This window comes from Oncorhynchus keta, chromosome 37, assembly GCF_023373465.1.
Source record: "Oncorhynchus keta strain PuntledgeMale-10-30-2019 chromosome 37, Oket_V2, whole genome shotgun sequence".
In the NCBI taxonomy this organism is placed as follows: Eukaryota; Metazoa; Chordata; class Actinopteri; order Salmoniformes; family Salmonidae; genus Oncorhynchus; species Oncorhynchus keta.
The window spans coordinates 3,219,988-3,289,508 of NC_068457.1; the positions used below are offsets into that span (position 1 = coordinate 3,219,988).

The following is a 69,521-nucleotide window of genomic DNA, read 5'->3' on the forward strand; positions in this document are numbered from 1 at the left end:
AGGCAAGAAACAATGCCTTTTTTTGGGACGTTTTCAAATCATAGTCGCACATCTCGCTTAGCCCATAGGCCTTTATGTTTTGATGAGGTTTGTGTCAACCAAAGTGGCCAAATCATTTCTTAAAAATGAAGCACGTTAATTCACTTCACAAAGGGTGTAAGAGCCTAACATGCACCTTAATAAGAAAATCATTACATACATAATCACATTTGGGGTCACTTTTGATAACGTGTTTTCCGCCTAATGGAACATTTGCGCTTATAGCCTACTGCCGTGTGCACATTTATGCGCTTATTATGTGAAGAAAATGTATCAACATTTTAGGCTAAACGTTCTGATCTGTTGCGTCAGCATCATTGTGTAAAAAGTATTTTTGATGCTAGTGGTTGAATTAATTTGGGATCTATCGCATCCCACAACTGTCCCAGACTATGTTTGGAATATTTATTTCTCGCACAGAATAGAATAGGTAATCTTTTCAAATATGTCAAAAGTAGATTGTGCTTTTGCTGTTCGTTAGACCTATTCATCTAGTTGGCTGACGAAAAGTACATTTGGACAGTTCTTCCAATATCTTCAATATGCACCTCGGAATTGGATGAGTTGTGTCCCCGATGTGTCTGTCTTCACTTGTAGCCTGTTAGAAAGACCATATCAAGTGATGGAAGCTAAACTTCGGGCGCCGACAGAGATGGCCGCCTCGCTTCGCGTTCTTAGGAAACTATGCAGTATTTAGTTTTTTTAATGTATTATTTCTTACTCTGTTACCCCAGGAAATCTTAAGTCTCATTACATACAGCCGGGAGGAACTATTGGATATAAGAGCAACGTCAACTTACCAACATTACGACTTTCCCGAAGAGGATCCTCTGTCTGGTCTACCACCAAGGACAATGGATCGGATCCCAGCAGGCGACCCAAAACAACGGTGCCGTAGAAGGGTCAGTTGGAACGGTCTTCTGGTCAGGCTCTGAAGATGGGCACATTACCTACCGCTCCCGAATATACTGCTAGCCAACTTCCAGTCTCTTGACAACAAGGTAGATGAAATCCAAGCAAGGGTTGCCTTCCAGAGAGACATCAGAGATTGTAACATTCTCTGTTTCACGGAAACATAGCTCACTCGAGATACGTTATCAGAGTCGGTACAGCCACCTGGTTTCTTCACGTATCGTGCCGTCATAAATAAACATCTCTCTGGTAAGAAGAAGGGTGGGGGTGTATGCTTTATTATTAACTAATTGTGGTGTGATCATAACAACATACCGGAACTCAAGTCCTTTTGTACACCTGACCTAGAATTCCTTACAATCAAATACCGACCGCATTATCTACCAAGAGAATTCTCTTCATTTATAATCACAGTCATGTACACCCCCCCCCCCGCTCCAAGCAGACACCTCGACGGCCCTGAAATAACATCATTGGACTCTATGTAAACTGGAAACCACATATCCTGAGGCTGCTGGGGATTTTAACAAGGCTAATCTGAAAACAAGGCTCCCTAAATTTTAATTTCCGCAAAGCATACAAAGCCATCCCTGACCCTCCTTTCGGCAAATCTGGCCACGACTCCATTTTGTTGCTCCTAGTCTATAGACAGAAACTAAAACAGGAAACGCCCATGCTCAAGTCTGTTCAACGCTGGTCTGACCAATCTGATTCCACGCTTCAAGATTGCTTCGATCACGTGGACTGGGATATGTTCCAGATATCAATGTTAGTGATGATTGTTAAACAGCCATCACTAACATTGATTGGCTGCTGCCAACATACTGACTCAAATCTCTAATTAAAAATTGGATGTAATAAATGTATCACTAGTCACTTTAAACAGTGCCACTTTATATTACATTTACATTTACATTTAAGTCATTTAGCAGACGCTCTTATCCAGAGCGACTTACAAATTGGTGCATTCACCTTATGACATCCAGTGGAACAGCCACTTTACAATAGTGCATCTAAATCTTTTAAGGGGGGGGGGGTGAGAAGGATTACTTTATCCTATCCTAGGTATTCCTTAAAGAGGTGGGGTTTCAGGTGTCTCCGGAAGGTGGTGATTGACTCTGCTGTCCTGGCGTCGTGAGGGAGTGTGTTCCACCATTGGGGAGCCAGAGCAGCGAACAGTTTTGACTGGGCTGAGCGGGAACTGTACTTCCTCAGTGGTAGGGAGGCGAGCAGGCCAGAGGTGGATGAACGCAGTGCCCTTGTTTGGGTGTAGGGCCTGATCAGAGCCTGGAGGTACTGAGGTGCCGTTCCCTCACAGCTCCGTAGGCAAGCACCATGGTCTTGTAGCGGATGCGAGCTTCAACTGGAAGCCAGTGGAGAGAGCGGAGGAGCGGGGTGACGTGAGAGAACTTGGGAAGGTTGAACACCAGACGGGCTGCGGCGTTCTGGATGAGTTGTAGGGTTTAATGGCACAGGCAGGGAGCCCAGCCAACAGCGAGTTGCAGTAATCCAGACGGGGAGATGACAAGTGCCTGGATTAGGACCTGCGCCGCTTCCTGTGTGAGGCAGGGTCGTACTCTGCGGATGTTGTAGAGCATGAACCTACAGGAACGGGCCACCGCCTTGATGTTAGTTGAGAACGACAGGGTGTTGTCCAGGATCACGCCAAGGTTCTTAGCGCTCTGGGAGGAGGACACAATGGAGTTGTCAACCGTGATGGCGAGATCATGGAACGGGCAGTCCTTCCCCGGGAGGAAGAGCAGCTCCGTCTTGCCGAGGTTCAGCTTGAGGTGGTGATCCGTCATCCACACTGATATGTCTGCCAGACATGCAGAGATGCACTTCGCAACCTGGTCATCAGAAGGGGGAAAGGAGAAGATTAATTGTGTGTCGTCTGCATAGCAATGATAGGAGAGACCATGTGAGGTTATGACAGAGCCAAGTGACTTGGTGTATAGCGAGAATAGGAGAGGGCCTAGAACAGAGCCCTGGGGGACACCAGTGGTGAGAGTGCGTGGTGAGGAGACAGATTCTCGCCACGCCACCTGGTAGGAGAGACCTGTCAGGTAGGACGCAATCCAAGCGTGGGCCGCGCCGGAGATGCCCAACTCGGAGAGGGTGGAGAGGAGGATCTGATGGTTCACAGTATCGAAGGCAGCCGATAGGTCTAGAAGGATGAGAGCAGAGGAGAGAGAGTTAGCTTTAGCAGTGCGGAGCGCCTCCGTGATACAGAGAAGAGCAGTCTCAGTTGAATGACTAGTCTTGAAACCTGACTGATTTGGATCAAGAAGGTCATTCTGAGAGAGATAGCGGGAGAGCTGGCCAAGGACGGCACGTTCAAGAGTTTTGGAGAGAAAAGAAAGAAGGGATACTGGTCTGTAGTTGTTGACATCGGAGGGATCGAGTGTAGGTTTTTTCAGAAGGGGTGCAACTCTCGCTCTCTTGAAGACGGAAGGGACGTAGCCAACGGTCAGGGATGAGTTGATGAGCGAGGTGAGGTAAGGGAGAAGGTCTCCGGAAATGGTCTGGAGAAGAGAGGAGGGGATAGGGTCGAGCGGGCAGGTTGTTGGGCGGCCGGCCGTCACAAGACGCGAGATTTCATCTGAGAGAGAGGGGAGAAAGAGGTCAGAGCACAGGGTAGGGCAGTGTGAGCAGAACCAGCGGTGTCGTTTGACTTAGCAAACGAGGATCGGATGTCGTCGACCTTCTTTTCAAAATGGTTGACGAAGTCATCTGCAGAGAGGGAGGAGGGGGAGGGGGAGGAGGATTCAGGAGGGAGGAGAAGGTGGCAAAGAGCTTCCTAGGGTTAGAGGCAGATGCTTGGAATTTAGAGTGGTAGAAAGTGGCTTTAGCAGCAGAGACAGAGGAGGAAAATGTAGAGAGGAGGGAGCGAAAGGATGCCAGGTCCGCAGGGAGGCGAGTTTTCCTCCATTTCCGCTCGGGCTGCCCGGAGCCCTGTTCTGTGAGCTCGCAATGAGTCGTCGAGCCACGGAGCGGGGGGGAGGACCGAGCCGGCCTGGAAGATAGGGGACATAGAGAGTCAAAGGATGCAGAAAGGGAGGAGAGGAGGGTTGAGGAGGCAGAATCAGGAGATAGGTTGGAGAAGGTTTGAGCAGAGGGAAGAGATGATAGGATGGAAGAGGAGAGAGTAGCGGGGGAGAGAGAGCGAAGGTTGGGACGGCGCGATACCATCCGAGTAGGGGCAGTGTGGGAAGTGTTGGATGAGAGCGAGAGGGAAAAGGATACAAGGTAGTGGTCGGAGACTTGGAGGGGAGTTGCAATGAGGTTAGTGGAAGAACAGCATCTAGTAAAGATGAGGTCGAGCGTATTGCCTGCCATTATATGATGTTTACATACCCTACATTATTCATTACAAAATTACTTGTTAGATATTACTGCATGGTCGGAACTAGAAGCACAAGCATTTCGCTACACTCGCATTAACATCTGCTAACCATGTGTATGTGACCAATAAAATGTGATTTGATTTGGAGAGCCATGTGAGTGAGAGGTGCTTCGGAACACACAGCAATCAGAGATAAGGGCACAATGCGCAAAAGGCATGGATTTTATTAGTGGGCATTAGGGCCACACAAAGGAGATGCCGCTCCGAGTATTCTTTTCTGTTCTTCTGAAATATACTACATTTTCTTCATATCATGTTTCTTTGGACTTATCTAAAATAATGAATGGATTTATTGTGAAGGTGTAGGCTATATTACATTGATTTATTAGACTTGTTAAAATGTAGATTCTCTGAAGGTCTGCATCAGTGGCTTATAAACTGTGGAAGCCAGGAGATGCTAAATGCGTTTATGTTAATTAATGGTCAATTACCTTGAGACCAGCAGTTATTTGCTTGACAATCACCAGCTGACGAAATTTTGTGACCACCACAGCCCTATACCAGACCTTTATTATTTTGTTTACAACGTATTTTTATTAGCCTATGTAATTGTAAAATACGGAGTTTGTAGCAGTCCTAAGGGCATGAAATCCGCAGAAGGCAAGTTAGGTTGACTTGCTTAGAGTGTAGATTTATTTACAGGTCTTGGTGACGCAATGGTGAATGCGCCATACCATACATTTACATTTACATTTAAGCCATTTAGCAGATGCTCTTATCCAGAGCGACTTACAAATTGGTGCATTCACCTTATGACATCCAGTGGAACAGCCACTTTACAATAGTGCATCTAAATCTTTTAAGGGGGGGGATTACTTTATCCTATCCTAGGTATTCCTTAAAGAGGTGGGGTTTCAGGTGTCTCCGGAAGGTGGTGATTGACTCCGCTGTCCTGGCGTCGTGAGGGAGTGTGTTCCACCATTGGGGAGCCAGAGCAGCGAACAGTTTTGACTGGGCTGAGCGGGAACTGTACTTCCTCAGTGGTAGGGAGGCGAGCAGGCCAGAGGTGGATGAACGCAGTGCCCTTGTTTGGGTGTAGGGACTGATCAGAGCCTGGAGGTACTGAGGTGCGTTCCCCTCACAGCTCCGTAGGCAAGCACCATGGTCTTGTAGCGGATGCGAGCTTCAACTGGAAGCCAGTGGAGAGAGCGGAGGAGCGGGGTGACGTGAGAGAACTTGGGAAGGTTGAACACCAGACGGGCTGCGGCGTTCTGGATGAGTTGTAGGGGTTTAATGGCACAGGCAGGGAGCCCAGCCAACAGCGAGTTGCAGTAATCCAGACGGGAGATGACAAGTGCCTGGATTAGGACCTGCGCCGCTTCCTGTGTGAGGCAGGGTCGTACTCTGCGGATGTTGTAGAGCATGAACCTACAGGAACGGGCTACCGCCTTACAAAATGTTAAAGTAGATTGACCAAATATACACGGGCAATAGCTCAAAATAAATAGCCTCCATTTCAGGCTTAACCTGACCTATTTGAACAGGCCCAGGTAGAGGGAAAGACTGTGCAGCCTCCCATTGAGAAACCAAATCGAATCTGTCTCACAGGAGTTCAAGCAGGTAGGCCTAATTAATATAACCACTTGGCCCCAAGGACCATACAATTACCCAATTGTTAATTACAAACAATAAACTGGTTCTACAATGTAAAAGGCAATGTCCACATCCATTGTTACATTGGTCTGAATCAGACTTAATGATTATTAATTATATTTCAACACCATGCACACATGGGACAATCATTTTCTCTTAATCAACATTCTGACTCAAAATCGTTGAGCACAGGCCATGTAGCAAAGAGCTGTGTTCGAATACTCATACTAACCTCACTATTTGTGATATAAATTGAGTATATAGTATGCATGTTTGGTCTTAGTATGGATATAGATAGTATGCCAAAAGCACCAGACTCGATCAATAAAAAAGTGGTCAGATGAAGCAGATTCTAAGCTACAGGTCTGTTTTGCTAGCGCAGACTGGAATATGTTCCGGAATTCCTCCGATGGCATTGAGGAGTACACCACATCAGTCATTGGCTTCATCAATAAGTGCATCGATGACATCATCCCCACAGTCTTAACACAGTGCGCATCCAACCCGGAAGCCAGCCACACCAGTGTGTCGGAGGAAACACCATGCACCTGGCGACCTTGGTTAGTGTGCACTGCGCCCGGCCCGTCACAGGAGTCGCTGGTGCGCGATGAGACAAGGATATCCCTACCGCCCAAACCCTCCCTAACCCGGATGACGCTAGGCCAATTGTGCGTCGCCCCATGGACCTCCCGGTCGAGGCCGGCTGCAACAGAGCCTGGGCGTGAACCCAGAGTCTCTGGTGGCTCAGCTAGCGCTGCGATGCAGTGCCCTCAACAGAATATTTTAAGCAGACCACCACAGTCCCTGTGCCCAAGAACACTGAGGTAACCTTCCAAAATGACTACCGACCCGTGGCACTCACGTCTGTAGCCATGAAGTGCTTTGAAAAGCTGGTCATGGCTCACATCAACACCATTATCCCAGAAACACCTCCCTCTGCAACTGGATCCTGGACTTCCTGACGGGCTGCCCCCAGGTGGTAATGGTAGGTAGCAACACATCCGCCACGCTGATCCTTAAAACAGGTGCCCCTCAGGGGTGCGTGCTCAGTCCCCTCCTCTACCCCCTGTTCACTCATGACTTCCCGGCCAGGCACGACTCCCAACACCATCATTAAGTTTGCGGATGACACAACAAGGGTAGGCCTGATCACCGACAACGACGAGACAGCCTATAAGGGGGAGGTCAGACACCTGGCCGTGTGGTGCCAGGACAACAACCTCTCCCTCAACGTGATCAAGACATTGTGGACTACAGGAAAGAGGACCAAGCACACCCCCATTCTCGTTGACGGGGCTGTAGTGAAGCAGCTTGAAGTTCCTTGGTGTCCACATCACAAACAAACTAACATGGTCCAAGCACACCAAGACAGTTGTGAAGAGGGCACGACAGATCCTCAAAAGGTTCTACAGCTGCACCATCGAGAGCATCCTGAATGGTTGCATCACTGCCTGGTATGGCAACTGCTCGGCCTCCGACCACAAGGCACATCAGAGTGTAGTGTGTAAGGCCCAATACATCACTGGGGCAAAGCTTCCTATCATCCAGGACCTCTGTACCAGGCGGTGTCAGAGGAAGGCCCTTAAACACTCCAGCCACCCAAGTCATAGACTGTTCCCTCTGCTACCGCATGGCAAGCAGTACGGGAGTGCAAGCGGTATGAAAGCATGGCAAGCGGTATGAAAGCGCGGGAGGACTGAAGAACAAAGGGAGAAACTATGCTATCATAAATACAGAATCTTATGCATTCTAAATAACCCCCCATTTGGAATAGGAAAATGCAATAAATATTTACTCTGAGCTGTGCCTCATTAGGTTGGTTGTAGATGGAAGGCCGTGTTGCCCAAAAGAGATCTTCCTGTCCTCGGAAGAATGTCTCTGGTGGTAAACTAGATACTTGGCAGTGTTGTTTGTTAGAAGAGATGCTTTGTCCCTCAGTGGCCGCTGCTAACTCAGAGGCTAGGAGGTATCACTTCTGTAGTGAATAAGTGTTCAAAGTTCATACCATTCGCAACCAAAGCTCACACTGAGGTTGGCTTAGGTCTGTAGTTATTATCTGAATCCTTCTGACATCAGACCGTCACCCTAATGTACCCGGAACAGCAAGTTATTCGCCCTTTTAACACAGAGGCTGCAGGCCTCGTGTACTCAGAACAGTTACATTTTCGTCAAGGGCTTTATATAGTGGTAGGAGAGAGGGCAGGTTTCATAGTTTACAACCAATGTCTCTTCGCAAGGGTGGGCCACTGATTGAGCAGAGCTTTACCCTTATGAAAACCAAATTCTCTCATTTGGAAGGTAAAATTACATTTTATATTTTCACAAATTGTTTAATATTTAAACATTTAAATTGCACAACATTTCCATGTGAATCTGATAACTAGAATGGGTAGACATTACAGGATACAGTTTATGTGAATCTGATAACTAGAATGGGTAGACATTCCAGGATACAGTTTGTCATCCTATCATTAATAAGAATGTCTCAGATGACAACCGAACTGACATCATATTCTTTCATTACCAATGCATATGTTCAACTGGTTGGATTACTGAAATATGGTTCCTTTCCCCCCACCTTTTGATGTTCCCCGACTCTCTATGTTTAACAAAGGCTTTTCAAGAGTCCTTCAGTAGACTCAAGAGAGGAAAGGGAGAAAGGTATTTATGGGGGGTCATTAACCTTACCCGCAGGCCAATGTCATGACAAGAGCCTGAACTAATAAAGGACATTGGGAATTAGTCTTACTTATTGATTATTGATGAAAGTACTGATGTCGCAACCAAGAAGCAACTGTGTGGTGATAAGATACCAAAGCAAGGAACTCTCTAATCACACCAACTTGTATGGGGATCACCAGAATGTACCTCCTTTTGCCCCTCAACGGCTGGAACCCTGTTGCTGAGTGTACCCTAAAGTCCAAGAAATGGCTTCAACCTGGTTGTGGGGCTCCTGGTTGGCCTAACCCAACACTTTGGGGGTGTGCAGAACACACACACACTTCCTTCAGTCATCTGTCTGTAAAGTCTCATTCCCCCTGTTTATCTAACTAATCCCTCATTATAGCGCTGCCTGTTCCTCTACTATCTGTAGAGCAACATATGGGAAATGGCAGCAGCAGCACCAACTTGTATGGGGATCACCTCATCCTCTAGATGGAGTTAATACCAAACCAGCACTCCTGTTTTGGTGAGTACTTATCTCTATACATTAATTTACATTATTATTAAATAAAATAATCCAAAAAGCAATACACTTATTGCATAAATGTGTAAACTCCTCTCTTGCTGCTTGAAACATTTGCCTAGTTTTCAGGCCTTGTGGGTGGGTTTTGAGCGGTCATTGGGCTAGAAATTTTAACTTGACCTGACAACAACGCGCACAATGACAGAGAAATGGGACACCACACGGAACTCCGACATAACCCGGGAAATATGAACAAAGGAAACCATACATTAAATTGAATAAACACAACTTCTACCTGAATCTTGCAAATGTTCATGTGCATTATAAACATTGTGCCCACTCAGAGCAGGGTAAGAAATGGTTGGCTAAATGAAAATGTATTGTAGGCCTATCAAACATGAAACAGAAATGTCTACGTACAGAAGCATCCTTCAAACAAAAACAATTAGACAGCGAGCCAGCCAGCCAAGCCAAAAATAGTTGTTCTGCCAGTCCATCAGAAAATCTGTGTGTCAAAACCACCAGAAATATCCAGCAAAACTTAATGTCATCAAAAACAAAACAGCCGATTTAAAAAATGATGAAACACAAAAATAATTGTATATGAACATATTTACAGGAGCGCTCTGCTTAGGCTGCTACTAGTGCACCATGGAAACTACAGAACTAATGACGTGGATGATTTATTGAAGTGCCTTATGTCACTTATCACAACATGACACTCATGAAGATGTATGTATGCAACTTTCAAAGGAAGTGCGACGCAAAATGATACCTTGAGGTACATTACAGTAATGGAGCTTATAAAGCGGACACCGCCTCAGAGCTTTTTTCACAAGCAACACAGTGGTATGCAAACAAAGATATTGACAGGACTGTGCACAAGCTCATTAGAAGACTGAACTAATTCTTTATATTTGGGAAAATAAGGTTAAGGTAATAAAACATCAGTACTACTGTAGTTCCATGCAATTCCAAAACAAATTGTATGAATCTTTTCCATTTTGTAATTTATTTTATACATGCTACATAATCTCAGACTTTGTCAGCAGATGACTGTGGCCTAAGAATAACCCTTGCACAACCATAACCTTTGACCTAACACTTACTATTACATGAACCTTGGCCCTCTCAATAGTATAGATCTCATCACAAGCTCTTGCTATAACTCTGAACAACAGTACTTGATAAAGTAATGCACAGATATTCTTAGTAAAAAAAAATAACAAAAAAAGCACATTTGTCAAAAGGTTTAATTTAGGCATACCATTAGAACAAGGGCAAGTTGTGATAGGCAGGGTAGGAAGACAGACCAAAAAAAAATAGGAACCAGACTGCAAAAAAACAGCCCCTTATACAAACACACAGACTATGTCAGACATAACAAATGCGGTCATACCACATTAGTTAAATTTAGACAGAAAAAAATAATTTTTAATTTGAAAACATCTGAAGCACCACGGTGAACTATAAAATAGTGGGGTAAGTTCACAAACTCAGAAAGCCATGATGTTAAATAGACCCGACTGCCTAGAGTTTAAATACAATCAATTATCTCTTCCTATACACAAGAGCATATTTTTAAACAAAACAAATACATAACTCTGAAAAGCAAAAACCCTAATAAACAACTTTTTAAAACCTCCTCTAGTGTTAATGTCTCTTAAAGATGAAAATTAACAAACAACCTCATAGAGGTGTGCATACTGTCACTCACTTCAGTTACACAAACCAGAACAGATATAGCACAAACATATTTCAAGAGAATTGTCATTGTGTTTGCAAAATGTAACTAGTTGTAGGTTCGGTTAGATTCATTCACTTCAAAAGATACAGAAAAGTGTGAAGAACCATCACGCAGAGAAGAATTTCAAGGACACCATGTGGAGTTTTCCTCATAGTTATCTGCCTGTGTGAAAGCCAGAGTATCTGGAAGGATACTCATGATACAGTTCAATAAATCCAGCCAAAAGCTCATTTAAACCCAACAGCCCTGCAAATGGGAATCAAATTCTCCAAGCTGGAAATTGATATTAATAAATATCATGTGCAATCGGTGTATTTTAAGTGCATATTTTTACAAACAGATTCAAGAACAGCTGATTGCCATTTGAACACATTACTGATATTGTGCATAAACAACAAAAAGGAATACAGGATATTGTAATATCTTGTTGCACTACACATTAACGGTATTAGAAATTCTACATAGAGGTTTTGAGGAGTCATTTTTATACTTTCTCTTCAAAATATATTTTGTGGGCTACGAGAAGGAAGAAATGCAACAATGCTTTACAGATGAGAACAAGGTGAGGGACGCACAGAAAAACACATTTTTAAATGACCCTTTTCTGTTTGGTTGCTCCAGAGATTTGGGGCTTTTGGTGGTGAAAGGTACAACATGCCATTGCCCCTCTATTATAGGAGATTGAGCTTGACAGTAAGCGAAAGGTTGTCAAGCTGATGTTTAGTCTTTTTTTTTTTTAAGTCTCTGTTTATTCTATTCATTCCCCAAATACTAAAACACATCACACTAAACCATAGTCTTTCTTTTCCACCTATAGCAGCTATGGAGTAACAGCAGTGGCTAGTTGGCGGCCCATGCCTCCAAATCCTTCATGTCATCCTCGTCTTCCTCTTGCTTCTTCTGTACTGTAAGAATGAACCACATTCATTTAATAGAGTAAGTAAGATTTTTCAATCTGCCTATAAATAAAGACTGAGGTAGCATATGCTACAATGTCCGACAATTACATTGACTTTTCAGTGTTTCATGTTGGGTATCGCACCAAATTATTATTGTGTACATTTTCTCTCTCCCTCCCCATCTCCACAGACAGTATTTTATAAACAAAGGCATTGCAATGGTAAATTAAATTCCTGCCAGTGATCTTAAGAGGTATTAGCTAGCTTTAAAGGAGGCTAAGCTTTAGTGGCTAAGCCAATATATCCATTACCTGCTGGTCTTGCAGGTAAGGATGTAGAGGGTACATTTGGCAGCGGTACATTCTCTGTGCTTGCGATTTCGAGCAGGTTTTTGTCTAGTTCCTCTTGTTCCAGTTCTTCCAATTCCGCCAAGAGATCATCCTAAACAAACAAATAAAACGTCATTAGGGGCTAGACATGTCTACATATCCAAAGAAGATAAGGATACAGTTAATAACAACAACGATAGTAGATGACTGCAGTCTGATTCGGTATGAGTCCTTGCTATCCGTGATCTTTGGGATGTCCCTACCCCATTGAAGTTGACATTTAAAATGGTTAAGTTTTGAAGTTAGGGTTCAGGGGAGGGACGTACCAATGATACAGAATTGCACTAACCCTTCGGTATGGAAAAATTGAGACATGCGCACTCAGCTTCTTAGCTTTATCTTACTTCATCAAATTCCTCTCCGAACCCTACGGGTTTAGAAATAGCGTCAGAGATTTCTTGTGCCAGCTCCTGCTGCTCTGTAATGTCCTGCATTAAGTCATCCACTTTGTCTATGTCCCTGTGGAGAAAAAAAAAAACATTTAATTTGCAATGGACATCATTCATAGCAAATTCAAATAAGAATAACAGTGGCATTCTGAAAGATTTTCTAGCACAAGCCATTTCTGACATTACTACACCATGAGCTGCAATGATGAAATTCCCAAACATTTACATTGAAAAGAATTAGGAGATATGGAAAATGAAAATCAAGCTTACAGCAGAAATTGGTGTTTGCATTCTAAATAATGTCCCCTCCTGTGCTCCCTCTTCACCCACAACTGCGTGGCCAAACACGACTCCAACACCATTAAGTTTGCTGATGACACAACAGTGGTAGGCCTGATCACCGACAACGATTAGACAGCCTATAGGTCAGAGACCGGCCAGTGTGGTGCCAGGACAACAACCTCTCCCTCAACGTGATCAAGACAAAGGAGATGATCGTGCACTACAGGAAAAGGCGGGCCGAACAGGCCCCTATTAACATCGATGGGGCTGTAGTGGGTCGAGAGCTTCAAGTTCCTTGGTGTCCACATCACAAACAAACTATCATGATCCAAAAACACCAAGACAGTTGTTAAGAGGGCACGACAACACCTTTGTCCCCTCAGGAGACTGAAAAGATTTGGCATGGGTCCCCAGATCCTCAAAGTTCTTCAGCTGCACCATCGAGAGCATCCTGACCAGTTGCTTCACCGCCTAGTATGGCAACTGCTCGGCATCTAACTGTAAGGCACTACAGAGGGTAGTGTGTACGGCCCAGTACATCACTGGGGCCAAGCTTCCTGCCACCCAGGACCTATATAATAGGCAGTGTCAGAGGAAGGCCCAAAATATTGTCAAAGACTCCAGTCACCCAAGTCATAGACTGTACTCTTTGCTACCGCGTGGCCAGTGGTACCGGAGCGCCGAGTCTAGGACCAAAAGGCTCCTTAAAAAAATTCTACCCCCAAGCCATAAGATGGCTGAACAATTCATCAAATGGCCACCGGACTATTTACATTGACCCCCCCATTTGTTTTGTACACTGTTGCTTCTCGCTGTTACTTATCTATGCAGTCACTTCATCCCTACCTACATGTACAAATTACCTTGACTAAGCTGTACCCCCGCACATTGACTCGGTATCGGTACCCCCTGTATAGTCTCGCTATTGTTATTTGATTGTGTTACTTTTTATTTATTTATTTTTACTTTAGTTTATTTGGTAAATATTTTCTTAACTCTTTCTTGAACTGCACTGTTGATTAGGGGCTTGTAAGTAACCATTTCACGGTAAGGTCTACACTTGTATTAGGCGCATGTGACAAATAAAGTTTTATTTGATATTTCCGTTTTTTATTTTTTTATTCTAAAAAACGGTTATTGACTTGTCATTATGAGGTATTGTGTGTAGATTGATGAGTGTGTAGATTTAATCCATTTTATAAATGCCTGTAACGTAATAAAATGTGGAAAAGGTCAAGGGGTCTGAGTACTTTCCGAATGCACTGTATATAGTGTGTGACATTCTTTTCATACAGTTTACTCTCTGTTAGCCAACACCTCTATAAACATTTGTGGGTGCATCACCTTGTGCTTTTTACTAGACAAATATGAAGTAGAACAATGTGGGCACTCGGTTACATTCTTGGAGGTGTGGGTGTGTGTGTCTTTCATGGAGTATTTGTGAAACAGAAGTGGAGGTGGCTCTTACATGTTTTCATGGGCTGCCTTCATGGCCTTGGCAGCAAAGCCCATGTTTTTCAGCACTTCGGTGTTGGTGTTGGCGTTCTCTAGCGCCTCCCTCTGGAACTCGATGGTGGACAGCGTGCCATCGATCTGGCCCAGCTGCTTCTCGTACCGCTTCTTCCGTTTTAATGCCTGCAGAGCAGCTGGGTGCAAGAGGAGAGGAAGGAGAGACAACTGTGAGAGGATATGTGGGGTGGGAATACTAATGGAGCAGCATAAGCCTATAGCACTGCAAGAGGAAATACAAAATATATTCATTTGAGTCGTTTAACTCTGTATTCACTGGGAGACGTTGTATAGGCTTACAATAGGTATTTAATTGAGTCGAGACATTATCTGAAGTATCTTAGATGTGATAAGATGCTTTCACTGCGTAGCTTGTAGATTTCTAGATCACATCTTACATGGAACCTCCCTAGAACTAATTTCAGACATGGTTCAAATACCTGACTAAACTCAACAATATATACAGTTGATAGAATAATTTGTATGTTTAAGATGAAATGTGTTAGAGTCATAATCCAATAAGGTGTGTGGCCATTGTGTTACTATTTCGCAATATGAGCTGGGTATAGTTGAGACATTCAAGGACAACTGAACTGTCGACTTGTGATAACGGTGAAACTAATAACTGGAAAGAGAAAAACTGTTAGAAATGTCTAGGCTTGCAGAAGATGATGAAACATGTTGCAGAAAGTTGATAAACAATGTATGTGAACTTTGGAAAAAAAACAGCCCACCTAAAGAGAGGTGGAGTTTCAACTGATGCGAGTTCATTTCTGTTTGTGTGCACTATAGAAAGACTATGTTCTCATTTTGAAGACAGAGCGCTCTCTGAATAAAGGATTAATCTATTGCAGAATCTGAGACTTTGTCTAATTCTTTATTAACCGGAGATTTACAACCTCTGGGAAATAGGCAAAGCTTGAGTGATAATTGAGTTCAACCATTGAGATAGCAAAATCCCTGTGACAACAGTACTAGTCAAAAGTTTGGACATACCTACTCATTCAAGAGTTTCTTTATGTTTTAATATTTTTTACATTGTACAAAAATACTGAAGACATCAAAACTAGGAAATAACACATATGTAATCATGTAGTAAACAAATAGTGTTAAAAAAAATCTAAATATTTAATATTTGAGATTCTTCAAAGTGCCACCCTTTTCCTTGACAGCTTTGCACACTCTTGGCATTCTCTCAACCGGCTTCACGAGGTAGTCACCTGGAATGCTTTTCCAACAGTCTTGAAGGACTTCCCCACATATGCTGAGCACTTGTTGGCTGCTTTTTCTTCACTCTGCGGTCTAATTAATCCCTCTTGGCATTCTCTCAACCAGCTTCACCTGGAATGCTTTTCCAGCAGTCTTGAAGGAGTTCCCACATGTGCTGAGCACTTGTTGGCTGCTTTTCCTTCACTCTGCCGTCCAACTCATCCCAAACCATCTCAAATGGGTTGAGGTTGGGTGATTGTGGAGGCCAGGTCATCTGATACAACACTCAATCACTCTCCTTCTTGGTCAAATAGCCCTTACACAGCCTGTTTTGGGTCATTGTCCTGTTGAAAAACAAATGAGTCCCACTAAACCCAAACCAGATGGGATGGTGTATCGCTGCAGAATGCTGTGGTAGCCATGCTGGTTAAGTGTGCCTTGAATTCTAAATAAATCACATTGCCACCAGTAAAGCACCCCTACGCCTCCTCAATACACGGTGGGAACCACCAAAGGACAGATTTCCACCGGTCTAATGTCCATTGGTCGTGTTGCTTGGCCCAAGCATGTTTCTTCATCTTATTGGTGTCCTTTAGTGGTTTCTTTACAGCAATTCGACCATTCGCGCAGAGTCTCGTCTAAACAGTTGATGTTGAGATGTGTCTGTCATGTGTTATTTCATAGTTTTGATGTCTTCGCTATTATTCAACAACGTAGAAAAAAGTACAAATAAAGAAAAAGCCTTGAATGAATAGGTTTGTCCAAACTTTTGACTGGTACTGTAGATTGTTTCTCTCTCTAATGTCGGAAGTCCGGTAGCCTTCACATGTAGATTGTTGTTTTTGCCAGCCAATCAGAGTGGCACTATTGTCAAAATGAGTTCCATGTGTAGAAAGTGAAGTGAGAATTCAATGCAAAATGGGATTAAAGTTAAGGAACAAAAAATTTGCTCGCGAGCTCAGCTAGCTTCTTTAGGTGACTCGGATTTGATGTAGTCAGGCCAGGCATTGTCAAATGGGATGATATATAACATTAAATTGGCATGGCTTTGTTGGCTACTGTGTCTCTCCCTCTCCTGTCCACTCTGCACCCCCCACACACACACAGCTCCATCCCAGTAAATTACTTATGTAGAAATAATTGAAAGTACTAAAGTAGTTTTTTGGGGTAATCTGTACTTCACTATTTATATTTTGGACAACTTTTACATCACTACATTCCTAATGACAATTATGTACTTTTTAATCCATACATTTTTCCTGACACCCAGAAGTAGTCATTTCCTTTTTAAAAACGCTTAGCAGGACAGGAAAATGGTGCAATTCACACACATCAAGAGAACATCCCTGGTCATCTCTACTGCCTCTGATCTGGCACACTCACTAAACACAAATGCTTCGCGTGTAAATTATGTCTTATGTAAAATAGCCAGGGCACACTCCAAAACTATCCATAAATTTAAAAAACAAGAAAATGGTGCAGTCTGATTTGCTTAATATAAGGAATTTGAAAATATTTATACACTTTTACTTTTGATACTTAAGTATATGCAAAACCAAATACTTTTACTCAAGTAGTATTTCACTTTCACTTGAGTCATTTTCTATTAAGGCATGTTACTTTTACTCAAGTATGACAATTGGGTACTTTTTCTGCCACTGTTCCCTCCCCCGCTGCAACACCCTCCCACACTGCAGCATGAGTGGCATGCCTCTCCCTCACTTTCCTTCATGTACACTCTACACAGACACACCTGTTCCATACTGAAGCTGTTTCCACCAGAGAGGAATATTAGGAAAGATTTGCCTCAACATAGCCTCTGCACAGGCTTTCAACAACATTATCTTTCGTCATGATTATGCATCCAATTGTAGCATAATCATGATAGGATAAAGGTTGACATCGCCCAACCCTAGTACATGATACCTTTAGGCAGAGGTGAGACCAAGTCACTATTATTCAAGTCACAAGCAAGTCTCAAGTCACAAGGTCCGAGTCTCAAGTCGAGTCTCAAGTAGGACAGGTCGAGCCTTGAGTCAAGTAAATCATGCATTCTTAAGAGGAAGTCAAGTCAAGTCAAAAACAAAAAATCTATACATGCAATGACTTGTTCAACAAAAAAATATTTTTTGAGGCTACCAGACAGCCCTTTTCGTTATTTTGTCTTCAACACATTTTGATTCTGTCATTGTAAAATAGGGACCTGTATTCTGCATGAAATCAGCAGAAGGCAATGCAGGTTGACGTGCTCATTGTGTAGATTTACTGACTTGTCTTGGTAATCCAACGATGAAAGTTGATTTACCAAATATACACGTGCAATATCTCAAAATAAATAGCCTCTGTATTAGACTTATCGTGTACTATTTGAACAGACACAGGTAGAGGGCAAGACTGCACAGTGTCCCCTTGAGAAACCAAATTGAATCTGTCAAACAGGTACATAAGCACTTAGCCCCTGCCAGGACCATACAATTACCCAATTACAACCAATACACTGATTCTACAATGTCAAAGGACATTTCCACATGCCTCAAATAACATTTTCAATTTGGTTTAAATAATGCAAAAACAAAGTGTTGGAGAAGAAAGTAAAAGTGCAATATGTGCCATGTAAAAAAAGCTAACATTTAAGTTCCTTGCTTAGAACATGAGAACATATGAAAGCTGGTGGTTCCTTTAAACAGGAGTCTTCAATATTCCAAGGTAAGAAGTTTTAGGTTGTAGTTATTATAGGACTATTTCTCTCTATACCATTTGTATTTCATATACCTTTTGACTATTGGATGTTCTTATAGGCACACTTTAGTATTGCCAGTGTGACAGTACAGCTTCCGTCCTTCTCCTCGCCCCTACCTGGGCTCGAACCAGGAACACATTGACAACAGCCACCCTCGAAGCAGCGTTACCCATCGCTCCACAAAAGCCCACTGCAAGGGGAACAACCACTCCAAGTCTCAGAGCAAGTGACGTTTGAAACGCTATTAGCGCGCACCCCGCTAACTAGCAAGCCATTTCACATTGGTTACACCAGCATAATCTCGGGAGTTGATAGGCTTGAAGTCATAAACAGCTCAATGCTAGAAGCACAGCGACGAGCTGCTGGCAAAAAAAGCTCAAAAGTGCTGTTTGAATGAATGCTTACGAGTCTGCTGGTGCCTACCACCACTCAGTCAGACTGCTCTATCAAATCAGACTTAATTATAACATACAGAAATACGAGCCTTAGGTCATTAATATGGTCGAATCCGGAAACTATCATCTCGAAAACAAGACGTTTATTCTTTCAGTGAAATACGGAAACCGTTCCGTATTTTATCCAATAAGTCTAAATATTCCTGTTACATTGCACAACCTTCATTGTTATACGGTTGGTTGTAATTCTTACACGGTTCATACAGTAATTTTCACAAAACCCTTACATTAAAGATGAAAGTCGACACTTTAAGCACATCTTGATAGTTTCCTTTCAATTCCATTGTGGTGGTGTACAGAGCCAAAATGAGGCAAATTGTGTCACTATCCAAATACTAATGGATCTGACTGAGTGTCGTCTGCATACATTACCGATTACCACTTTGCATTTGGAACGGTTAGTTTAATTATACCTAATAACCAAATCATTGATGATCACTAGATAAAATAAAATGTCTCTCCTCTTCCCCTGCACACACGTCATCACACTGCCTCATCTGATTGGTCGTTTAACGTGAACCGCAAGCCGAAATAGACGTTATCATACTCCTTGTACAGATTGGTTGAGTGGGCAGGCCTTCTGACTTTGTGGCTGTGGTATCTAGTGACGACCATTTCTATTGGAGAAGCAGTTTCTGCATATCTTGATACTGTATTGCGGTATTGGGGTTGGCAACCCAATTGCTGGAGTGTCGCAGGTACTGCAGGATTTGGCCCGACTAAAATTGATCAGTTCAGTGATCGATTAACAATCAACATACCTGGTCTCAAGTGGCACAGCGGTCGGTCTAAGGCACTGCATCTCAGTGCTAGAGGCATCACTACAGACCCTGATTCGATCCGGGGCTGTATCACAACTTGCCGTGATCTGGAGTCCAGTAGGGCGGCGCACAATTGGCCCAGCGTCGTCCGGGGTAGGCCGTCATTGTAAAATAAGTATTTGTTCTTAACTGACTACCCTAGTTAAATAAAGGTTAAATAAAAACGTTCCAGCTTGGTTAAATCAAAACCATTAAGTGCCTGTGGAACTCTTGGACTAGGGTTACCTACCCCCACTATACCGTCTTTGCCTGAAGTTAGCTAAATCCATTACATTTGTACGATATAGCCTATTGACTTTGTGGCTGTGGTACTTCGTTCTTCCTGTGAATTTGTTGGATAAAAATCTAGCCGGTTAGCTAATCATACCGCGTTCACGTGCTAGTCGGAACTAGGACATTTCCGTCTTGGAAACTCGTTTAGAAACACGAGCTCCGAGTTTCCCGGTTGAAGGTACCAGAATCAACTATTGCTATAGTATAAGAAGCTCTGTGCAAATAACTAGTGGGGAGGTTCCGAGTTTAAGATAGTAGTTGAACATGGCATGATAAAACCGTATTTCTCATAGGTCTCACCTCTTTTATTTTTTGTGCCATTCTTCTTCGCAGTGATGAGTTCCTGGTCAATCTTTTTCTCCAAAAAGTCCTGTTTCTTCGTCAACATTTCCTCAGTGTCTCGAAGTCGCTGGATCGCCTCCTGAGGGCTAGCAGATTTCCCACCTTTACCTCCAGCGCCAAATAACTTCCCCAACAAAGACATATTTGCGCTGAATAATAACAGCAACTGATATTACAAATTCTATAGCAATTAACAGGATTCAACTTGTCTCGTATTTTCTCTCTCGCTGTCACGCGCCCAGCAGAGCTGCTGTTGTTGTTATTTCTTCTTCCTCTTTCCAACCAGGCCTCGTGATGTCAGCACGTCACCAGGGCGTGGGTCAATGACGTAATGAGAGGGAAAAAGTAAAATGTTTCACATGTTCCTATGTTAATGATCCCTTCACAGTATTCCTCCAACAGAAAGAAGATCACTGATCTGCCAGTATGGGTACACATCTGCATTACAAATGGATTACTAATTTGTTACTTTTATTTTTACATTTTTGGACTCACCTTGTTGTGCTGTGCTCACTTTAATAGGAAGGTGGATCGGTGGTCCTTCGTGGGTAAATTCTGTCATCAAAGTCTGGCATTCATATGGTGCTTTCAAAAACACTGTGAACTCAGAAAAAAAATCTAATCATGATGACGTCATTGATCTTCAGGTCATAGCTCTAGAAAGAGGCCGGATGACCGTTCAAAACTTGTTTTCCCAGGAGCTCGTTTATTCCCGACTTCCCAGTTGTCTTGAACTCACTGAAGTTTTTGCAGTTCCGAGTTAAAAGTTGTTTGGAGCACAGCACAAATCATGCTTCATTGACAGCATGGCCAACGTTGAATGTTTATGATTTTAAACTTGGAAAAGAGCCCCTTAATCCCAGATTTGGGCCCACACAGCCACTGTCATGGATTTAGCCTTGAAGTATGATGGTACTCCCATGCACCTAAATATTACCATGGTATTGCCTCCTTTATACCATGGTAGAGTTGTGGATCATGGAAATACCATGATTTTAACCTGCATTAGACATTCTACCTGTAACGGTTTTCTAATGGTGAAGGAGAGTCGGACCAAACTGCAGCGTGTATATTGCGATCCATGTTTAATAAAAACAACGTAACACGAATCAAACACAAACTCAACAAAACGTAATGAATACCAAAATAGCCTAAACTGGTGCAAACTAACATAACATAAGGACATCAAGACACTGCTTCCGGTTCCGGTTGGAGCGAGCGGTCGCATTCGCACTTCGCTCTGCAGGTTGTATAACTTTTTATAACTTTTTCATTACATTTCATTATAGTACAACGGTTGATTTGTCTAATCTTAGCAATTCTTCTTAGCTAGCTACATAGCCGTCCTTGTATCAGAGATAATTGCATAATTATCGTATTTCGTCGCCCTAACGTAGCCTTCACTGCTATTCGCCCAGGAGCTAGCTAACGCACACAGATTAGCATCACTGTAGTGCTATTCACTCAACTGTACGACTTGATTAGTTCAGTGTTAACTAGCTACATAGCTGTCTTTGTTTCCAAGATAATTGTGTAGTTTAGTGTGTGTAGCCTTGGAGTGATTATCTTAATTCACTGAGGTTCGCTAGCCAGCTATTTGTCGTCCTTAACGTAGGAGACTCTGCTAGCTAGCCAACAGCTAACTGCTAACAGCTAGCCAACGTCTGCTGTTTTGAATTCAACAACCCGGTCAGGTGGTTTCACATTTTCGTTTCATTGCAGTGCAGCGGTTTGATTTGTTTGATCGTGGCTAGCTGCATAGCCGTCTTTGTTTCAAAGATAATTGTGTAGTCTAGACCGATTCCCTAGGTTAGCTAGCCAGCTATTGTCGTTCTTTTAACTCAACGTAACGTAAACAACACTGCTAGCTAGCCAGCTAGCCCCGAATAGCAGCACTGTAGAATTATTACACTCAACGGAACGACTTGATTAGTGTAGTGTCAACAACGCAGCTACTGCCAGCTAGCCTACTTTAGCAGTACTGTATCATTTTAATCATTTTAGTCAATAAGATTCTTGCTACGTAAGCTTAACTTTCTGAACATTCGAGACGTGTAGTCCGCTTGTCATTCCAATTTCCTTGCATTAGCGTAGCCTTTTCTGTAGCCTGTCAACTATGTGTCTGTCTATCCCTGTTCTCTCCTCTCTGCACAGACCATACAAACGCTCCACACCGCTCCGCACCGCGTGGCCACACCGCGTGGCCGCGACCACCCTAACCTGGTGGTCCCAGCGCGTACGACCCACGTGGAGTTCCAGGTCTCTGGTAGCCTCTGGAACTGCCAATCTGCGGCCAACAAGGCAGAGTTCATCTCAGCCTATGCCTCCCTCCAGTCCCTTGACTTCTTGGCACTGACGGAAACATGGATCACCACAGATAACACTGCTACTCCTACTGCTCTCTCCTCGTCCGCCCACGTGTTCTCGCACACCCCGAGAGCTTCTGGTCAGCGGGGTGGTGGCACCGGGATCCTCATCTCTCCCAAGTGGTCTTTCTCTCTTCTCCCCTTACCCATCTGTCTATTGCCTCCTTTGAATTCCATGCTGTCACAGTTACCAGCCCTTTCAAGCTTAACATCCTTATCATTTATCGCCCTCCAGGTTCCTCGGAGAGTTCATCAATGAGCTTGATGCCTTGATAAGCTCCTTTCCTGAGGACGGCTCACCTCTCACAGTTCTGGGCGACTTTAACCTCCCCACGTCTACCTTTGACTCATTCCCTCTGCCTCCTTCTTTCCACTCCTCTCCTCTTTTGACCTCACCCTCTCACCCTCCCCCTACTCACAAGGCAGGCAATACGCTTGACCTCATCTTTACTAGATGCTGTTCTTCCACTAACCTCATTGCAACTCCCCTCCAAGTCTCCGACCACTACCTTGTATCCTTTTCCCTCTCGCTCTCATCCAACACTTCCCACACTGCCCCTACTCGGATGGTATCGCGCCGTCCCAATCTTCGCTCTCTCTCCCCCGCTACTCTCTCCTCTTCCATCCTATCTTCTCTTCCCTCTGCTCAAACTTTCTCCAACCTATCTCCTGATTCTGCCTCCTCAACCCTCCTCTCCTCCCTTACTGCATCCTTTGACTCCCTATGTCCCCTATCCTCCAGGCCGGCTCGGTCCTCCCTCCCGCTCCGTGGCTCGACGACTCATTGCGAGCTCACAGAACAGGGCTCCGGGCAGCCGAGCGGAAATGGAGGAAAACTCGCCTCCCTGCGGACCTGGCATCCTTTCACTCCCTCCTCTCTACATTTTCCTCCTCTGTCTCTGCTGCTAAAGCCACTTTCTACCATTCTAAATTCCAAGCATCTGCCTCTAACCCTAGGAAGCTCTTTGCCACCTTCTCCTCCCTCCTGAATCCTCCCCCCCTCCCTCCTCCCTCTCTGCAGATGACTTCGTCAACCATTTTGAAAAGAAGGTCGATGACATCCGATCCTCGTTTGCTAAGTCAAACGACACCGCTGGTTCTGCTCACACTGCCCTACCCTATGCTCTGACCTCTTTCTCCCTCTCTCTCCAGATGAAATCTCGCGTCTTGTGACGGCCGGCCGCCCAACAACCTGCCCGCTTGACCCTATCCCCTCCTCTCTTCTCCAGACCATTTCCGGAGACCTTCCCTTACCTTACCTCGCTCATCAACTCATCCCTGACCGCTGGCTACGTCCCTCCCGTCTTCAAGAGAGCGAGAGTTGCACCCCTTCTGAAAAAACCTACACTCGATCCCTCCGATGTCAACAACTACAGACCAGTATCCCTTCTCTCTTTTCTCTCCAAAACTCTTGAGCGTGCCGTCCTTGGCCAGCTCTACCGCTATCTCTCTCAGAATGACCTTCTTGATCCAAATCAGTCAGGTTTCAAGACTAGTCATTCAACTGAGACTGCTCTTCTCTGTATCACGGAGGCGCTCCGCACTGCTAAAGCTAACTCTCTCTCCTCTGCTCTCATCCTTCTAGACCTATCGGCTGCCTTCGATACTGTGAACCATCAGATCCTCCTCTCCACCCTCTCCGAGTTGGGCATCTCCCGGCGCGGCCCACGCTTGGATTGCGTCCTACCTGACAGGTCGCTCCTACCAGGTGGCGTGGCGAGAATCTGTCTCCTCACCACGCGCTCTCACCACTGGTGTCCCCCAGGGCTCTGTTCTAGGCCCTCTCTTATTCTCGCTATACACCAAGTCACTTGGCTCTGTCATAACCTCACATGGTCTCTCCTATCATTGCTATGCAGACGACACACAATTAATCTTCTCCTTTCCCCCTTCTGATGACCAGGTGGCGAATCGCATCTCTGCATGTCTGGCAGACATATCAGTGTGGATGACGGATCACCACCTCAAGCTGAACCTCAGCAAGACGGAGCTCCTCTTCCTCCCGGGAAGGACTGCCCGTTCCATGATCTCGCCATCACGGTTGACAACTCCATTGTGTCCTCCTCCCAGAGCGCTAAGAACCTTGGCGTGATCCTGGACAACACCCTGACGTTCTCAACTAACATCAAGGCGGTGTCCCGTTCCTGTAGGTTCATGCTCTACAACATCCGCAGAGTACGACCCTGCCTCACACAGGAAGCGGCGCAGGTCCTAATCCAGGCACTTGTCATCTCCCGTCTTGATTACTGCAACTCGCTGTTGGCTGGGCTCCCTGCCTGTGCCATTAAACCCCTACAACTCATCCAGAACGCCGCAGCCCGTCTGGTGTTCAACCTTCCCAAGTTCTCTCACGTCACCCCGCTCCTCCGCTCTCTCCACTGGCTTCCAGTTGAAGCTCGCATCCGCTACAAGACCATGGTGCTCGCCACGGAGCTGTGAGGGGAACGGCACCTCAGTACCTCCAGGCTCTGATCAGGCCCTACACCCAAACAAGGGCACTGCGTTCATCCACCTCTGGCCTGCTCGCCTCCCTACCACTGAGGAAGTACAGTTCCCGCTCAGCCCAGTCAAAACTGTTCGCTGCTCTGGCCCCCAATGGTGGAACAAACTCCTCACGACGCCAGGACAGCGGAGTCAATCACCACCTTCCGGAGACACCTGAAACCCCACCTCTTCAAGGAATACCTAGGATAGGGTAAGTAAGGGTAAGTAATCCTTCTCACCCCCTTCTCCCCCAACAAGATTTAGATGCAAGTGGCTGTTCCACTGGTTGTCATAAGGTGTATGCACCAATTTGTAAGTCGCTCTGGATAAGAGCGTCTGCTAAATGACTTAAATGTAAATGTAAATGTACTAAGGACAATCACCCACAACACAACCAAAGAATATGGCTGCCTAAATATGGTTCCCAATCAGAGACAACGATAAACACCTGCCTCTGATTGAGAACCACTTCAGACAGCCATAGACTTGCCTAGAACACCCCACTAAGCTACAATCCCACTACATACACACCACATACAAAAACCCATGTCACACCCTGGCCTGACCAAATAAATGAAGATAAACACAAAATACTTCGACCAGGGCGTGACACTACCATGGTAACGCACAATTATGATAAATATTACCAAAAATTATCATTATGGTACCATCTTTATTAATTGTGCGTTGCCAATAGTACAATGCTAGTATAATGCATTAAATAAGGTCAAAAGAGGTCAGTTGGTTTTATATTGATTAATTTATATAACAGTATGGACTTGCTTCTGATAAAGTCAGAGGCAGGCTACTATTGTTGGTCCTAGTTTGTCTGTAACATCAAAGAAAAGGGGAAATTGTTTCTGTTTTAATACAGAAATAGTAATACTTTCTGTATTAATAGTACCGTTTTTGCTCATGTTCCGGGTTGCTTGTTTCCGCCCACAGAGGGAGCTGCTCGCTCTAGTAGTTGCTACAGTTGCACCATCGAGAGCATCCTGACCGGTTGCATCAGCGCCTGGTATGGCAACTGCTCGGCATCTGACCGTAAGGCGCTACAGAGGGTAGTGCTTACGGCCCAGTACATCACTGGGGCCAAGCTTCCTGCCATCCAGGACCTATATAATAGGCAGTGTCATAGGAAAGCCCATAAACTTGTCAGAGAATCCAGTCATCCAAGTCAAAGACTGTTTTCTCTGCTACCGCACAGCAAGCGGTACCGGAGCGCCAAGTCTAGGACCAAAAGGCTCCTTAACAGTTTCTACCCCCAAGCCATAAGACTGCTGAACAATTAATCAAATGGCCACCAGACTATTTACATTGACCCCCCCATTTGTTTTGTACACTGCTGCTACTCGCTGTTACTTATCTATGCATAGTCCTAATTTCTTTTAGACTAATATTAAGTTTTCAACAGCGGAGATTTGTATAAACCTTGCTGTCTGTCTCTCCGACAATTGCAACATTGTTTCAATATTCAAATTTGATCTCTTGCTGTCCCATAGTAATGAACATGTCGGGACGAGAGAGAGGCAGGCAGTGCTTCTCAGCCAGTCAAAATCATCAAGCAGCTGGCATAATTTTTATGTATATATTTCAAAAAATGTAAATAAAAAAATGTCAGCTAATTTGCAGTCTTTCCAGATTCAGTTTGAAGTGATTGTGTTACTGTTGTTGTGTTGTTGGTTAGCTCCTCTGAACAACAGTGTCCTGACAAGTCAGCACATTTTCTATGCCAGGCGACGACATCAACTACAATATGACTTGGGTTACCATGGAGAAGATGGTGGGGAAGGGCATGACCAAGGCTATCGGCCTGTCCAGCTTCAACAGCAGACGTGCTCTCCGTAGCCAACATTTACATTTACATTTACATTTAAGTCATTTAGCAGACGCTCTTATCCAGAGCGACTTACACCTACTATACTTCAGGTGGAAAGCCATCCGTACCTGGCTCAGGTGGAGTGGCTGCGACACTGCAGGGACAGGGACCTGTGTGTAAAATCGGAAGGCCTGTTGTCTGGACCTCTGGCAGTCTCTATGGTGGTGCCACAGGGTTCAATCCTTGGGCCGACTCTTTTCTCTATATACATCAATGATGTCGCTCTTGCTGCTAGTGATTCTCTGATCCACCTCTACGCATTCGACACCATTCTGTATACTTCAGGCCCTTCTTTGGACACTGTGTTAACTAACCTCCAAACCAGCTTCAATGCCCTACAACTCTCATTCCGTGGCGCAGCATCACTACCCTGGACGGTTCTGACTTAAAATGTGTGGACAACTACAAATACCTAGGTGTCTGGTTAGACTGTAAACTCTACTTCCAGACTCACATTAAGCATCTCGAATCCAAAATTAAATCTTGAGTCAGCTTCCTATTTCAACGCAAAGCATCCTTCACTCATGCTGCCAAACACCCTCGTAAAACTGACAATCCTGCCGATCATTGACTTAGTCTCCAACATTCTACTCAGCGAATTGGATGCAGTGCCATCCATTTTGTCACCAAAGCCCCATATACTACCCACCACTGCGACCTGTATGCTCTCGTTGGCTGGCCCTCGCTTCATATTCTTCGCCAAACCCACTGGCTCCATGTCATCTATAAAAGTATTTGCAAGGTAAAGCCCCGCCTTATCTCAGCTCACTGGTCACCATTGCAGCACCCACCCATAGCACGTGCTCCAGCAGGTATATTTAACTGGTCACCCCCAAAGCCAATTCCTCCTTCAGCCGCCTTTTCTTCCAGTTCTCTGCTGCCAATGACTGGAACGAACTGCAAAAATCACTGACGCTGGAGACTCATATCTCCCTCACTAGCTTTAAGCACCAGCTGTCAGAGCAGCTCACAGATCAGTGCACCTGTACATAGCCCAACCAACTACCTCAGGATGACCTCAGGATGAGGTAGGTAGATTGGGTGGGCTATTTAGAGATGGGCTATGTATAACGGCATTGAACAAAGGCTGGTGCTACATTGTACCAACCATCACAGTTGATGGGAAGCCCGTCCCCAGGGATGCAGGACATCCACACTACACCTTCAGTGACCCCTACTGAGTAATGCCCCACACTGCTGCCCACTTTTGTGCCTTGGGAACACCCTCCCCTTCCTCCCCTTCCTCAACTCCCTCCAATGTTGTGTCCCGATTCGATTAAATGGCTTCCTTTGGTCATCATCCTCCTGAGTGACAACTGATTTGAAAGGACTTTCTGTAGGGGAATGAAGGTTGGTAACAGGGAAATACTGCTTTTTGAGAGCATTGGGACATAGTATCTGTGTTCTTCGTAATAAAAATGTTTTGCTACTGGCCAAAAATATATATATTTTATGCAACCGGGCCCAGGGCCTATCTACAACTCTCCCAATGTATCAATAGTGTAACTATGTCTATCAGTCAGTAACACTGTGAACATCAAACCTGTCTCTATTGTTTTAACATGGACCATCTTTATTTTTCTCCTCTATCCATGACCCACTCCCTACCTCTGTCATGCACACATATACGTACAAAGACACACACACATGTACAAAGACACACACACATGTACAAAGACACACACACAAACACCGGCTTTGATGCCAATTGATTTATGTTTTTTTTAAATATAATGCAGAAAGGAATGAAGAAATTCTAATAAAATCAATCAATCAATTGTATTTTATAAAGCCATTTTTACATCAGCAGTTGTCAAAGTGCAATTGGCCTACAGAGTTTGCAATGCAGATGTAGAAGCACAGTGGCTAGGAAAAACTCATAGAAAGACAGAAACCTAGGAAGAAACCAAGAGTCGTGGCCAGTCCTCATCTGGCTGCACCGGATGGAGATGATAAGAGTATATGGACATTAAGGTCAGATCATCAGACTTTCATAGATGACTAGCAGGGTCAAATAACAATCACAGTGGTTGTAGAGGGTGCAACAGGTCAGCACCTCAGGAGTAAATGTCAGTTGGCTTTTCATAGCTGAGCATTCAGAGGTTGAGACAGCAGGGGTGGCGGAGAGAGAGAGAAAAATAATGAGAGAGAGAGAGAGAGAGATCTGGAGAAATGAAGGCCATTAATGCAGTGGTCACTTCCAGGGTCCAGATTTAAAAGAATCATCTGAAAACGACTTGTATTGCTGTTATTGTGATAAATTAAATTCTCTGTTTCAAAAAACAAAGTTTACATGTGGTATTATGTCTGAATTCATTCTCCAGACTCACTACCCATTTGGGATCTTTCAGAACCTGACTGTCTGTCTTCTCTGCTGAGGTTGCACTCTGTTACTTATCCTACTCGTAGGCAAAACTGGAAAGATGGGAAGAAAGATGGCAGCTATCAGTATAGTTTAAAAAAAAATAAAGAATGCTCCTATTCATATAATTTAGATTGATGATAGAGGTATCAAAGTGTTAGGTATACAATACCTTCATAAAGTTTTTTTTTCTTCTCACCCATCTACACACAATACCCCATAACGACAAAGTGAAAACATGTTTTAGGAAATGTTTGCAAATGTATTGATCTCATTTACATACAGTACCAGTCAAAAGTTTGGACACACCTACTTATTCAAGGGTTTTTCTTTATTTTGACATTTTTTACATTGTAGAATAATAGTGAAGACATAAAACTATGAAATAACACATATGTAATCATGTAGTGTGCAAAGCTGTCATCAAGGCAAAGGGTGGCTTGTAACGGCGTTCGTCTGTTGAAAGAGAGTCGGACCAAAATGCAGCGTGGTGGTTACTTATGTTCTTTAATAAAATAGAACGATACATGAAATAACTAATTAACAAAACAACAAACGGAACGCGAAAACCTATACAGCCTATCTAGTGAAAACAAACACAGAGACAGGAACAATCACCCACGAAACACACAGTGAAACCTAGGCTACCTAAATATGGTTCCCAATCAGAGACAACGAGAATCACCTGACTCTGATTGAGAACCGCCTCAGGCAGCCAAGCCTATGCTAGACACCCCAATACGAAACACCGCCGACCATGGCCTAGTAGTCCTCACCCAGAACCCCACTGGACTGAGGGGCAGCTCGTGACTCGGGAAGCTCGGGACTGAGGGGAAGCTCGGGACTGAGGGGAAGCTCGGGACTGAGGGGCAGCTCGGGCCTGAGGGGCAGCTCAGCACTGAGGGGAAGCCCAGCACTGAGGGAAAGCCCAGCACTGAGGGAAAGCCCAGCACTGAGGGAAAGCCCAGCACTGAGAGGAAGCTCAGCACTGAGAGGAAGCTCAGCACTGAGAGGAAGCTCAGGGAGGTAGTTGGCTCTGGCAGATCCTGGCTGGCTGGCGGATCTGGAAGAGTCTGGTTGACTGGCAGATCTGGAAGAGTCTGGTTGACTGGCAGATCTGGAAGAGTCTGGTTGACTGGCAGATCTGGAAGAGTCTGGTTGACTGGCAGATCTGGAAGAGTCTGGCTGACTGGCAGATCTGGAAGAGTCTGGCTGACTGGCAGATCTGGAAGAGTCTGGCTGACTGGCGGATCTAGCTGCTCTGGCTGCTCCATGCAGACTGGCAGCTCTGGCTGCTCCATGCAGACTGACAGCTCTGGATGCTCCGTGCAGACTGACAGCTCTGGCTGCTCCATGCAGACTGACAGCTCTGGCTGCTCTATGCAGACTGGCAGCTCCATGCAGACTGGCAGCTCTGGCTGCTCCATGCAGACTGGCAGTTCTGGCTGCTCCATGCAGACTGGCAGCTCTGGCTGCTCCATGCAGACTGGCAGCTCTGGCTGCTCCATGCAGTCTGACAGCTCAGGCTGCTCCATGCAGACTGGCAGCTCAGGCTGTGCTGAACAGGCAGGAGACTCCAGCAGCGCAGGAGAGGAGGAAAGCTCTGGCTGCGCTAAACAAGCGAGGCGCACTGAAGGCCTGGTGCGTGGTGCTGGAACTGGTTGTACTGGACCGAGGACACACACAGGAAGCCTAGTGCGGGGAGCTGCCACCGGAGGACTGGTGTGTGGAGGTGGCACTGGATATACCGGACCGTGCAGGCGCACTGGAGCTCTTGAGCACCGAGCCTGCCCAACCTTGCCTGGCTCGATGCCCACTCTAACCCGGCCAATACGAAGAGCTGTGGAGACACAGTGCGCTCCATAGCATAACACGGTGCCTGTCCGGTCTCTTTAGCCGCCCGGTAAGCACAGGAAGTCTGCGCAGGTCTCCTACCTGGCGTAGCCATACTCCCTGTGAGCCCCCCCCCCCAATACATTTTTGGGGCTGACTCTCAGGCTTCCATCCGCGTCGCAGTGCTGCCTCTTCATACCAGCGCCTCTCCGCTTTCTTCGCCTCCAGTTCTTCTTTGAGGCGTCGATATTCACCAGGCTGTGCCCAGGGTCCTTTTCCGTCCAATATCTCCTCCCAAGTCCAGAAGTCCTGTGATCGCTGCTCCTCACGATAAACAGGGGGAGTTGGCTCAGGTCTGAACCCTGACTCTGCCACACTCTCCCTGAGCCCCCCCCCCCCAATACATTTTTGGGGCTGACTTTCGGGTTTCCTTGCCAACCGTGTTCCCTCGTAACGTCGGCTCCTCTCTCCGGCTGCCTCTGCTCTCCTAAGTGCCTCCACCTGTTCCCATGGGAGGCGATCTCTTCCAGCCAGTATCTCCTCCCAAGTGTAACAACCCTTGCCATCCAAAACGTCTTCCCATGTCCATTCCTCCTTTCGCTGCTTCTGCTGTCGCCGCCTGTCACCACGCTGCTCGGTCCGGGTGTGGTGGGTGATTCTGTAACGGCGTTCGTCTGTTGAAAGAGAGTCGGACCAAAATGCAGCGTGGTGGTTACTCATGTTCTTTAATAAAATAGAACGATACATGAAATAACTAATTAACAAAACAACAAACGGAACGCGAAAACCTATACAGCCTATCTTGTGAAAACAAACAGGAACAATCACCCACGAAACACACAGTGAAACCTAGGCTACCTAAATATGGTTCCCAATCAGAGACAACGAGAATCACCTGACTCTGATTGAGAACCGCCTCAGGCAGCCAAGCCTATGCTAGACACCCCAATACGAAACACAACAACATAAACCCATGTCACACCCTGGCCTGACCAAATAAATAACGAAAACACAAAATACTAAGACCAAGGCGTGACAGGCTACTTTGTTTAACACTTTTTTTGTTACTACATGATTCCAGTCTTGATGTCTTCACTATTATTATACAATGTATAAAATAGTAAAAATAAAGAAAAACAATGTTTTTAGTCTCTAAAAGCTTTGCACTGAACCAGGTTATCCTCTAAGATTTTGCCTGTGCTTAACTCTATTCCGTTTCTTTTTTATCCTGAAAAGCTCCCCAATCCTTAATGATTACAAGCATACCCATGACATGATGCAGCCACCAATATGCTTGAAAATATGCAGAGTGGTACAGAGTGCAATTAATAACTATTGTGTAGGCCAGTGACACAACATCTTAATTTAAACCATTTTAAATTCAGGCTGTACCACAACAAAATGTGGAAAAAGTCAAGGGGTGTGAATACTTTCTGAAGACACTATATGTAACCACCTACTTATGTGTCAAGCGTCTAGAAGAGTTTAGAATATTAAAAACAAAGCGGAACAGAATAAACACATTGTAAACACATTTTATTTAAAGGGGGTGCCCCTGGAAGAATATACTGTACCATCATGACTTCTGCTTCTGTACATCCACTTGATGGAGACATGTGCCACATTTTTTGAGTCATTAACTATTGAGTCGATAAGTATTCAACCCTTTTGTTATGGCAAGCCTAGATAAGAAACAACAAATATAATACAAATAATCTGAATATGAGGTGACCTGCATTCAATTACTCTATATGGGGCATAGTCTCAAGGTACAGGGCTGAGTAACAAACACATACATACACAAAATAATATGACTGGAATTACAAAACCTTTTGACATCAAAAAAAATAGTTGTCTTCCAAATTCAAGTTATTCCTTTGAAAATGTATGGACCTGTGGCTACCCCCTTAGTGCCTGTCTGTGTTGTTACGTGAGAGACTAGGGTCTGTGGCTTTTTAACTCAGGGTAAGGGTCGCAGGGAGAGATGGTGCATGGCATGCGTGTTGTATAGATAGGTCAGTGCAGGGACAGGCCCACTAGTGTGTCTGTCTGACACATCAGTCTAGCAGACTGGGGGGAACGTGTGAGAGGAAGAGTCACCGTGTGGTCAGGCTAAGAGCAGGGCACTGTCTGTGTGCCAAATTGCGAATACATCATAGCACATGTACCAATAACCATATCATACTATCTTGACCAATGCTTTTGGCATTGTATGCATATGTACCCAATGTTACTCAATGGTGAAATAATAGTCAGAATACAAACATGTTTTCAGTTGTCCTCAATTTATACAACATTCACAGTAAAGTCACACTTTTCTAATATAATATAAGTAGTCTCCTTAGCTTTTTCTAGATTCATTGAGTCAGACTAGCTATATTCAGTAATAATAGCAGACATTTATCCAACATAATTGTCATTATTACATCCCCCTCTACTGTTAGACAGCTGTGTGACTTGTATTCCAGACAGCTTCATAATAGTAGATGGCCACATGTGGAATGTGTGTAATGCGTTGTGCCCTTAGGTAGAATGAATAAATTGCATAAAGAGAAAAGGCATGTCTGTTTAAATGTCAGTGCAGCTGTAGCTTTGCATTAAAAGCTCAGTCTGACATCGCCATATGTGTTGCCCTGATGGGTAAGACATTTGCCAGAATGAATCTGCTCAACAAATCTTTTGATTGCACTTTATTTTTCTCTGCTGTTTTCATTGGTATTTAGGCCTACCTGGTATTTTGTAGGACATTATGAGTACTTTCTGGTACTTGGTAATCATTTAACACAGCTGATAAATGGTGTCAAGTGATGCTTGATTTAATGAATCCACCAAAAAAGTAAATCTTAGATTATTACTATGTAATAATATTTTACATGACATAGCAAAGTGTTGCTACCCAGGTTATTAATGTCAATTCTTTCAAATACACTGTGCAAATAAAGAAATAAATATATTATGAAAGTGACACAAACAATTGCAAGATAAGGCACATTGATATTACTTGGTCAACTACTGCCATTGAAAAATTATACCAAGGTTAGCAAATAGAACAAACATTGTTTAAAATTAAAATGTTTATACCCTCCTAAAAATGCATCTAAATAAATATGCACTAATTCATATACACTTTGTAGCAACATCTTTTCAATAAAAATGTTGGCCCTTAAATGGGCAATCTGCGATTGCTACATCCATTTTGGACTTCAAATTCATGATATATGGCCAATGATTCTTGACAAACATGACTTATTATGCATCACAAGCTTAGTTCGTCTGTCGTACCCCACCAGAACCCAAAATATAAGCTTGTTTGAACTGCAGATTGCCCTTTAACTAATACATGACACTTGTGGGAATACAGCACCATTGAATATAGAATGAAAGAACATAATATCCTATTAATACTAAAGTGATTTTCATTGGCGCAACAAAATCAAGTACCCATTGCGCTAATTTTGTTGGATATAGTATGCAATATTTGTGTTAAAAGGAAGTGTGAGAGAGACAGAAGTAAATAAAATCAGATTAAGATTGTGTATTGATTGAGTATTAATCAATATTGAGTTAAATCAAATCCCAATTTGTTTTAGCTGACTGTGCTAATATCAGAGGACTTTAGAGTATTTGAGACAAAAAAGGAGGGAGCAAGAACCTCGACAGAGGGACACAAAGACAAACAAGAGCAGAGTATAAGGGAAAGTCATATATTGAGCAGCAAGGGTGTAGGGGGAGTTCCTCATATGCAGGCGTCGAATGCCCAGCCAAGCTCCTTCAAAAAGCTCTTCTTCCCACACTTGACCTTTCCGTAGTGCTCCAGCTGCAGCTCGGGCACTGCTGAGCGCCAGCCAATCAGAGCCTGGGTGGTCTGCGGAACAGGGGGAGAGGGTCCCACCTGCAACAAATCTCAGTGTCACGCATAGCCAAGCATTTCCGTCTGCATCCCAAATGGCACCATATTCTCTACGTTTTGCAATACTATATTTGAACAGTGAGGATAAAATAAAAAATCCAGCAGTTTCGATTTGAGATCAAATGTTCCATATGCAGGCGATAGTACAGAATGTCACCTTTATTTGATGATTGTATGAAACTAACAGTCAGGTAAAAAAATAATTGGCACCGTTGATAATGGTGAGCAAAAACTATATTAAAAATACTGAGCTACTGTATATTGCATGCTCCAAAAAATGTGAAAATTATTTTATACTAACAATGCCTTAGAGAAAGAGATTTTGCTTAACAAGATATTTTTTTTCTCTGAAAAAGAGAGGTCAAAATTATTGGCACCCCCGTTTTCAATACCTTTCAATGCCTCACCTACAGAAGCAACCAGGTTTTTGGCTAAAATGTCCTGGTACTGGGTAAAGTTTATGATGCCTTTGAACTTAAAGCAGCAATGCGCAGGTTGTGGGCGCCCCTACAAAAAAAATACAAAATATGCATGACATTGTCTAGTGGTAACCTAGTGGTTAGAGCGTTGGACTAGTAACCGAAAGGTTGCAAGTTCATATTCCCGAGCTGACAAGGTACAAATCTGTCGTTCTGCCCCTGAACAGGCAGTTAACCCACTGTTCCTAGGCCATCATTGAAAATAAGAATTTGTTCTTAACTGACTTGCCTAGTTAAATAAAGGTAAAATAAAAAAGTGCTGGTTGGATTCCCAAGTAGACAGGTCATCATCCCAGCTACCTGTTTCCTCTGCTAGAGGGCCCTGACTCATGGGGCTTGAAGGAACGCAAAATAGTTTTTTGCTGCTCTCTCAGAGGATATGGAATCGACCTTATTTATTTAAAACAAACTTCACCAGGTTGGCGCCATCAGTTTTGTGCCTATCCCTCTTTTGGTTGCCCTGGGTGGGTCCTGGCAAACAATGCCAGACGCTGGTATGTTATCTGTGAAACCAGCAACGTTTCCCTCACCTTCACAGGCAGGATGGCGCAGTCAACGCAGGGGTCAGAAAGGGCCTCACGCAGGTGGCCAATGCCTATGCAGGCAGGGCACAGGTTATGACCATCTTCTACTTGTAGTTCAGCTCCAAAGGTGGAGCAGCCATGTATGCCCACTATAATGGTGATGCGGTGTTCTCTCAGTTCAGAATGTGTAGAAAATAAATGATAAAATATATCTTATGCAATACACTGATTCATCAAATTAACTAATATAATAGTAACCTAAGACTGTATACAACAGCTACCATAATAAAAGTAAGGGTAGAGAGCAACAATAACCTGGTGGGAGCTGTACTGCATCCAAAAAAAAGATTTTGGATGAGCCTAGCTATGACCACCGGGCTGGAGTAGGAGGTAACCTAGGTAAACCTAGGCTTATTTATGTGAAAACACGCACAAATGGCTGCCGTTTGGTAAGCCAAGCTGACAACACACAGTGGCAGCTATATGGAGTTGGTAAACTAGCTGATGACACACAGTGGCAGCTAGGTTGAGTTAGTAACCTGGATAGCTAGCTTGTAGCATGCTAGTAATACCAGAGGAGAGGGATGCCTAGGGGAGGCAATCCAAATCTCACGTCATAAAACATTAGCTGACTAGGCTAACAATCTTCCTAGATCTGATTCTAGGGAAGTGACTCGTTCGAGTTTTAAATAGTTGAAGGATGACTAGTGCCCTGCGGCCTCGATAACGAGCACAGCAGTGGAAAATATCTTGACAAGGTTAGCCCCGGAGTATGGTGGCCAACACACACACTAGCTGGTGGGCTAAATCAGCATAAGACAATGAAGCCCCAATATCTTCCGATAAAAGGGAAAGGTAGGTAAGGGAGAGCTGTCACACAGCCTTGGATGGCGAATTTCACGCTCTGACTGTTGGTGACAGACTGACAGTACACACTGTCAGTCTGACAGTACACACAACTACTGAGTTTAGCTTACCCTACCAGGACCTGGGAAGATGCAATCCGAATAACGGGAACCAGCGGAGCAGTCACCTTGTGCAATATGGCTAAGCTAACTTTGCGAGAACAAATAAGAGACTCACGCACTGTTTTATATTAACTGCGGGCATTTCCTCCCACACCGTCACGTCACCGACATGACTTTGTTGTTATTATTACTCGACCTGAGCAGAGAGCGAGGGATATAATCCATACTTTCAACCATACTGACGGTCTGAAAGTTATGAAGTAGAACTTGGCAACTTACATTGAACGACTGGAACAGTACTTCATTGCAAAAGTCATTTTATTTTACCTTCACTAGGCAAGTCAGTTAATTAAGAACAAATTCTTATTTTCAATGACAGCTTTGGAATGGTGGGTTAACTGCCTTGTTCAGGGGCAGAATGACACATTTTGTACCTTGCCAGCTCAGGGATTCGATCTTGCAACATTTCAGTTACTACTCCAATGCTCTAACCACTAGCCTACGCTACTGCCCATTGCTGATAACAAGAGAGTACCAGTGTTGTTGAGTTTGAAATGTTTGCTCACAGAATCAGATCTAACTTTTGCAAAGGCTGTACAAATTGCTGTAGCTATGGAAATCGCGACCAAAGATGCAATTGAGTTGCAAAGTAAAATAAAAACAGACCTATCACAAACTTCCCTGCATAAGTTACAGCGCGCACCTGTGTGGCCGAAAAATGCAACAGGTGTGACAGAGGAGAGGACTGCCATTTTGAAAATGTAATTTGTCATGAAAGCAAAATACAGTCACAACAGGAAACTGAAAAAATGAAAGGATCTGTGAATGCATTAGCCGAGATTCAGATGAACAATTAATTGGTACAATGGAGTTAAACACAGTAGCTGTGTTTGAATACCCATACTAATCTACTGTATACTACATACTTAATGACTACAGTACCAGTCAAAAGTTTGGACACACCTACTCATGCCAGGGATTTTTATTTTTTACTATTTTCTACATTGTAGAATAATAGTGAAGACATCAAAACTATGAAATAACACATAATGTAGTAGCCCCAAAAAAGTGTTAAAACAAATCAAAATATATTTGACATTTTTAGCCACCCTTTGCCTTGATGACAGGTTTGCACACTCTTGGCATTCTCTCAACCAGCGTCATGAGGTTGTCACCTGGAAGGCATTTCCAGGTGACTGGAGGCACACCTTCATAAAAGTGAATTTCTTAACGCGTTTGAGCCAATCAGCTATGTTGTGACAAGGTAGTGGTGGTATGCAGAGGATAGCCCTATTTGGTAAAAGAACAGCTAAAATAAGCAAAGAGAAACGACAGTCTATCATTACTTAAAGACATGGTCAGTCAATCTGAAAAAAAGTGCAGTCGCAAAAACCATCAAGAGCTATGATGAAACTGGCTCTCACGAGGATTGCCACAGGAAAGTAAGACCCAGAGTTACCTCTGCTGCAGAGCATATGTCCATTAGTTAACTGCACCTCAGATTGCAGCCCAAATAAATGCTTCACAGAGTTCAAGTAACAGACACATCTCAACATCAACTGTTCAGAGGAGACTGCGTGAATCCGGCCTTCATAGTTGAATTGGTGCAAAGAAACCACTACTGAAGGACAAAAATAAGAAGAGACTTGCTTGGGCCAAGAAAAATTAGGAATGGACATTAGACCGGTGAAAATCTGGTCTTTGGTCTGATGAGTCAACTTTGAGATTTTTGGTTCCATCCGCTGTGTCTTTGTGAGATGCAGAGTAGGTGAACGGATGATCTCTGCATGCGTGGTTCCCACCGTGAAGCATGGAGGAGGTGGTGTGATGGTGCTTTGCTGGCGACACTGTCTGATTTATTTAGAATTCAAGGCACACCTAACCAGCATGGCTACCACAACATTCTGCAGCGATACGCCATCCCATCTGGTTTGCGCTTAGTGGGACTATTATTTGTTTTACAACAGGACAATGACCCCAAAACACACTTCCAGGCTGTGTAAGGGCTAATTGACCAAGAAGGAGAGTGATGGAGTGCTGCTTCAGAACACCTGGCCTCTACTATCACCGACCCCAACCCAATTGAGATGGTTTGGGTTGAGTTGGACCGCAGAGTGAAGGAAAAGCAGGCAACAAGTGCTCAGCATATGTGGCAACTCTTTGAAGACTGTTAGAAAAGCATTCCAGGTGAAGATGGTTGAGAGAATGCCAAGAGTGTGCAAAGCTGTCATCAAGGCAAAGGGTGGCTACTTTGAAGAATCTAAAATATTAAATAAAGATTTGTTTAAAACTTCTTTCGTTACTACATGATTCCATGTGTTATTTCATCGTTTTGATGTCTTCACTATTATTGTACAATGTAGAAAATCGTTTTTTTTAAATAAAGAAAAACCCTTGAATGAGTAGGTGTGTCCAACATTTTTGACTGGTATACAAAGATTTTTAAAAGTGATTAAATTAAACAATTAATACTAAAACGTACTTGCGTGTCCGATGTCATCAATCTAAGAAGCATCCTAAAATACTACATACAGTATTTGGTGACGAGGATGACAATGGATGACTGCGTTGGATTTGTTTGCCACAAATTCAACGGAGTGTTTGGCGTGAGTGTTTGGCGTGCAACGCTGGATGTGAGACTCAAGTAAGCTGTGGAAGGTTCTGAAGGATTGATTCCCTGGATACGGGTAGGGGAAATGATTGACTGTGTGAGGGGAGAGAGAATCAGAAAATGGCTTTGGCAACAATAGACCCGTGGAGCCGGAGGTAAAGAGAATGGCTTGCATCGGGAAAATAGGGATCTGACGGGGCCGAATTGAAACAAGTCATGGTCAGAAGAGGCTGAAAATTACCATTATATCAATCTAATGTGCCTTTCCCTGTGTTACAAACCAAGAACGAACACCATCTCTGCATATGAGTCATTACACATGACAGTGCCCTTTGTAAAATATTTATAAACTCCGGTACCAGCCTGGAACTGCCCCCACATTATTTGGCAGGGAATGGCTTTCAAAAATAATGCTGAACTGGTGTGATTTGAAAATGCTCCACACGTTCCAGTCCAAAGAGAAAGGCACAGAACAAACACTGGAACACTTTCTGAAGAAATACAACACAGTTTTCAGTGATCAGATGGGAACAGTAAAAGGCTTCACAGCAAAACTTGTACTGAGAGATGACGCAACCCCAAAATTTTGCAAAGCCAGATCTGTTCCATACTCCCTGAGACCAAAGGTGGAAGAGAAAATCAATCATTTGCAGGATACAGGGATCCTGATGAAAGTGGACAGAAGCGAATGGGCCACACCCATAGTTCCTATTGTAAAGAAAGACGGGTCTGTTAGAAGGTGTGGGGACTTCAATCAATCAATCAATCAATCAAATTTTATTTATATAGCCCTTCGTACATCAGCTGATATCTCAAAGTGCTGTACAGCAACCCAGCCTAAAACCCCAAACAGCAAGCAATACAGGTGTAGAAGCACGGGTGGCTAGGAAAAACTCCCTAGAAAGGCCAAAACCTAGGAAGAAACCTAGAGAGGAACCAGGCTATGTGGGGTGGCCAGTCCTCTTCTGGCTGTGCCGGGTGGAGATTATAACAGAACATGGCCAAGATGTTCAAATGTTCATAAATGACCAGCATGGTCGAATAATAACAAGGCAGAACAGTTGAAACTGGAGCAGCAGCACAGTCAGGTGGACTGGGGACAGCAAGGAGTCATCATGTCAGGTAGTCCTGGGGCATGGTCCTAGGGCTCAGGTCAGTTGAAACTGGAGCAGCAGCATGGCCAGGTGGACTGGGGACAGCAAGGAGCCATCATGTCAGGTAGTCCTGGGGCATGGTCCTAGGGCTCAGGTCCTCCGAGAGAGAGAAAGAAAGAAGGAGAGAATTAGAGAACGCACACTTAGATTCACACAGGACACCGAATAGGACAGGATAATTACTCCAGATATAATAAACTGACCCTAGCCCCCCGACACAAACTACTGCAGCATAAATACTGGAGGCTGAGACAGGAGGGGTCAGGAGACACTGTGGCCCCATCCGAGGACACCCCCAGACAAGGCCAAACAGGAAGGATATAACCCCACCCACTTTGCCAAAGCACAGCCCCCACACCACTTCAAGGTAAATGTGAATTAAATGTTGCATGTGGACCAATACCCCCTACCACGTCTGGATGACATCTTTGCTGCACCAGCTGGTGGGAAACACTTCAGTATAATCGATCTGAAACAGGCATACCTGCAGCTACCGGTTGAAGAGAGCTCCAAACAGTACCTGACAATAAACACACACAAAGGTCAATACAGGTATAACCGCCTGGTTTTTGGTATAGCATCAGCCCCAGCCATTTGGCAACAAACTATTGACCAGATTTTGCAAGGAATCCCAGGAACCCAGTGTATCCTGGATGACATGATCATAACAGGACGCACCGACAAAGAGCACCTGGCTTACCTGGAAGAGGTCCTGAAAAGACTGAAAGAGCATGGTCTACAGGCAAACTTACAGATTGTGTGAGTTCTTCAAAGACAAGACTGTCTTCTGTGGACATGAAATGGATTGCACAAAACACAGGACAAAATCGATGCAGTGGTGCAGCACCACAACCACAAAATATCACAGAAGTGAGATATTTTACGGGACTGATCAATTACTACAAATGATTCCTCCCAAACCTTTCAGCAGTAATCCAGACTCTAAATCAGCTCCTGGAAAAGAATAGGACATGGCGGGGGACAGAACAGTGTGAATATGCGTTTCTTGAGGCAAGATGGTTCATCACATCTGAACAGGTCCTGATGCACTAAGACTCTAAACTGCCAGTGAAGTTGGCTTGTGATGCGTCCCCTTATGGCATAGGGGCCGTCCTTTCACACACACTGAAAGATAGGTCAGAGGCCAGTTGCATTTGCATCACAAACATTGAATAATGCAGAGAAAAACTACTCACAAATTGACAAAGAAGCACTGGCACTAGTGTGGAGAATCAAGAAATTCCACGCATACCTATATGGCAAGCGTTTCACCCTGGTTACAGATCACCAGCCGTTGCTTTCCATTTTCAGTCCAAAGAAAGGCATTCCGGCAATGACAGCGGACAGGTTACAGCGATACGCTTTGTTCCTTGCCAGTCATATGTATGACATTGAGTTTAAGCCCTCGTCCCTCCACACATGCAGATGGATTATCCAGACTGTCGTGTACAAGAGAAAGACAAAGGAGTATGGATGCAGTGGACATTTTCCATGTCACTCAGCTCGAGGCACTACCGGTCACAAGCACAGTTATCAAACAGGAAACAAGTAAAGATGTGACCTTGTCAAAAGTGTACACCTACACCACGTCAGGATGGACAGCTACTGGCAGAAAGGAGCTGACTCCGTATTTCCAGCGGAGAAACGAAATTACAATGTACCAAGGATGTTTGATGTGGGGTATGAGATTCATGATACCCCAGAAATGCCAACTACCTGAAGGTCATGTTGGAATTGTCAAAATGAAGCTGCTCGCAAGGAGCCACTTCTGGTGGCCCGGTCTGGATCAACAGATAGAATGGTGAAGAACTGTAGCGGATGTTTGGAAACCCTTCACATGCCTGCTCCTGTCCCAGTCCACCCATGGGAATGGCCCACAGAGCCATGGCAGAGAATTCATGTGGACTACGCTGGTCCCTTTGAAAAGCATATGTTTCTGGTTATAGTTGATGCCAATTCCAAATGGCCAGAGGTGTTTTCCACTGACTCCTCCACCTCAGCTCAGACGATAGTGTCTCAGAACAACGTTTGCACGCTTCGGATTGCCGCTGCAGCTGGTAAGTGACAATGCACAAGCTTTTGTAAGTGACGAGTTTACAAGATTCATGTCAGTAAATGGAATCAAACATTCAACCTCAGCTCCGCACCACCCTGCCACCAATGGGCTGGCAGAACACTTTGTGCAAACCTTAAATCAAGGACTCCGTGCAGCATAACGAGATGAAGGGACTTTGCAAACAAAACTGGCCAAGTTCATGGCCTCCTACCGAAACACCCCACATGCCACTACAAATGAAAGCCCAGCCGCTACTGATGTTCGGGAGGCCTCTCCGCACACAGCTGGACATCATGAAGCCAAACAGGCGTAATGACGTGCTGAACAAACAAGCCAAGATGCTCTCCGGTGGCCAGGAGCGCCATCTCCAAACAGAACAGGAAGTGATGTTGCGAGACTACAGAAGGGGAGGGAAATGGACAAGAGGGACCGTACATACACAAACCGGGCCCAGACATAATGTGGCAGCGTCACATTAACCAAATGCATTCCACGGAAAACAGCACAACAATCGAGAGAGAACAGGCACAGAGAGCTCCTGAGAGTGACACACAGGGAACTGTAGAGGTCAGTGGGGCAGTAAAGAGACCCTAGGCTGAAAAAGCGGAACGTGTTGCTGCTATAGCAGAAGCTATAATGGAACAAGCACACACTGAGGATGTTCAGGAGCCTCCAGACAATCCAAGGCGCTACCCAGAACGAAGGCACCGTCCACCAGACAGACTGGACTTATAAACAAACAAACACTAACTGTTCAAGTTCAAATTAAAAGATGCAAAGTAACTACAACAAGTTCTGGGAAATGTTTCAGTTGTGGTTTGGTAAAAGTAACTCTGATTGTATAAGAGAAGGAATGTTTTGTTCTGTTAATTACTGATGTCCCCTTTAAGAATGGAGCACCCTTGGTCATGCGCAGTGTTGTTCTATGTTATTCTGGTACTAACTCGTTTTAGTAAATGTGAAACTCCGGTTCAGTTTATTGTATTCAGTCTTTCTTATTATATAAACAAGTAATAAGAGCTAAGACACTACACACAGGATGTAGCGTCACACTGAACAGTTCCCAATTCAATGAGAAATTGAAAAAGGTAAAGTGCCTAAACTGAGGGACACCCCCATTAACTCAAAACGTACACAGGGATGAAAATCACTGATTGGAGTTGCTGACGTTCAAGTGGAATATCAAGGACAAAAGAAAAGTCTGCCTCGCTTATTAATGAAAGGTACAGTTCCCAGCTTACTAGGGAGAGGGTGGTTGGAGGACATAAAATAATATTTTATTTGTTACATACACATGTTTAGCAGATGTTATTGCGGGTGTAGCGAAATGCTTGAATGACATACAAAAAAACAAATACTGCAAAGTTGCTTCGAAGCTAGACGTAGAGCTGCCCTATCTGTCGATACCATCTTGAACTGGGATGAAATCAAACATATCACCACAGAGACATTGACACTGCAGCAGGTGCTTTCAAATCATGAGCATGTTTTCAAAGAAGAGATAGGGACATTGAATTGGGTCCAGGCTACCATTCATATTTCTGCAGATGCTACTCCTAGATTCTATAGGCCAAGATCAGTTGATATGCTATGATGCCTAAAGTGGATGTCGAAATTGACAGAGCATATCATTATTCCTGTCAAATTCTCTGAGTGGGCAGCACCAGTTGTTCCCAAACTCAAACCAGATGGTTCCATCAGATTATGTGGTGACTACAAGCTGACTGTAAATAGAGTTTCATCACTGGAGCAGTACCCCATACCCAAAGTGGAGTATTTGCTTTCAACGTTAACCGGAGGGCAACAGTTTACAAAACTGGACATGAGTCACGTATATCATCAAGTGCAAATAGATGAAGCTTCACAGAAGTACATGACCATAAACACCCACATAGGGATGATTACCTATGAACGCTTACCTTTCAGGGTGTCTTCCGCACCAGCTATCTTCCAAAGAAGCATGGATGGAGTTCTGCAGGGGATAGCAAAGGTAGCGGTTTACCTCAAGTACATTCTGGTCACGGGAGTCACGAAGGAGGAGCATCTCAGAAACTCGGGTGAAATTTTGAGGAGGATGGAAGAGGCCGGTCTCCGGCCGAAGAGGTGCAAGTGTACACCGTTAGCTGATGAAGTGCAGTACCTGGGTCACAAGGTGGATGGGGTTACACGCTGTCAAAGCTAAAGTGAGGGCTGTTGTGGAAGCTCCATTTCTGACAAGCGTTACAGAGCTGAACGCCTATCTAGGCTTACTGAACTATTACAATTGCTTCCTCCCTAACCTCTATGCCCTCTTAGCTCCAATGCATCAGCTGTTAATAAGGAAGGATGTGGCCTGGAGACCTCATCTCATTGTGTGACACCTCATCGTATGGTGTGGGGGCGGGTATCACACCGGAAGGAGAATGGTGCAGAGGAACCTATCGGGTTCATGTACAGAACATTGTCGTCAGTGGACAAAAAGTTCTCCCAGCTGGACAAGGAAGGACTGGCTGTCATATTCGGAAGACAAAGATTCCACAAGTACTTATACGGGAAAACATTCACTATTGTGACCGACGATAAGCCTCTGGTCTATCTGTTCCATGAACAAAAGCCAAGAGTTCAACGGGCTGTGTGTCTCGGGCCTACAAGTACAGAATAATCTACAAGCCAGGTAGATACCATGGGATACCATGGGAATGCTGATGCTCTGAATAGGCTGCCCGTTCTACAAATCATCGCTCTAGAAGAAGAAAATGACCAGGTTTTGATGATCAATGTGTTGGATGATGCACCAGTGAACACAGCACAAATCAGGCAATGGACTTCAAAGGATGTGACGCTATCACAAGTGCATGACTTTATCCTTAGAGGATGGCCTACATTGACAGAGCCTCAGATCATGCCTTACTACGCTCGCCGCTTGGCCTTGAGTGTTCAAGATGAGTGTGTTCTGTGGGGTTCAAGAGTAGTTATCCCACCACAAAGGCAACTACTGCAGTTGTCGCATCCAGGTATGTTGAGAATGAAAGGCCTAGCGAGGTCATACGTCTGGTGGCCAAAGACGGACCAGGATGTGGAAAATGAGGTTAGCCGGTGTGCAGATTGTCAGAGTAACAGGAAGTCACCGCACCATTACATCCATGGGATGGCTGGAAAAAACATGGACACAACTACATGTGGACTACGCTGGACCCTTCCTGGGGAAAATGTTCCTTGTGCTGATTGATTCTCATTCAAAATGGATGGATGTTTACCCCATGAACACAACAACATAGAACGCTACAATTGAGAAGTTGAGACAAAGTTTCAGTGCCATGGGATTGCCTAAAATGTTGGTTGGCGGCAATGCTACTTGTTTTACAAGAAGGTAATTCACAAGTTTCATGAAACAAAATGAAATTCAGCATGTAACGTTTGCCCCTTTTCACCCATCTTCAAATGGATTAGCAGAATGTGCAGTTCTGACCTTGGATGAGGAAGATGCAACGGTGTCAAGATTCTTGTTTAGCTACAGGATCACTCGTCAAGCTACAATTTGATTGTCACCTGAAGAAATGCTGATGTCAAGGAGGTTAAGGTCAAACTTGGATCTCATCGGGCCAGACTTGAAAGTGAAAATACAACAAAAGCAATGGAATCAAAAACGTAATTACATTTACATTTAAGTCATTTAGCAGACGCTCTTATCCAGAGCGACTTACAAATTGGTGCATTCACCTTATGACATCCAGTGGAACAGCCACTTTACAATAGTGCATCTAAATCTTTTAAGGGGGGTGAGAAGGATTACTTTATCCTATCCTAGGTATTCCTTAAAGAGGTGGGGTTTCAGGTGTCTCCGGAAGGTGGTGATTGACTCCGCTGTCCTGGCGTCGTGAGGGAGTGTGTTCCACCATTGGGGAGCCAGAGCAGCGAACAGTTTTGACTGGGCTGAGAGGGAACTGTACTTCCTCAGTGGTAGGGAGGCGAGCAGGCCAGAGGTGGATGAACGCAGTGCCCTTGTTTGGGTGTAAGGCCTGATCAGAGCCTGGAGGTACTGAGGTGCCGTTCCCCTCACAGCTCCGTAGGCAAGCACCATGGTCTTGTAGCGGATGTGAGCTTCAACTGGAAGCCAGTGGAGAGAGCGGAGGAGCGGGGTGACGTGAGAGAACTTGGGAAGGTTGAACACCAGACGGGCTGCGGCGTTCTGGATGAGTTGTAGGGGTTTAATGGCACAGGCAGGGAGCCCAGCCAACAGCGAGTTGCAGTAATCCAGACGGGAGATGACAAGTGCCTGGATTAGGACCTGCGCCGCTTCCTGTGTGAGGCAGGGTCGTACTCTGCGGATGTTGTAGAGCATGAACCTACAGGAACGGGCCACCGCCTTGATGTTAGTTGAGAACGACAGGGTGTTGTCCAGGATCACGCCAAGGTTCTTAGCGCTCTGGGAGGAGGACACAATGGAGTTGTCAACCGTGATGGCGAGATCATGGAACGGGCAGTCCTTCCCCGGGAGGAAGAGCAGCTCCGTCTTGCGAGAGGTTCAGCTTGAGGTGGTGATCCGTCATCCACACTGATATGTCTGCCAGACATGCAGAGATGCGATTCGCCACCTGGTCATCAGAAGGGGGAAAGGAGAAGATTAATTGTGTGTCGTCTGCATAGCAATGATAGGAGAGACCATGTGAGGTTATGACAGAGCCAAGTGACTTGGTGTATAGCGAGAATAGGAGAGGGCCTAGAACAGAGCCCTGGGGACACCAGTGGTGAGAGCGCGTGGTGAGGAGACAGATTTTCGCCACGCCACCTGGTAGGAGCGACCTGTCAGGTAGGACGCAATCCAAGCGCGGGCCGCGCCGGAGATGCCCAACTCGGAGAGGGTGGAGTAATCATGACAACAGAGCCAAACTAAGAAGTTTCTCACCTGGAGACGATGTCTGCACAAGAAACTATGGGTTTGGTCAGAAATGGATGCCAGCTAGAGGATTGCTCAGGACCAGTATCAAATACTGTGATCATCGGAAGTGGACAAAGACTAAGGAGACATGGATCATATCCGAAATCGAATTCCAGTTCCATCCGTGGACATGGATCAATGTTTAAACGAGCAGGACAGGACATTGGAACGTTCCCCAGAGTGGCAGTTGGACCAACAACCTGAGACCAACAAGGCTCAATTTCCTGAGACCACCAGTACGGGACGACCTCCTGTGAAGTTGCCACAAAATGACACAAAAATGACACCACCTTCAAGTGGTGAAGTGCTGGTGGCACCGCCTACACCACCTCTGAGACGCTCTATTAGAGAGACACGTCCTTCAGACTATTTCAGATCCTAAGGGAGATCATGTTCCCAGAGGTCGTAAAAATAAATAAAAAGATGTGATTGTTATGAGAAAATCATAAATGTTTAGTTGGCAGCCTAGCTCAGAAAGGAATTAAGTTTGGTTATTAGCCGTAAAGGGGGATATAGTCATCTGGTATATTTATGCCGTAATAAAGAGATGCTCTGCTTTTTTGACACTACACTCCAAAAAAGCAAGTTCTGCAGGTTCTAATTTAGTCTAGTCTTGATTATTGTCAAATCAAATCAAATTTATTTATATAGCCCTTCGTACATCAGCTGATATCTCAAAGTGCTGTACAGAAACCCAGCCTAAAACCCCAAACAGCAAACAATGCAGGTGTAAAAGCACGGTGGCTAGGAAAAACTCCCTAGAAAGGCCAAAACTTAGGAAGAAACCTAGAGAGGAACCGGGCTATGTGGGGTGGCCAGTCCTCTTCTGGCTGTGCCGGGTAGAGATTATAACAGAACATGACCAAGATGTTCAAATGTTCATAAATGACCAGCATGGTCGAATAATAATAAGGCAGAACAGTTGAAACTGGAGCAGCAGCACAGTCAGGTGGACTGGGGACAGCAAGGAGCCATCATGTCAGGTAGTCCTGGGGCATGGTCCTAGGGCTCAGGTCCTCCGAGAGAGAGAAAGAAAGAGAGAAGGAGAGAATTAGAGAACGCACACTTAGATTCACACAGGACACCGAATAGGACAGGAGAAGTACTCCAGATATAACAAACTGACCCTAGCCCCCCGACACATAAACTACTGCAGCATAAATACTGGAGGCTGAGACAGGAGGGGTCAGGAGACACTGTGGCCCCATCCGAGGACACCCCCGGACAGGGCCAAACAGGAAGGATATAACCCCACCCACTTTGCCAAAGCATAGCCCCCACACCACTAGAGGGATATCTTCAACCACCAACTATTGTCCAGTCATGTGGTCCAGTGCTGCAAGAAAGACCTAGTTAAGCTGCAGCTGGCCCAGAACAGAGCGGCACATTTTGCTCTTAATTGTAATCATAGGGCTAATATTAATAGTACGCATGCCAGTCTCTTGGCTATGAGTTGAGGAGAGACTGACTGCATCACTTCTTTTTATAAGAGACATTACACACAGTCAACTGACACACACAGTTATCCCACCAGACATGCCACAAGGGGTCTTTTCATAGTCCCAAATCCAGAACAAATTCAAGAAAACGTACAGTATATAGCCCTTATTGCATGGAACTTCCTTCCATCTCATATTGTTCAAATAAACAGCAAACCTGGTTTCAAAAAACAGATAAAGCAACACATACCCGGCACAACGCCTCTCCCTTATTTGACCTAGATAGTTTGTGTGTATGCATTGATATGTAGGCTGTGTGTGTAGTATGTAGTTCTGTCCTTGAGCTCTCCTAGTCTAATGATGTTCTGTATTATGTAATTCTGTATTATTATTGTGTTTGGACCCCAGGAAGAGTAGCTGCTGCTTTTGCAACAGCTAATGTGGATCCTAATAAAATACTAAATACCAAAATATGGACTACCAATACCTAGGTGTCTGGCTAGAAAGTAAACTCTCCTTCCAGGCTCATATTAAACATCTCCGATCCAAAATTAAATCTAGAATCGGCTTCCTATTTTGCAACAAAGCCTCCTTCACTCACGCCGCCAAACATACCCTCGTAAAACTGACTATCCTACCGATCCTCGACATCGGCGATGTCATTTACAAAATATCTTCCATGACTCTTCTCAGTAAACTGGATGCAGTCTATCACAATGCCATCCGTTTTGTCACCAAAGCCACTTATACCACCGACCTGTATGCTCTAGTCGTCTGGTCCTCGCTACATATTCGTCGGCAGACCCACTGGCTCCAGGTCATCTATAAGTCACTATAACAACACTCACCCGTAGCACACGCTCCAGCAGGTAGATCTCACTGGTCATCGCCAAAGCCAACACCTCCTTTGACCACCTTTCCTTCCAGTTCTCTGCTGCCAATGACTGGAACGTATTGCAAAAATCGCTGAAGCTGGAGACTTATATTTCCCTCACTAACTTTAAACATCAGCTATCTGAGCAGCTAACCAATCGCTGCAGCTGATCATAGCCCATCTGTAAATAGCCCACCCACCCAATCTACCCCATCATGTTTTATTCACTTTTCTGCTCTTTTACACACCAGTATCTCTACTTGCACATCCCCAACTGCTCATCTATCACTCCAGTGTTAATTTGCTAAATTGTAATTACTTCGCTACTCTGGCCTATTTATTGCCTTACCTCCTCACGCCATTTGCACACACTGTATATAGATTTTCTTTTTTTTCTATTGTGTTATTGACTGTATGCTTGTTTATTCCATATGTAACTCTGTTGTTGTTTGTCACACTGCTTTGCTTTATCTTGGCCAGGTCACATTTGTAAATGAAAACTTGTTCTCAACTAGCTTACCTGGTTAAATAAAGGTGAAATAAATAAAACATTAAATATGTTAAGTATTATGCTTACCAATAGATGGAAGTATTGATTAATACGGGGTTTGCTTTCCCCAATCCGTAGCCGTTTAAATATTTACCATATATATCGTGCTCGAGAGCCTCCGGTAGTTTAATGCCAGGTACATTTCGGTAATGTTATTCAAAGTTACAACTAAATGCTAAAACGTACTCGCGTGTCCGGTGTCATCAATCTAAGAAGCATCCTAAGATACTACAATGACAGACTGACCAGGTGAATCCAGGTGAAAGCTATGTTCCCTTAATCTATGATCACTTATTAAATCCACTTTAATCCGTGTAGATGAAGGAGAGGAGACGGGTTAAAGAAGGATTTTTAAGCCTTGAGACAATTGAAACATGGATTTGACATGTGTGCCATTCAGAGGGTCAATTGACAAGACGAAATATGTAAGTGCCTTTGAAGAAGTTATGGTAGTAGGTGCCAGGATTCCCAGGAGCTCCAGTTTTTTTTTCAAGAACTGCAATGCTGCTGGGTTTTTCATGCTCAACCGTTTCCCGTGTGTATCAAGAATGGTCTACCACCGAAAGGATGTCAAGGCAGTGAGGCAGGCTGCTATTGCTGAGTGAGTGAGTGGTGGCGGGGAAGAAGCTTCATACAGTGGAGCTCCCGAGTGGCGCAGCGGTCTAAGGCACTGCATCTCAGTGCTAGAGGCATCACTACAGACACCCTAGTTTGAATTCAGGCTGTATCACAACCAGCTGTGATTGGGAGTCCCAATGGGTGTCGCACAATTGGCTATTGTAAATAAGAATTTGTTCTTAACTGACTTGCCTAGTTAAATAAAATAAATACAGTTGTTGGAAGGGAGTTGTGTGTGTGGGTGTGTGTAGTACTGCTGAGAAAGAGTGCTTCTGCTGCAGCAGGCAGTTCAAGTTCAGAGATTCAACAACGAATAGCAGCGCTAGCTAACTACATACTTCTCCCTGAAAATTATTCTTTGCTCCATTTTTTTGTATCCTGACCTACCAATCATTACAGCCAATAGAGCAAGGAAGAAAAACTGAGAAAAAAAGCAGTTTCAGAAAGCAGGAGAAAGGGTTGAACAATGTATGGGTATTTAGCTAGCTAGCTAGCTAACATTGGCCAGAAAGTTGAAGTCAGAGGAGAGAGGGAGTAACATGCAGAGATGAGAACATAGGAATGAACCTCTTTGACACGCTAGTTTACTGGCTAGATACGATTCTACTGTCAGTATGCCAGGTAGATGGGGAAAAATACAGGCATCCCAGGAGAGGACAGAAAAGTATTCTGTAGATACAGGGCCGGTCTTTGCTGTTCTGCCTCATAGGCCAGACCAAAAAACAAGAAAAAAGCAGGGTGAGTAACTTTCACAAGTATTATTTTTGAGTCTACATTCCCCCTGTGGTGATGGGGAATGGCAGCAGCACCAACTTGTATGTGGATCACCAGCTCCTTTGGCCCCTCACTGGCTGGAACCCTGTTGCTCAGTGTCCTCTAAAGTTCAATAATTGGCTTCAACCTGGTAGTGGGGCTCCTGGTTGGCCTAACCCAGCACTTTGGGGGTGAGCAGAACACAACACACAACACACACACACACACACACACACACACACACACACACACACACACACACACACACACACACACACACACACACACACACACACACACACACACACACACACACACACACACACACACACACACACACACACACACACACACACACTTCAGTCATGTCTGTAAAGTCTCACTCCCCCTGTTTATCTAACTAATCCCTCATTATAGCGCTGCCTGTTCCTCTACTCTCTGTAGAGCAACATATGGGGCATGGCAGCAGCACCAACTTGTATGGGGATCACCTCATCCTCTAGATGGAGCTAATATCAAACCAGCACTACTGTTTTGGTGAGTACTTAACTCTACACATTCATTTATATTTATTATTCAATAAAATTATCCAAAAAGCAAACTGCTTTTAGATTTTTAAAATCCAGATTAAAGGAATACTATTATTTTAGAGCAATGTGACTTGTATGAACACTATTTCACAAGAATGTTTTCTGAAGATACCTCTTAACCATTTACTATCAATCACTTCTATAGTTCAGATTAAATAATTTGGTGTGATGAACCAATAACAAAAGGGGGAAATGCAGTGAAGCAAATTTGACCATAAGTATTTAGATTGTTATTATGGATACACCTATTGGATAAATGTGTAAACTCCTCTCTTGCTTCTGAAAAAAATGGGGCTAGTTTTCAGGCCTTGTGGGTGGGTTTTGAGTGGTCATATCTCTATAAATTTTAGCTTGACCTGACAACACTGCCAATGAGAAGCAATCTGCCAGTCCGTCAAAGTAGCTAGCTTGCTAACGTCGGGGCCATAAGAAATTCAGCCAACTGCCTTTGACTGACAGATAGCTAGTGCCATTTTTTCATGGTTCTAGGTAGATTTCTTTTAACCATTTTGAACAAAGAGCTGTTTGGGAGCCAAATTAATTTGCGGTTTTACATGCTCACTGAAAAGACTCGACGTGCCAATCTCTACAAGGAGCAATCCAGTGGTCACATGATTTGTATCTGCTCTGTAATTGGATGATACAGACTGCAACGCTGTATGGGCTGAGTAGTTTGTTTGCTCCCTAACTCTGATATGTACACAGTCTTGTATCCTTGACTTTCACTGTTTTAAAAGAAGCCATTTCTAATCTTTTGAATTAATGGTTCACCCCGGAGGTGTTTTTACCTATTCAATGTTTGGAACCACGATAACCAGCATGTTGTTGACATTTATATGCAAACATATTTTTGGGTTGTTAGTTCTGGAATCATTAACCGCAGGAAGAGGTTGGAGCCCTTTTGCTGGGAGGGGCAAACACGGCTTGGATTCCCTCCACCTGTAAGGGGTGCATGTTGGTGGCAGGGAAGTCAGGCGCAGGAGAACGAACTTGGTATAAACGGAGTTGTTTAATAAATGCTGCCAAAACTCCAAAACAACCAAAATGTACAAAATAACAAAGTGGGTACAAAACCCGTCGCACAACACTAAATAGCACATCACACACAATCAAAACACAGCAACCCGCCAAAGACCCCACCATTTCTCCTTTACCCAAATCCAGATAGCTGATGTTCTGAAAGAGCGGCAAAGTCTGGACCCCTACAAATCAGCCGGGCTAGACAATCTGGTCCCTCTCTTTCTAAAATTATCTGCCCGAAATTGTTGCAGCCCCTATTACTAGCCTGTTCAACCTCTCTTTCATATCGTCTGAGATTCCCAAAGGTTGGAAAGCTGCCGCGGTCATCCCCCTCTTCAAAGGGGGTGACACACTCGACCCAAACTGCTACAGACCTATATCTATCCTACCCTGTTTTTCTAAGGTCTTCGAAAGCCAAGTCAACAGATTACTGACCATTTCGATTCCCACCATACCTTCTCCGCTATGCAATCTGGTTTCAGAGCTGGTCATGGGTGCACCTCAGCCACGCTCAAGGTTCTAAACGACATCATAACCGCCATCGATAAGAGACATTACTGTGCAGCCGTATTCATCGACCTGGCCAAGGCTTTCGACTCTGTCAATCACAACATTCTTATTGGCAGACTCGACAGCCTTGGTTTCTCAAATGATTGCCTCGCCTGGTTTACCAACTACTTCTTTGATAGAGTTCAGTGTGTCAAATCAGAAGGCCTGTTGTCTGGACCTCTGACAGTCTCTATGGGTGTGCCACAGGGTTCAATTATCGGGCGGACTCTCTTTTCTGTACACATCAATGATGTTGCTTCTGCTGCTGGTGATCCTCTGATCCACCTCTACGCAGACGACACCATTCTGTATACTTCTGGCCCCTCCTTGGACACTGTGTTAACTAACCTCCAGACGAGCTTCAATGCCATACAACTCTCCTTCCGTGGCCTCCAACTGCTCTTAAACGCAAGTAAAACTAAATGCAAGCTTTTCAATTGATCGCTGCCCGCACCTGCTCGCCCGTCCAGCATCACTACTCTGAACGTGGACAACTACAAATACCTGGGTGTCTGGTTAGACTGTAAACTCTCCTTCCAGACTCACATTAAGCATCTCCAATCCAAAATTAAATATAGAATCGGCTTCCTATATCGCAACAAAGCATCCTTCACTCATGCTGCCAAACATACCCTCGTAAAACTGACCATCCTACCGATCCTCGACTTCGGTGATGTCATCTATAAAATAACCTCCAACACTCTACTCAACAAACTGGATGCAGTCTATCACAGTGCCATCCGTTTTGTCACCAAAGCCCCATACACTACCCACCATTGCGACCTGTATGCTCTCATTGGCTGGCCCTCGCTTCATACTCGTCGCCAAACCCACTGGCTACAGGTTATCTACAAGTCTCTGCTAAGTAAAGCCCCGCCTTATCTCAGCACACTGGTCACCATAGCAGCACCCACTCGTAGCATGTGCTCCAGCAGGTATATCTCACTGGTCACCCCCAAAGCCAATTCCTCCTTTGGTCGTCTTTCCTTCCAGTTCTCTGCTGCCCATGACTGAAACGAATTGCAAAAATCTGAGAAGTTGGAGACTCACATCTCCCTCACTAGCTTTAAGCAACAGGTGTCAGAGCAGTTCACAGATCACTGCACCTGTACTTAGCCTATCTGTAAACAGCCCATCTTATCTACCTACCTCATCCCCATACTGGTATTTATTTATTTAGCTCCTTTGCACCCCAGTATCTCCACCTGCACATTCATCTTCTGCCGATCTACCATTCCAGTGTTTAATTGCTGTATTGTAATTACTTTGCCACCATGGCCTATTTATTTCCTTAACTTACCTCATTTGCACTCAGTGTATAAAGACTCTTTGTTTTCTTTTGTTCTACTGTATTATTGACTGTATGTTTTGTTTATTCCATGTGTAACTCGGTTGTTGTATGTGTCGAATTGCTTTGCTTTATCTTGGCCAAGTCGCAGTTGTAAATGAGAACTTATTCTCAACGAGCCTAACTGGTTAAATAAAGGGGGAATAAATCAAATAAAAAAAACTATCTCCGACAAGGACATGAGGGGAAACAGAGGGTTAAATACACAACATGTAATTGATGCGATTGGAACCAGGTGTGAAGGAAGACAAGACAAAACCAATGGAAAATGGATCAGTGATGGCTATAAGGTTGATGACGTCGACCGCCGAACACCGCCCGAACAAGGAGAGGGACCGACTTCGGCGGAAGTCGTGACACCGCCTTCTTTTAGCCACTTTATGATGGAACCTTCCTCAGACGAGTTTGTAGTCACAAGCTTGATGTAAGGAATATTGGAACAAATACTAATATTTTGATTACTTTGATACACTAAGTGAATTTGTCCAAATACTTATGACTTTGAATGCGGGGACTAGATACATGAAGTACTTTCATTTCTAAACAGTGAAACATATATGAAAATAACCTCAAAAATATGAATGACATTATGTTCTGTCGCCTCATATGAAACATTTGATCTCAAATCCAAAATACTGGCGTATAGAGCACATTTTAAATGTTAGCTTTTACTGTCCATATTTGTTATACAACTGGTGCAATACTATATAGTGCAATACTTTTGACCAGGGACAAAAAGAGTTTGTATAGACTTACCTGGATATATTTCTCAGGTGGGGAAGGAGGACGTGTTTTAAGATGCTGGGGCAGCTCTAATCTTACAACTTCCTTCAGCTTGTGGCTCTGCTCCTGCGTCTGTAAACATTACATGGAATATCTGAACATCTGAAGAAACTCAGATACAGTGCATTCAGAAAGTATTCAGACCCCTTTACTTTCCACTTTTTGTTACATTACAGCCTTAACCTAAATGTATTACATCGTTTTCCCCCCTCAACCTACACACAATACTCCATAATGACGAAGCAAACACATATTTTTAGACCTTTTTGCAAATATATGAACAATAAAAAAACAAATAATACAAGTATTCAAACCTTTTACTCAGTACTTGCTGTTGAAGCACCTTTGGCAGCGATTACAGCCTCGAGTCAGCTTGGGTATGACGCTACAAACGTGGCACACCTGTATTCGGGGAGTTTCTTCCATTCTTCTCTGCAGGTCCTCTCAAGCTGTCAGGTTGGATGAGGAGCGTCGCTCCGCAGCTATTTTCAGGTCTCTCCTGAGATGTTCGATCGGATTCAAGTCCAGGCTCTGCATGGGCCACTCAAGGACATTCAGAGACTTGTCCTGTTGTAAGGTGAACCTTCACCCTATTCTGAGGGAACAAGCGCTCTTGAGCAGGTATTTATCAAGGATCTCTCTGTACTTTGCTCTGTTCATCTTTCGATCCTGACTCGTCTCCCAGTCCTGACTGCTGAAAAACATCCCCACAACATGATGCTGCCACCACCATGCTTCACCGTAGGGATGGTGCGAGGTTTCCTCCTGACTTGGCATTCAGGCCAAAGAGTTCAATTTTGGTTTCATCAGACCAGATAATCTTGCTTCTCGTGGTCTGAGAGTCCTTTAGGTACCTTTTGGCAAACTCCAAGCGGGCTGTCATGTTCGTTTTACTGAGGAGTGGATTTTGTCTGGCCACTACCATAAAGGTCTGATTTGGTGGAGTGCTGCAGAGATGGTTGTCCTTCTGGAAGGTTTTCCCATCTCCACAGAGGAACTCTCGAGCTCTGTCAGAGTGAGAATTGGGTTCTTGGTCACCTCTCTGACCAAGGCCCTTCTCCCTCGACTGCTCAGTTTGGCTGGGCGGCCAGCTCTAAGAAAAGTCTTGGTCATTCCAAACTTCTTCCATTTAAAAATTAATGGTGGCCACTGTGTTCTTGGAGACCTTCAGTGCTGCTGGCATTTTTGATAAATTTCCCCAGATCTGTGCCTCGACACTCCTGTCTCGAAGCTCTACGGACAATTTCTTCGACCTCATGGCTTGGTTTTTGCTCTGACATGCACTGTCAACTGTGGGACCTTATATAGACATGTGTGTGCCTTTCCAAATCATGACCAATCAATTGAATTTACCACAGGTGGACTCCAATCAAGTTGTAGAAACATCTCAAGGATGATCAAGGGGAACAGGATGCACCTGAGCTCAATTTCGAGTCTCATAGCAAAGGGTCTGAATACTTACAGTGGGGCAAAAAAGTATTTAGTCAGCCACACATTGTGCAAGTTCTCCCACTTAAAAAGATGAGAGAGGCCTGTAATTTTCATCATAGGTACACTTCAAATAAAATCCAGAAAATCACATTGTAGGATTTTTAATTAATTTATTTGCAAATTATGGTGGAAAATAAGTATTTGTTCACTTACAAACAAGGAAGATTTCTGGCTCTCACAGACCTGTAACTTCTTCTTTAAGAGGCTTCTCTGTCCTCCACTCGTTGCCTGTATAAATGGCACTTGTTTGAACTTGTTATCAGTATAAAAAGACACATGTCTACAACCTCAAACAGTCACACTCCAAACTCCACTATGGCCAAGACCAAAGAGCTGTCAAAGGACACCAGAAACAAAATTGTAGACCTGCACCAGGCTGGGAAGACTGAATCTGCAATAGGTAAGCAGCTTGAAGAAATCAACTGTGGGAGCAATTATTAGGAAATGGAAGACATACAAGACCACTGATAATCTCCCTCGATCTGGGGCTCCACGCAAGATCTCACCCCGTGGGGTCAAAATGATCACAAGAACGGTGAGCAAAAATCCTAGAACCACACGGGCGGGACCTAGTGAATGACCTGCAGAGAGCTGGGACCAAAGTAACAAAGCCTACCATCAGTAACACACTACGCCGCCAGGGACTCAAAATCCTGCTTAAGCTAGTACATGTCCAGGCCCGTCTGAAGTTGGCTAGAGAGCATTTAGATGATCTAGAAGAAGATTGGGGGAATGTCATATGGTCAGATGAAACCAAAATAGAACTTTTTGGTAAAAACTCAACTCGTCGTGTATGGAGGACAAAGAATGCTGAGTTGCATCCAAAGACCACCATACCTAATGTGAAGCATGGGGGTGGAAACATCATGCTTTGGGGCTGTTTTTCTACAAAGGGACCAGGACGACTGATCCGTGTAAAGGAAAGAATGAATGGGGCCATGTATCGTGAGATTTTGAGTGAAAACCTCCTTCCATCAGCAAGGGCATTGAAAATGAAACGTGTCTGGGTCTTTCAGCATGACAATGATCCCAAACACACCGCCCGGGCAACAAAGGAGTGGCTTTGTAAGAAGCATTTCAAGGTCCTGGAGTGGCCTAGCCAGACTCCAGATCTCAACCCCATAGAAAATCTTTGGAGGGAGTTGAAAGTCTGTGTTGCCCAGCAACAGCCCCAAAACATCACTGCTCTAGAGGAGATCTGCATGGAGGAATGGGACAAAATACAAGCAATAGTGTGTGAAAACCTTGTGAAGACTTACAGAAAATGTTTGACCTCTGTCATTGCCAAAGGGTATATAACAAAGTATTGAGATAAACTTTTGTTATTGACCAAATACTAATTTTCCACCAAAATTTGCAAATAAATTCATTAAAAATCCTACAATGTGATTTTCTGGATTTCTTTTCACATTTTGTCTGTCATAGTTGAAGTGTACCTAAAATGAAAAGTACAGGTCTCTCTCATCTTTTTAAGTGGGAGAACTTGCACAATTGGTGGCTGACTAAATACTTTTTTGCCCCACTGTATGTTAATAATGTATTTCTGTTTTATTTGTAATAAATTTGCAAACATTTCTAAAACCTGTTTTTGCCTTCTCATTATGGGGTATTGTGTGTAGATCGATGAGGAACATGTTCAAAAAACATCAATTTTAGAATAAAGGCTGTAACGTAACAAAATGTGTCAAAAGTGAAGGCATCTGAATACTTTCCGAATGCATTGTATGCGATTGAGTGACCTTATAACTATAATTTAATTGTTTTGATTGAAATGGAGCCCAGTTCAGTATGTCTCTGACTGGCTAATCAAAGGAAGCTGATAAGGTTGTGTAGTTGTATTCACAGGAAATATATATATTTTATTTTTTTACCCCCTTTTTTTCTACCCAATTTCGTGGTATCCAATTGGTAGTCGTTACAGTCTTGTCTCATCTCTGCAACTCCGGTACAGACTCGGGAGAGGCGAAGGTCGAGAGCCACGCTTCCTCCGAAACACAACCCAACCCAGCCGCACTGCTTCTTTACACAATGCACATCCAATCCGGAAGCCAGCCTCACCAATGTGTCGGAGGAAACACCATACACCTGGCGACCTGGTCAGCATGCACTGCGTCCGGCCCGACACAGGAGTCGCAAGTGCACGATGAGAAAAGGATATCCCTGCCGGCCAAACCCTCCCTAACCAGGAAGACACTGGGCCAATTGTGCTCTGCCCAATGGCACAGCTGGCACTGTGATGCCTTAGACCACACCGCCACCTGGGAGTTATTGGAAGTAGAACTCTTGTTCTGTGTTTATACCGCATCATGTTTCACTGGCTCACCTTGTAGGACGTGGTCAAGAATCCCCATTTATTGGGCCAGGCTTTGGCTGACTCAAGCTCTATTTTGACGTGAACTTTCCTGAAAATTAAGACACATAGAAAGCTTTTTGAAAGAGCATTGGGCCTGCATAAAAACGCCAAATGGCTCATAAAACAATTAACATAGCGCAGAGAACCCTACTGACCTCAATCTATATTAAAAGTATAGGTTATTTTAGGGGTAATCTACCTAGCTATATCTCTTCAGACACTGTTATCCCAATACTAGTCTACTAATACTGCTGGATTACTTCTGATTCTACAACCACTACTACTACTAGCCTTCTACTACCACCACCATGAACGACTGTTACCAATCCACCATTACCACAACAAACAAAAACTCATGGCTAATCCTCTTTAACAAAAGTGACAAACCTCGTGCTATATCAAAAAAGAAAGGCTAATTTGTTAGCAAAATACAAGGAATACAATTCAAAATGTCATTGCATTTGTTTTGTTGTGAACCCATAGACTTTTTAAAGAGAAGAGTTTACCAGATTTGATCCTGATCCACAAAGTTGAATTCTTTACCAGATCCAGGTTGTTTTGGGGCTGCCATCTATGCCGGCAAGCTTGTCTGTCTCTGTGACTTCTTACCTTATGGTCTCTGTAAGTTATACTGGCAGATATGTTTACCGTCACCATAGCAACATATTGTAGTGACACTATCCTTTTGTGTATCCTGGGATACAATGACAAATAATTTGAGTATCACACAGAGATCACACCATACACTGTGTGTGTGTAAAACAAGAAACATGAGTACATAATAAGGTGTTTACAGTGATGGACTATACAGTACCTAGTGAAAGTCTACACACCCTTTGCACAGTGTTCACGTTGTTGCCTTAAATTTCAATCTAAAAAACGATTAAGTAGGATTTTGTTTACTACTGATCTATAGAACTTCCTCCACATTTTCAGAGTGTAAAAAAATATATATAACATTTTATAAATAAATAACAGTTGAAAAGCAAAGGTGTCTTAATTTCATACAGGTCGAAGCTCCTTTAGCAGGAATTACAGCTGTGAATTATTTTGAATAAGATTCCAATAACTTTTAGCATACAGTATATCCATTATTTTTGTCAAAATTGCTCAAGCACAGTCAATTTGGTTGGGAATTATTGATGGACTACAATATTCAGATTTAAGTCAGCACTGAGAATGGAGCACTCAGGAACACTCAACAGCTCTTGGAAAGCCATGTGTCAGTGACTAACATGTACGCTTAAAGTCAGGAAGCAGGTGCAGAAGGGGAGTTGAATGATAAGAAAGGCAGATAAACAATAACAGGAGAAGCGTACTGAACTCGACCAAAAGCAGTACTGCCTGATGACTGAGGCTACTGAGGGCTAAATAAAGGGAGAGTAATCAAGGTGATGATGTCCAGGTGTGCGTAACGATGGGGAGCAAGTGAGTGTAATGATGATGCCAGGACCGGTGGTTAGTAGACTTGCGACATTGAGCACCGGAGCGAGAGAAGGTGACAGTGACAAGCATACCCATAACAAGATGCTGCCACAACAATACATATAGTTTCACTCTGATGTGTTGTTAGATTTGACCCATAACTACATTTTATTTCATTTAGGCCAAAAAAGTTCATTTATTTGCGTTATTACTTAAGGGACTTGTTGCAAAAAAAATGTAAACACAGGCTTCCTTCTTTTCACTTTTTCATACAGACTAGTGCCCTTTCAAAAATGTACCATGGTAGGGAAATGAAAAAAAACCATGGTACTTATCATGTTTTTTTGGTCACGAACATGGTAGTTTCCTGCCGCAGTACTGACAAAAAAAACATTATCGAAGCATGGTAGTTTTTTCATTTTTACTATCAGGTCAGGAAAATACCATGGCATTTGCACCAGTACCATGGTATTTTCCTGCCATGGTAGTGACCAAAAAAAACATGACTTTAAAAAAAAATGTATTTGGCTAACAAGGCAGGAAAGACAACATTTTACAAATTCCCCGGAATCAAGAAACACCATTGGTGATACCAATAAGCTAAGACTCAAGAACTGTCAGAAAAGCAAAGAAACCTTTTGTCAAGACCTGAAAACATTCCTCCATTGCTGTCCCATCGATGTGGATAGGGGGTTCTCCCTCTGCTGTTTCCTGAAGTCCACTATCATCTCCTTATTTTTGTTGACGTTGAGTGAGATTTCCTGATACCACACTCGGAGTGCCCTCACCTCCTCCCTATAGGTTGTCTCGTCATTGCTGGTGATCAAGCCTACTACTGTTGTGTCTTCTACAAACTTGATGATTGAATTGGAGGCGTGCATGGCCACGCAGTCATGGGTGAACAGGGAGTACAGGAGGGGGCTGAGCACGCACCCTTGTGTGGCCCCAGTTTTGAGGATCAGCAAAGTGGAGATGTTGTTTACTACCTTCACCACCTGGTGGCGGCCCTTCAGGAAGTCCAGGACCCAATCACACAGGGCGGGGTTGAGACCCAGGTCCTCAAGCTTAATGATGAGCTTGGAGGGTATTATGGTGTTGAATGCTGAGCTGTTTATGAACAGAATTCTTGGTATTCCTCTTGTCCAGATGGGATAGGGCAGTGTGCAGTGTGATGGTGATTGCATTGTCTGTGGACCTATTGGGGCGGTATGCGAATTACAGTGGGTCTGGGGAGACAGGTAAGGTGGAGGTGATATGATCTTTGACTCGTCTCTCAAAGCACTTCATGATGACAGAAATGAGTGCTACGGGGCGATAGTCATTCAGTTCAATTACCTTTGCCTTCTTGGGTGCAGGAATAATGGTGTCCATCTTGAAGCAGGTGGGACAGCAGACTGGGATAGGGAGAGACTGAATATGTCCCTAAACACACCAGCCAGCTGGTCTGCGCATGCTCTGAGGGCGCGGCTGGGGATGCCGTCTGGGCCTGCAGCCTTGCGAGGGTTAACACGTTTAAATGTCTTACTCACCTCGGCTGCAGTGAAGGAGAGACTGCATGTTTTCGTTGCAGGCCGTGTCAGTGGCACTGTATTGTCCTCAAAGCGGGCAAAAAAGTTATTTAGTCTGCCTGGGAGCAAGACATCCTGGTCCGTGACTGGGCTGGATTTCTTCCTGTAGTCCGTGATTGACTGTAGATTTCCTGACTGATGTCTTGAGATGTTGCTTCAATATATCCACATATTTTTCCCTCCTCATGATGTCATCTATTTTGTGAAGTGCACCAGTCCCTCCTGCAGCAAAACACCGCCACAAGATGATGCTGCCATCCCCGTGCTTCATGGTTGTGATGGTGTTCCTCGGCTTGCAATCCTCCCCCTTTCTCCTCCAAACATAATGATGGTCATTGTGGACAAACAGTTTCATTAGACCAGACCATGTGCGGTTGCAAACCGTAGTCTGGCTTTTTTATGGCGGTTTTGGAGCAGTGGTGAGCGGCCTTTCAGGTTATATCGATATATAGGACTCATTTTACTGTGGATATTGATACTTTTGTACCTGTTTCTTCTAGCATCTTCACAAGGTCCTTTGCTTGTTGATCTGGGATTGATTTGCACTTTTTGCACCAAAGTACGTTCATCTCTTGGAGACAGAACGTGTCTTCTTCCTGAGCGGTATGACGACTACATGGTCCAATGGTGTTTATACTTGCATACTATTGTTAGTACAGATGAACGTGGTACCTTCGGGCGTTTGGAAATTTCTCCCAAGGATGAACCAGACTTGTGGAGGTCTACAATTTTTCTGAGGTCTTGGCTGATTTCTTTTGATTTTCCCATGATGTCAAGCAAAGAGGCACTGAGTTCGAAGCTGGGCCTTGAAATACATCCACAGGTGAACTTCCAATTGACTCAAATTATGTCAATTAGCCTATCAGAAGCTTCTAAGGCCATGTCATTATTTTCTAGAATTTTCCAGGCTGATTAAAGTCACAGTCAACTTAGTGTATGTAAACTCCCACAGGAATGGTGATACAGTGAATTATAAGTGAAATAATCTGTCTGTAAATAATTGTTGGAAAAATTACACTTGCGTCATGCACAAAGTAGATGTCCTAACCGACTTGCCAAAACTATAGTTTGTTAACAAGAAATTTGTGGTTGTTGAAAAACGAGTTTTAATGACTCCAACCTAAATTTATGTAAACTTCCGACTTCAACTGTAATTATTATATTATTATTATTATTATTATAGAATTGAGAGAATCCAAAATGGCTTTTCCTCCCAAACTTGTTAGACAGTGCCCTCTAACTATGGAGACGGCGAAGCATTTTTTCTTCTTTTGGCACTATACTCCAAAAGTTTGGATTTGAAGACCAACAATGACTATGCGGTTAAAGTGCACACTGTCAGCTTTAATTTGAGGGTATTTTTCATCCATTTTGGGTGAACAGTTTAGAATTTACAGCACTTTTTGTACATAGCATGTCACGCCTTGGTCTTAGTATTTTGTGTTTTCTTTCTTTCTTTGGTCAGGCCAGGGTGTGACATGGGTTTATTTTGTGGTGTGTTTTTGTATTGGGGTTTTAGTAGGTATTGGGATTGTGGCTGAGTAGGGTTGTCTAGGAAAGTCTATGGTTGCCTGAGGCGGTTCTTAATCAGAGGCAGGTGATTATCGTTGTCTCTGATTGGGAACCATATTTAGGCAGCCATATTCTTTGAGTGTTTCGCGGGTGATTGTTCCTGTCGCTGTGTTAGTTGTCACCAGATAGGCTGTATAGATTTTCTTATAGGTTTCCGTTTGTTGTTTTTGTATTGTTTGTGGTTTTTTCATTATTAAAGATGTATCGAACTAACCACGCTGCATTTTGGTCCGACTCTCCTTCGACGGAAGAAAACCGTAACATAGCACACCTAGTCTATTGATACATCTAAGTAAGATTTAAAAAATCCCCATCAAATTCCGTCAGTTTAAGCTAAAGTATCTGTTTTTTGTATGGGTTGCATCTCAATCCACCGCATCCGCCTATTTGTTGACTTTCTTTTCTGCTATTTATGAATGTGTTTTTTATTCAATGCATTTCTATGGGCTTTAGTAGAGTAATTCCATAGTAAGGTCAACCTGAGCATGAAAAAACTAAATAGCTTATTTCCTAATTAAACTACTTTCATATTTACATTTACATTTACATTTAAGTCATTTAGCAGACGCTCTTATCCAGAGCGACTTACAAATTGGTGCATTCACCTTATGACATCCAGTGGAACAGCCACTTTACAATAGTGCATCTAAATCTTTTAAGGGGGGGGGGGTGAGAAGGATTACTTTATCCTATCCTAGGTATTCCTTAAAGAGGTGGGGTTTCAGGTGTCTCCGGAAGGTGGTGATTGACTCCTCTGTCCTGGCGTCGTGAGGGAGTTTGTTCCACCATTGGGCGGCCAGAGCAGCGAACAGTTTTGACTGGGCTGAGCGGGAACTGTACTTCCTCAGTGGTAGGGAGGCGAGCAGGCCAGAGGTGGATGAACGCAGTGCCCTTGTTTGGGTGTAGGGCCTTGAATGTGTGTATTTTGAAGTAAAGACTACATTTGGCCTTTTACATTTGCCAAACGTTACGTCATAGCTACTACAAAGTAGTCTCAAAATAAGTTGTTTCAGTCAACCAGATTTCATAGCTTTTGGCAATGGCTCACAGAACTTGTTTTGGTACTCACAACTGTCCCCCTGTGTTTCTGACCAAGTCGGAGGGTTAATGAAACAATATCAAACAAATGTTTGTCCATTGAGTGCCAGTATAGAATTCTACAGTCTAATGAAGATTAGACTGCTTGTTTGGACAGTCAGTGTCACATCCGTAACGTTTTTGAGAAAAGGTTGTTATTGTGGATGCGTTTCGAGTATGATTGTATGCAAACTTCCTGTGCAAAGCTAACTTTCATCAAGGACTTCGGTGATGTATCATTGGTTTCCTTTTTCTTTTTGTCATTACTCGTTTTAAGCATAACAGATGTGACCGTTACAGACGCTTCATAACATGATCAATGACTCACTAGTCAGCATCAGTGCATAACGCTCTCATGATAAAATATTCATGCACTTCCTACCGCCTCCGAAGTGTGTTTATGTTAACAAACAAGCTAGCAGGCAATTTTTTATCTTGGTGATCTATTTCGGGTATACTCATGTTCTCATATGTACTGCAAACATGTGTTGTTCTGCTAACTGGAGCATTGCATGGGATCATGTGGCATAATAAAGGTCTTAAATATCCATAAACCTTCACCAGTTATGCTGAGTTTGTTTACTTCCTTGAGCAAGTACGGGTACCCACCAGCGACAATATTGGTTTGTATCTGTGTAGTCTGCCCTGCACGTGCTTGTGAACTGCAGCAGTCAAGCCTGAGTTGATTTACGGTCTGACAAGAAACGTCTACGTGCAAACCCAGTGCCAGTGGTAGGTTGTAATTCAATTAAAACATTTTTTTCTATTTCACCTAACAAAAATTTAGTTTAACCCGTCATAGGAAATACATCAACGTAATGACATACAGTATGTCAAGGTATAGTAAAGATGATAAGGTATGAGTCCAGCAAGCTCAAATAAACACTGGAATGAAATGGTGTATCAATCCCTGAATCTACAAAACATGAAGAACTTTCAATGACATACACTGACCAGGTGACAGCCATGATCCCCTATTGATGTCATTTGTTAATTAAATCCACTTCAAATCAATGTAGATGAAGGGGAGGAGACAGGTTAAAGAAGGATTGTTAAACTTGAGACAATTGAGACATGGATTGTGTGTGTGTGCCAATGGGCAAGACACAAAATGGAGGCTGTTCTGAGGGTAAAGCCTTGGGTGGCTGCAGGTCAAGTTGTCCCTGTGTCCTTTTGTGGTACCATTTCATAGAGCCTGTACTGGCAGATTAAAGGTGTGAGATTAATACAAAGCATGAGTTTATAAGAAAATGTTGAATTGACTTGCGTTTTTGTACGTGTATTCTGTTACTTAGGTGATTGATAACATTTGATATTTTAAATAAAACATGTCATTAATGATTTATAATGAAATTACTAAAACGTTATGAATTTGAAATGGAGTGCATAATTTGCTGTCTGTGTTTTGGGACCCTGTCACAGCTATAACGCAAAATGTCACATCCATAACATTTTTCTCAAATGTTATTTTGAAGGTGAAAATATGTATATAATTGTTAGGGTGCGCAGGACTCTAATTCGCAATTAAAAGAGATTTTTTCAAATAAATTGTAAATCCATTTAGCACATTTGTGCATTTCTGGTTGGTTAGGACGGGACCACGGGTGCACTTTGATAGCCTATGCAATACCTATTCAAGATACTGGTGATTTCTTGGTTCTTTGTGGTACACTGCATTTTCAGATGAAAACAAAAGTATTATTAAGGTGAAGACATTTTTTAATATATAAATACTTGTTTTGCACAGCATCACATCCATAACAGAGAATGTCACATCCATGATGGTACATTTACATCTGTAAAGCATATGACAATTTGAATATTTTCATCATTGTTGTCTGTGTGTAGCCAAGCCTTACTTTCAAAATGTCTATTAACATTTTAACCTAAGACTTTGAGATTCACATAGTTTTGCTGATATGTCCATTCTCTCAAAAAGGCCTGTTCATTTCCATCACATCCGTAACACAAGTTTTGGTGTTCCGTTACTTCAAAGTGGTATTACTTCGAATTTTGTGTCCACACTTCTCCTACAGGGTTCTACAAAAATACACATTATGTTATATTTTGATTTATGCTTGATGATTAAATGATCTGAGGCATTGTAACTGAAATGCTGGGAGTCGAGAAGTTTAATAATACAAGAAACATGGAGCGCTGCAAAACAAGAGTAGCGTCTGGACATGAAACATAACCAGTACTGCCTGGGGAGTGACAGATATAAGGGAGGTAATCAGCGTAATGATGGTTGCCAGAGCCAGTGATTAGTAACGACGTCGAACGCCGGAGAGGGGGAGCGGGAGTAGATGTGACAGGCATTTTGTGTGCGAATTTCACATCTAAAATAATGGAATTGTGCAGTAGTAAAAGCTAAATTCAATATTTTATCACAGGCCCCTAAACAAAGAACTTCACCAATGTCAACTAGATTGACTAATTCATTCTATAGATTTATGACGTTAATCTTGAGCAAGGGTTTATTTAGTCTTCTAGGGCTACATATAATGACAGAAAAGAAGCAGTATGTATCTAATTATAGACAAGTTGACTAGCAAATAGCCTAGCAAAATGTCAGAAATTGTAAGCAGAAGCATATCTAAATCGGGCAAAAAAATATCCTGCACCCCCTGTCAAAAACCCTTTCTGAGTCTTGGACTGTAGCCTACAGCATATTTTCTAAATTAGTGGGTTAGGTTAGGGTCTCAGATTTTCACTTCATCACATACAGTCAGGGTTTGCCGATGGGCTATTAGCAATTGCAAGTGGGTGAAAAAACAACTGACCCGCACACCGCTAGTCAGTTTAAGGAAATGTGCAATAAAAAATATATAGTGCTAGGCCTATTTAATGAAACCCTGGCTATTGATGTAAGCAATTGATCGAAAAGCAGGGAATCTCAGATTCCCCACTGAGCTAAAATCTTTGGAAATGGCAAGTTCACTTTCTGATTCTTTCTCACTCATAAATGCATATCAAGTGCAATTGTGCTGTCCAGCAGTTTACATGAACAGGATGGGTGGCAATTCATTCGGAGGGGTTTCTACCATGAATCACAAAAATAGCCAAATAATCATGTAAATTACATTAAATTAAGCTCGTCTACTGTCCTCCTCTGCAGTTTCACGACCTCCCTTGAGCATGGATGAGGCGTCTGTTGACTTCCTCTACATTCTTTGGTTTCTGACAGTTCCTGGAAGAGTGGCCAAGTTCATCACAGTTATAGTAGATATGTTTTCATTCGTCTTCGTCCCTGGACAGAAAGCTGGTCTCTCTGGACGTGGAGCTGGTCTCTTTGGGTGTGGAGCTTTTCTATCTGAAAAACCCAGGGTCAACTTCATTGCAGTTATGGCAGACTTCAGATCTTCCACCTGTTTCAGGAGAGCTTAGATTTTATTTTTTAATGTTGGCTCTTTTTGAGGGTGGACTTGGGATACTGGGATTCTGTGAGTCTGATTCTCTCTCTCCACTTCTTGCCTCAGCTCTTGCAGTAGAACTGGAAATGTGGGCAGCCTCTCTTGTTTTGAAGATGTACCACTATTTCAGTGTTGTACAACTCGTGCAATGTCGACCCTGGACTCATTCATGCCTCTCTTCACTTTGACCTTCTGTAAATACTTCTCTAGTCGAAGGAGGAAATCAGAGATCTTCTCTCCTGGTTTCTGTCGCAGGCCCTTGAACTTGTAGTAGAGGTCCTCTCCTGAGTCTGCTGTGCTGTATGTGTGCTCAGTATGATCAAGTAGTCTACTACCAATGCATCTTTGTGGTTAGCTCTTAG

The 69,521-nt window shown here is 43.8% G+C and overlaps 2 protein-coding genes across 2 annotated transcripts; both read right to left on the reverse strand.

Annotated features, from left to right (window-relative positions):
* Nucleotides 1-10,372: 10,372 nt before the first annotated feature.
* On the reverse strand, nt 10,373-20,492 carry chmp4ba (charged multivesicular body protein 4Ba). The gene is made up of 5 exons (XM_035754856.2): nt 20,151-20,492; nt 14,312-14,489; nt 12,517-12,631; nt 12,095-12,224; nt 10,373-11,789 (listed from the first exon to the last, which is right to left on the reverse strand). Exons 1-5 carry the CDS (start codon nt 20,332-20,334, stop codon nt 11,725-11,727), a joined length of 672 nt encoding a protein of 223 aa, XP_035610749.1. The 5' UTR covers nt 20,335-20,492; the 3' UTR covers nt 10,373-11,724.
* Nucleotides 20,493-33,382: 12,890 nt separating this feature from the next.
* Nucleotides 33,383-60,724, reverse strand: LOC118370064 (uncharacterized protein C20orf85-like). Its single transcript, XM_035754857.1, has 4 exons — nt 60,611-60,724; nt 60,075-60,153; nt 56,234-56,332; nt 33,383-35,008 (listed from the first exon to the last, which is right to left on the reverse strand). Exons 1-4 carry the CDS (start codon nt 60,673-60,675, stop codon nt 34,853-34,855), a joined length of 399 nt encoding a protein of 132 aa, XP_035610750.1. The 5' UTR covers nt 60,676-60,724; the 3' UTR covers nt 33,383-34,852.
* Between the last annotated feature and the right edge of the window lie 8,797 nt (nt 60,725-69,521).

Coding starts and splice junctions, on each gene's coding strand:
- chmp4ba (XM_035754856.2), bottom strand. CDS start 20,334: ATGTCTTTGTTGGGGAAGTTATTTGGCGCTGGAGGTAAAGGTGGGAAA. Junction 14,490..20,150: donor TGGCACAAAAAATAAAAGAG/GTGAGACCTATG, acceptor TCTTGCACCCAG/CTGCTCTGCAGGCATTAAAA. Junction 11,790..12,094: donor CTTACCTGCAAGACCAGCAG/GTAATGGATATA, acceptor TCATTCTTACAG/TACAGAAGAAGCAAGAGGAA.
- LOC118370064 (XM_035754857.1), bottom strand. CDS start 60,675: ATGGCAGCCCCAAAACAACCTGGATCTGGTAAAGAATTCAACTTTGTG. Junction 56,333..60,074: donor TCTTGACCACGTCCTACAAG/GTGAGCCAGTGA, acceptor TAATGTTTACAG/ACGCAGGAGCAGAGCCACAA. Junction 35,009..56,233: donor CACCTGAGAAATATATCCAG/GTAAGTCTATAC, acceptor GATTTGTTGCAG/GTGGGACCCTCTCCCCCTGT.